Source organism: Aplidium turbinatum, chromosome 2 (assembly GCF_918807975.1).
Source record: "Aplidium turbinatum chromosome 2, kaAplTurb1.1, whole genome shotgun sequence".
NCBI lineage: Eukaryota > Metazoa > Chordata > Ascidiacea > Aplousobranchia > Polyclinidae > Aplidium > Aplidium turbinatum.
Window position 1 is genome coordinate 13,585,955 of NC_137473.1, and position 70,306 is coordinate 13,656,260.

At 36.2% G+C, this 70,306-nt stretch overlaps 1 protein-coding gene and 1 long non-coding RNA gene across 3 annotated transcripts; both read right to left on the reverse strand.

Moving 5' to 3' along the window:
* Window positions 1-1,230: 1,230 nt before the first annotated feature.
* Window positions 1,231-6,037, reverse strand: LOC145765063 (uncharacterized). Its single transcript, XR_014288540.1, has 3 exons — window positions 4,450-6,037; window positions 3,454-3,552; window positions 1,231-3,012 (listed from the first exon to the last, which is right to left on the reverse strand). It is a non-coding gene; the product is annotated as an uncharacterized LOC145765063 (long non-coding RNA).
* A 24,884-nt stretch (window positions 6,038-30,921) lies between these two features.
* Window positions 30,922-53,638, reverse strand: LOC145764578 (transcription elongation factor A protein 2-like). 2 transcript variants are annotated; one of them, XM_082576207.1, is made up of 7 exons: window positions 53,485-53,638; window positions 44,564-44,735; window positions 42,933-43,027; window positions 41,560-41,680; window positions 40,820-41,031; window positions 37,970-38,116; window positions 30,922-33,862 (listed from the first exon to the last, which is right to left on the reverse strand). In XM_082576207.1, exons 1-7 carry the CDS (start codon window positions 53,551-53,553, stop codon window positions 33,782-33,784), a joined length of 897 nt encoding a protein of 298 aa, XP_082432333.1. In that variant the 5' UTR covers window positions 53,554-53,638; the 3' UTR covers window positions 30,922-33,781. The 2 variants fall into 2 exon arrangements, with proteins under 2 accessions (XP_082432333.1, XP_082432334.1); XM_082576208.1 differs by lacking the exons at window positions 30,922-33,862; window positions 37,970-38,116 and adding an exon at window positions 40,492-40,591.
* Window positions 53,639-70,306: the final 16,668 nt, after the last annotated feature.

Consider the following 70,306-nt stretch of genomic DNA (forward strand, 5'->3'; position numbering starts at 1 on the left):
TTATGGCTTGCTCAGATGTTACTCAGTTTTATCATTTACCAACTTCAGCCACTTGCTGAAACGTTGCTGGCTCAGTTGTCGCCTGCTCAGTTCACAACTGTTGACTTGTAGAAGACTTGCGGCTCACCAGTTTACGCCAGGCCATCCTTAATACTTCTTAGCTTTGCTCATAAGCGTATCCAGGGGCAAAGGGTCCACTTCTCTCAAATTTCTAAAATTTAAGCTGTCAATACTTATATTTCTAGTGTAGCCTATGCGCGCGAATACGAATATGTACGAGCAGAAGGTCAATCATTAGGCCGGTTTTTATTACACCTGTTCGATACATTGTCATTTGGTCGCACACGCTAGAATCATAACTAATGATAGTTTAAATTTTAAAACTTGGAAAGGAGTGGCCTCCTTTCCCTCTGGCTACGCTTATGAGCCAAAGCAAAGAAGTATGGAAGACCTGACGTAAACTGATGAGTTGCAACATACACGGGTGTGTAGTTTTCTGTGCGGTGTAGTCTCAACTCCAACAGTTCAGAAGACACCCATACTTTCAAGCAAGTCAAGAATAATTTAAGCAGAAAAAAACACCTGGCAACATTATTATTCAACGCCCCGCCCGTGATTTCAGAAGATGGTTTTGCGTCCCGTATTTCTACGAATCTCTGGCAATACCTGTTCAACTTTTCAATTCCATTTCTTGTTTTCGTTTAGTGTAAGTTATTTTTTCGCACGTTCGAAAAAGATTTGATATAAACCTAAGCCGAAAACGTTTGCAATTCTATTTATTGTTTTTAACACGATGGCTTGTTGTTGTTGTTGTTGGGTTTTGGATGTTTGTAGTGCAGCATTGCAAAGCTTCCAGGGTTTATCCCCATTTGCGATGCGTTTAATCAGAACAATGGACAATCGATCGTCGCGGAGATATATGGCAGCCAACACCTTATATAGGCATGACCGATGATCGGAGCCGTTGAGAGGATAATTTGGGCCCGGTACAAATGAGACTCTTGGGCCCCAAATCAAGATATTTTCACAAAAAATGCACTATACAAAAAATACGCGGTAGTTTGTTCGATTTCCCGGGCCCCTTGGAAAGGTTTTAGGGATCTTTACAGGCCCCTAAAATCTTCTCTGGCCAGGGCCCAAAAGTAGCCTACTCCATAGACCTCCTGTCAATGCTACTGCCGATGATGATGATGCACATCAAAAGAAGTCAAGAAAACACAGATGCTTTTAAATTCACGTTTATTGACAAACTACAATTCGTTAAAGCACTTTGAAAACTCATTTACAGGCACTTTCATATACAAACCAAGACAATCAAAAAATAAAGAGCCCAAAATGTAGATACCAAACTCATGTTCAGCAAACAAACGTTTCGAAAACTATACTGTCTTCATCTTCAGTGGTATAAATTTATACCACTGAAGATGAAGACAGTATAGTTTTCGAAACGTTTGTTTGCTGAACATGAGTTTGGTATCTACATTTTGGGCTCTTTATTTTTTGATTAGATTAACCAGGCGTTCCAACCATTTTGAAACCAAGACAATTTTTTGGAAGACAAGACTTTAAGGCTTTCGTGATAATATTGTCAGCAAACTACACATTTTACATAGCTTTATAACTTGCTTTAGAGTTTAGATCAAAATCATAAAAACATTGCAGTTCAATGGAATATACAATGGGTGGGTTTTACACTGCACTACAGAATACGTTTATCTCTTTTCAATGCTGAAGTACTTTCAAAACACATTATTATTGCTGAGTTTTACGTTGATTTGGTGAAATTAATTGAAGATCACTAGACACTCGTTCATCAGTGCCATTGGGGAAGACATGAATGAAGTGTCAAGCAAACAATATTGCAATTTATCCTATAAATTAGTTTGAATTACAGTTGAGCTTCTTCTGCGTATTGTAGGCTACTTGCAAACACAAAAGTTAGATATAGTTTGCATCGACAATTACATTGTAGTTATTTCTTGGCAGTCGAGTGTACTAATATACTAATATTTGACAGCGATAGACACGTGTTTCTCCTATGAGGCTGAATGCATCAGTGTTGCACCAGTCTTTCATGCCACTTGCTTGTTCCTTCCACTCAACATCGCAATTATTTAATTGTTTTTAGTAAGGCAAAAGCCTTTTATTGATTGATGATAGATTGACGGCAAGTTTACGATATATGGCATAATACAGCATTTTGATAGACCATCAATGCTTCTGCTAAAATCTCAAGGCAAGTCAAAGACACTGTTGGTAAACTATATCAAAATACTTCGATTTGTAAAGCACGATTGGCAAGAGAATTACTACACACAAGCATTTTCTCGGAACTATGTTTTCATGCAAATGAAAACATAGCTATCAAGCTTTTAACATCAAACTAAACTTGATTTTTAACACATAGGGTGGTATTCATTGTATAAGCAAAAAAGCGGGATGCTCTGGATTTTCAAATAGATATATTACTCTTGGAAAGCAAAGGGTCAAGGCAACTTTTCATACAGGTTTTCAAACGACGAGTGCGAATGGAAAATACTGACCCTCTAAAATAACCACTTTGTCAAATTAAAAATTTTGCCACGCCAAACTCAAATTTAAAATCCACCCTGTTTAGCTTAAAAATTATTTGTAAATATAATGTTTTACTTACAATATATAAATTTTTGAAACATAAGCAACTTTTTTATCAAAATTCTTAAGTTGTATTTTTACATATTTTAGGAAAGCTTTGTTGGAGAATATGCTTTAAACCAATATGCTACTTCTAAAAGTGCCGACAAAATATGGTCTTTTTTATGATTCGATTTAAATGAAATCATGAAACAAATGAGTTATAAAGAACTTCCACAAAATCCAAAATAATTTATATCTCTCTTGTTACAAGTTAGTTTATATGCTTGAATGCATATTTATTATTGAATTATTTTTCAAATTTGCGTTCCAATTGTCTTATCCTTGATACTTGTGTAGATTTTTGAAGCTTTAAGATCATTTCCTGGACTCTGGGACCTATTGATAGAAAGAGATTAGACTAAAGCAAGTTTAAAAAAAACAAAAAAAACAATGAACAACACCTTTTAGCCAGTTATCAAATTTCCTTTACATCATGTTGTCCTGAACGTTGAGACAGGTCTTCTTATAGATGCAGTTCTTTTATTTAAGCATTTTACACTAACCATTTTCAACATTATTCGGAGCAACACATTACACAACAAAACAAAATCGGTGAACTAACGGTGGACCAGTAATAATAAAATGTCAATGTATAACACATTAACAAAGTTGTATTTAGTGATGTTATTATTACTTCTCTCTTCATACTCTCAACTTGCTTGCATGAAAACAAATCGTCTTATACGGTGCTGGTTAAGTAACACCATACTTGGGTGTCTTATGCTTTATCCTTCAAATAAAAGCTTTTTCAATTGCGCATAGTCTATTCTTACGTACAATAATAACGGATGCCGCATAATTGCCTCCATAGCTTATTAGACATCTCGCCGTATTGTGACATACATGCTTGTACCTTGTGCTTTCCGCAATGGTTCTCTGAAAACAAAAGTATAACATTACCGAACATACTAATGTACTTTTACACACAACTTAACAAACCGATTGGCTCAGTGTAGCAGTCAATTCATCATAAAACTCTATCGCAAGACGAATAGATATATGGCCATATAATGAATGGGTAGCCTAATATAGTAAAAGTGTTCAAATAAAAAATAACGAACTGCAAATACTTATAAAAAGAAATCTTAAAAATAAAAATTGTTTGTTTTTAGAATTAATTCATAAACTCTTGTAAGAGAATTTGGCATTTCTATTTTTATTTCTGCCTCGTTAGGTCAGAAATTGAGCCTCGACTCTCAATCGGCGCTGGTTCGACTTTCGGGGTGTGCCCTTGGGCACTTTAAAACTGTTCTCCAGTCAGCGGCACTAAGTGGATGGAATAACTCACAGACAACGACATTTCAACAACTATGGAAACTTCATTCTCTTAAGTTCGATAACCGGCCCTGCGTCAGTGATTTAAAGCCTCTACAAGTACGGGAAACTGCCAGGCATAATTTATTGAAGGCTTTGTCAGTCCTAGAAGAAAGATTCAAATCCCAACCAAACGTTTACAAACACAACAAAGAAAAGAAAACAATGATAGAAAAGCAAAGTATCAAAATGAAATAAATGATTAACTTATAATAATACAAATTCTATTCAAATACAAACTTCTTTGTGATCTCATCAACGTGAAAACTTTATACGTTTATTCTTGATTTTTTTATGTTAATTTTTGTTGTTAATTGTTAATGTTAATTTACTCCTCATATTTATGCTTTACCTTAGATTAAGTAAGCTATGCATTTTGTTCTATTTACACTCTCTTTTCTAGCAACATCAACATTGGAAATCTACAAAATATCCGTTTCAATAAAAAGTATAACTTACTTTTCGAACCATTTGTAGAAGATTTCTTACAACACACCTCGTGAGAGAGAATTATTAAAACCAAAATCGCTAGATGTTTCAATTTCATAGTTCTTTTGAAGAGCGTTTTACGATTAAAAATACTTATCTTGAATTGCTTTCAAATAAATTGTTGATCATAAATCCTAGTAGCACAAGTTTCCTAAAATAACACGACATTTGAAGAATATTAGACAATAGTTGCTGACATCAACAACCTAAGCTCTGCTGCAATTCGTAACATCAAAACATTATTTAACACAAAAATTATAAAAGTTTGTTTTCTTGAAAATGTTTATGTTTGTTTTTGTTTGTTTATCCCTAAAAGTTTGTTTATCTTGCGAAAAAAGCTAATTTAATCTGTACTATTTAATTACAGTTATTCCATCAACACATGATTGTATGTAAACACAGGTAGGCTATAATTGCTTATGGCTCTTTGAAGTCATAAAAAGGTGGATTAAAAATAGAGGTCAAATCACTGATCTGCTTTAAAATAAAAAGACTTTTCAATATAAATTCCAAACTATAAAAAGATAAATAAACTATAACACTGTGTATAAACATCTATGATAGAGAATATTTATGACCATATAATGTTATATGAGTTGTTATAACACACGTGTACTATTAAATGACAGCATTGTATGAATGCAACCTCTTTCAAGGGCATAATCAATTTCCATTTCATTAAACTGACAACCACTTTATAGCCTACCGGCGTTTATTGGGAAAATATATACGGTAGGATAGCGCGGTCGAATTGTGGTTGTTTCAGTTAAGTGTAAACCTAATAAAGATATCAAACTTGACTTGATGGAGAATCAATGCTGGTCTTTTGACAACTGTAAAGTTAGGAGTCACGGTTTTATAAAGCTTAATAAACACGACAGTTACGTTTTGATTCAGTTATCAGGTTCGCATAACACTATACTGTAGAATGCATGGTAAGCTATTGCAATGTGTGAAACGAATAGTTGAAATTCAAAGCAAAATAAATTTAAAAAAAATGTAGCGTACACAATAATGACGCACAAGAAAAATAATCACAGTATGTGCTCTTTTTCCACAGTTCTAAGTTTATCCAATGAAAGGAAGTAGCCTATGACTAAGCAATTCGTGTAATCGGCACCGCAAGTGAAATATTTGTAGTCAAATTACACGAAAAACAACAACGAATCAAAACAAAATCAAAATTCGCTCTTTTTACAAATGAGTTTTCTATGTCAACTTTTAGTTTCTACCTCTGACGTCATGCTTTTGCAATCGTCTATAAAATATTAATGTTGTAGTCACAAATGGCCAGAAAACATTTAGTGTGTTTACTTGCAGATTTATTGTATACTTTATTTTGTTTTTACAGTACATAAAAAAACTTTTGAGTTTGTATGAGATGCAATTAGCACTATGGCTTATTAGTTAACGATTTTGCTTACGATTGCTCAGAATTTCGATGCCAGTATTTTTATTTTGACAGCGACAACCTTGCAATAGATGAAGAATAAAACTTTGATAAATTTAAAGAAAGGTCAAAATGGCTGTGCATTGATTTTCAACATCACTGCGGACAGTAAAGTTCAATGTCATCATTTTTGTTCGTTTGCAACATTGAATATTTAGCAAACGTTTAATTTAAACGTTTCTTTTTCTTACGTTATGTCTTTTGTAGAAATAAAGCTTAGCATGATGTCACATGGTTGTGGTCTGTGTACCGTATAATTTCAAGTGATTGTCGTATTTATCTGTCCACATCAATGAATCACAACTTAAATCTCACTTGAAAAGCGTCATTTGTACTAACAATAGAGCATTTGAATGTCTCGCCTCCATTATTCACTTCAGATTCCATTTAACCAAAGTATCCACATTCAGACTACCAAACGCTTTGATCTTGTGGCGGCTGGCATTCCGATTGAATTTTTTCACGTACAGTAGCTTTGCACCAGTCAAAAGTAATGGTTTAAAAAAATTTTTTTAAAAAGTTATTGTAGCATTTTGAACAAGCATTTTATCAGAATATCATTCCAATAATGAGTGCAATACTTTTTGTTTTGTCGAAAAAGTAATATTGCCTTGGAAAGTTTAATTAATTTGTTTATTTAGCGTAAAGTTGATTGGCGACATGAACCAAAAGATTTCAACGGGCGATAAATATATCTTCTCAGAGCTAAGTTTCTTTTTATCAAGGGACTAACTTTAATAAAACAGAAAAAATGAGCTATGCAGCGTAACAAAAATTTAATGTATGGTTCAAAAATAGAAGGTAGAGACAAATTGACCTTCGAAAAGTAGCACGCGGTCAATGAGAATAACATGGTTGACAACTCCTGCTATATACAATGCAAGGGTGCCAAAACAAACCAGGATTTGTCGCAAATGAACAATAAAGTTGACACTATTCAATAAAGTTGACACATCGAAATATTTAAGCTAAGTTAGAAACATATGCTGATCAGTGATCAGCAAGAAAAATAAAATAAACAGGTTGTGTTTAGTAGACTGTGTGCAAACGTGCAGCAATTTTATGGAGAAGTATTTATAAATTTGATATACTGTGCTGTGGTTGTTTGAGTGTGACAAATTGAAAACACAGGTACTTAATCTGAATGACAAACCTGGAGCTCACAATAACAAAAAAATAACTTATTGTATACTTACAAAAAAAATGAACAAGAAGTGAAACCACAAAAAATCATATAGATCAGAAATAAACTTATAACGTGTTTGCTCAGCGACTAGCAATGACTCTGTGTTTTAATTAAATTAAGGAAGCGTTTTAATTATCTTGTTAACGTACAGTACGTATTTCTACTTCATTGGCCTTTAAAATCCACAAAGAAGTTAAATAGTTTGCAGTTCGTAATGACAATCTACACAAGAAAGAAAAAAAAATCACAAAAAAATAAATAATAATTTTGGATTTTTTTTTATTGGAATGTCTGAATCTTGTGTTACTTGGCATAAAGTAGAATCAACTTATACCACTTAAAAAAATCAAAATCGTCTGGAAACTTAATTTCATGATTGCTATGCAAATTAAGACTGAGTAGTTTTACAGAGTTGATGGAAACAAATTTTTGTCACTTTTAAATTGTTCATCAGAAAGAAAGAATATTTTTCACAAAACGTTTTTTAAAACTGGTCATTTTTCCAACAAAAACAATTTTTTAATAATTAGTTTACATTTGATCAACCTCATTTTATCGAAAGTTAAGCAGTTTGATGATGCTATTGTTTTTTAAAGTTAAGATGTGATTTTTTTTCATAAAAGAAAAAACAAAACCAAACACTAATGTTGTTTGTCATTGTAGCCTACTGTATATCAAATTGTTTTCTAACATCATGCCAGCTGATTTAAGCATATTCTATCAAAGGTGTTTCAATATTATGCTGTATTAACAAAAGCTCCACATTAAATTGTTAATTGAAGAACTGAATAAAAAATAGACTAAAAATAAACAAACTTCTGGAACAAATGTAAACATCCTTTTCGTAAGAGTGATTCATTTCGGTGGCAAGATATGCTGTGCAATATGTTTTAGCGTCGTGTTGTGATACGGTTCTCCTCTTTAGCATGTCTGTACCGCCAAGGAAACAACAGTTTTGAAATGCTTTGCTCTTCTTCTTTTTCCAGATCTGTTCGTTTACTTAAAAAATCTGATCTTTTCTTTTGGGGGATTTGCTCGCGTTTACCTGCGCAATAAAAAGTAGAGGTTGAGAAATGTGTCAATAATAGCCTAATGTTGGATGTTATTTCACACATCGCTGCATCTATGGAGACACATCGCTGCATCTATAGGCTATTGCTTTTCTTAGCACTTCACAATGCAGACTGCTTTAGTGCAACCGTGAATAAACCGCATCAGGGTAGCTTACATTGTTACATGTTACACTGTACATTACACTGTTGTACATTGTTAACCTAAATCCAAACTTTCAAACAAATTGAACCATTAGCAGAAACAAAATGGAGCGTTTTATTTCAATAGAATGTAAAAGACGCTATCCATGAAGTGCAATTGTCCGTACAAATAAACTTTAAAATGTCGGTCAGACGGCTACCTCTTCACCATGTAGACGAACAGTACTATCTCAAATTATCTGGCCATTACCATATAATTTTTTGTCGCTCTGCTTTTATCATCATTTTATCAAGCTCTAGTTGCTGTAATAAGCCAGCGGTTCCAAGTAGTAGCCTATTATGTGGTTGGCAAGTTGGCAAGATCACCTTCTTAAGAAAAACTACAAAACTTTAGTTTTGAAATGTAAGAAAAATGGAAATTGGTAAAGATTGTTGATAAAGATTTATGTTGTTATGAATCTGGTGTGATTATTTAATTTTACACTTGCAGTAGGCCTGATTACCAAGCAAGCTCTTTGATCAGCATGGCTTAGTGGCATAATTATGTTCTATGCGCTATAGCACTGCAGTTTTTCAACTTTTTCAATGAGATGCTTTGGAAAAAATTTTGCAGAACTTTGGACCCACTAGCATTTGCATATGCATTTAAGATCCTTTAATGACAATTGCATTGATTGATAAACTTACAGTAGTATAACTTAAGTAGTTGAATGAGTTTCGCTTTTAGCAGCATGATCGTTGCTTACTTCACAGTGTAGATTCAAACGATCTGTTATAGCCTGATGCTGCGGGTTCTTTTTGGCTTATAGTATAACTTAACTTCTCCACTTATAGAAGTGTATTTAGTTTTCCGAGACCGGGGTTTGCCTATCCTTGAAAAATGAAATCAACAACGTCACGCTGTGGTGGCGGACAGTATGGGAATCACTGCGGTAGTGTACGCCTTTCTAGCCCAGCGTTTTCCCGCAATTGGATGAAAAACTCAGGCGGTTCTGCCACGTTTATTGCGCAGATATTGATCTCTGATGCAACATCCTAGAACCCGATCATGTCCTAAATTTCAAATCTTTTCTCAACAACATTGATATTTTCCATACAGCAAAATGAATCCATTTTTTAAAACGTTTTAAAAGGAATCCATAAAGTGATAAATATTTTGTTACAAAACACTGCTTGATGTCACGAATTAATAAGCATCATTTTGAAATGATGCTAGGCGCGAAAAAGCTAAACCACCAAATTCAAACAATAATCTAGTGCTACCTGCAGTTTGAATGCCACACATTTGCTTCCATAACCCATACGGTATTTCGTCATACAATGATATGCAATCAGTGTTGCCTCCACTGCGCAACACAATGGCGTCATCTAAAAAGAAATTAGATCCATGACACGTTTGAACTGTTTTACAAGCCGATAGCCAATACATTTGATCGCAATAGTGCGAAAGAAATATTGTCTATTGCACTGCAAGTACGAAAAGACAAACGATGATAAGGCTATACTTTATATACTTTATAATCAAAAAATATATCAAGAAATTAATTTATCACCTATCAAGAAATTAATTTAGACAGTAAATTTTTTAAAAATATTATACCAAAATTTATAATTAATTTTTCTCACCTGTGTTGAAATTTCTTCCAGTCGTTGATTTTGAATTTGCAACCACAAAAAGTAAGACAAATAGCAAGAGCAGAAAAGTTCTGCTATTAGGCAACATATTTGTTAAAATTTTACAAATGTCACTAACTTACTGTATAATACCAGTTTCTTAAAAAAAGTTGATCTTTGTTCTGAGTAGATCAAAATTCTAACTTTAGACTTCATAAAATAATCCAAGAAAAAATTAAATCGAGTTCTTTCCACGCATTTTTATACACGATGTCTTTTTTCTACGGACAATGTAAAAAAACGTTTGGTCTTGTTAAGTCCGAGCGGTTAATTGCTAAAGTTCTCTTTTTTGAGAAGAACTTCAACCACTGCCTATACAGTAAACAAAGAAGAAACATAGAAGAGTAAATGCTAAATTGAAAAATATCATTCAAAAAGCGTTGGTCCATACTATTAATAAGTCATTTCTGAATATTTACTGGACGTTTAGCTATAAACTTTTGTTTCTTTTTCTTCTGACTGCGGGCTAAGTCAATCGTTGTCAAACCATAGCAAGTGTGCTCTTTATATTTTTAACATGATAAACTAGTTCTTGTATTTTCATGCGCAAAGTACATGCATCAAATTAAAAATACTAATTGCCAAAAAACATGTTAAAAACATAGTAGGCCCAATGGCCCATACAAATCACGTATGCCTTGTATGGGCCTACTACTGGGGTATCTATAGTTTTAGTCTTATGCCCCATTTCCTTCTTCGCAGGTCTTGGAGGGCCGCATTAATAGTTTTACTATTTTTTTACCTTAAAATACGACCTAAGCTGTAAGATTGTATATTTTAGAGTCTAGACCGGGACTATATAAGAAGGCGGAGACACCATTGATGGATTTTTCATATTTCAACGCAAAGTGAGAATCATGAAAACCATAGACAACAGTTTGCTCTTGTATTGTAAAATCATTGTGCAAAATTATAAGAAGAAATGATTTCAACTGCCCCAACAAATTGCGTACGCAAAAATAAACACTTATGTCAGGTGTCTGAAGTCTCCTTTTCCCAATAATTGAAATCTCTTTGTCGTATCTAAAGCAATGATTTAGAACCATCAACAATTGTAAACGGAAGATTTTAATCCCAACGTCTACACAAATCTTCGATTTGATGATTATGATTAAACAAAGTTTGTATTTTTATTAAATAATGTTCAACCTATTCGGCCATAAAATAAGCAAAACAGCTAAAGACTTAACTAAAAACACAAACAAGCCATGCAACATATGTAGAAACTTTGATCCCGCTGTTCTTCTTTTTTTTCTTTTTTCGGTCATTAAATTTTCCATTTTCTCTTGTTTTTAAAAATTTTGATTCGTAGGAACCCACAAAGAAGCTCTCAAAATTTTATTCTAGCTTTTCTACTGCATACAGTCATACATCTTACATTTAGGTCTTGATTATGTCGAATACAAACGAATAATAATTATATACTTTATCTTAGATGAAGATAATGTTAAACACTGATTTACTAATGTAGTTTTTTATGTTTACGATATTAGGCCTACATATATTTAGCTTATGAAACGGTGTGTGGCAAAACTATTTCTGCAATCAGCAGTTGCTCAGATACTGGATGATTCATCATCAAAACCTTTTTGGTGCAAATTAAGTGCAAAAAATGTGAAGTGGTTCTTTGCGGAATGTGCGGTGGATGTTAACTTATGGCCAGCCTAAATAATATCCAGTCAGCACATTTTACGCATTTGAATCAATACTTCAATGCTCTATCTCTTGTAAGATCTCGATTCTATTCAGCAACTAAAATCTACTTTACACCAAATATCTTCCATTGCTTATTCCACAACTTCTCCATACTTTGTCCTTATGCTTAAAACTTGCAAATCAACAAGTTACAATTTCTTAGAAGACTAACATTGAGCTATTTGAAAATGAGCATAATCTTATAGTTTATTAGACAAGAAAAGACGTCATCGCCGAATGTAGAACAACTTATTCCAAATTCTAAGCCTTAAAAAAGTTCTCAAACTTTTGAATGACGTTGTGCCAAGATGTAGCACAGGCGAGTGGTAAGAGGTTTGGTAGTGCACTCAGAAGGGCACCGTTCCGACACTGCTCAAGAGCATGGGATTGTGTCTTTGGTAAGACACTGAAAAGCATCCTTGAAAAAGGACACGAAGATTGGCTTTTTTGACTTGCCATCCACTAAATTTAAATCTTCAACCACCAGCTTAAGTCTAGACCAGTGGGTCCCAACCTGGGTTTCGCAGACCCCTTGGGGGTCCGTGAGAAAGCATTTAAGGGTCCGTGATTACCTTGATGAATTTTGGAAAAAAAATGAAAAGCGATCTTTTTACTTTCATTTCTCTCATTAAATTTGCTTACGTTGAAAAAGTTTCGGCATGGCACTTTAGGTCACCTTAATATTCAAATACTGCTGACATTTCTTGAACAATTCATTCATTTTCTTATTTGAGCAACCGTTTAACCTGATATTTGCCGCAGGAGTAATAGCGGCAATGCAATATGACACAGTACTGTACTTGAGTAGCATAATTATTACAATAGTTAATAGTATGTTAATTGAGTTTCAGGCAAAATTTAGGTAGGGGTCCGCAGAAATAATAATTTGTCTAAAGGGGTCCGTGACAACAAAAAGGTTGCAGGGTAAAGATAATAAAACAAACAAACAAAAAAACAAAACCACTGGTCTAAACGACAAAAACCATTAATCTGAGCAAGTAGAGTCTACTGCAAAAAATATGAAAGGACAAGGAAAGAGCTTACCATTGTCATTCTTTATGCAAAGCTTTCCCGTCCTGATGTATTTACAGTATATTCTATGCTAGATTTCTTTCTGTTTGTTTTTTTTTACCGGGTTTTTATATTTCATAACATGCCCCGACAGGAGCGATGCTTTTTATAAGCAGAATGAACTGCGTCCTACAACTCATGGGCTTGGGAAAGACAGTTGTTGAAACAAAAAAAATTGACATTCTTGGAGAAATAAATAAAAAATGAATACAAGAATCACCTCACTCAATCACTTTTATATAGCGTACACATCTTCACACAGCTGGTTGTTTTGTGTGATAATCTTTTGCCACAGGCAGGGCTTGCCCTAAAATGGGATAAAGATGGCATGCAAGAGAAGAGAAATTTCGATATGAAATATTGCAACGAACAAATCATAGATATTTTTGCATGTGTTCTATAATACAGTAGCCTATACTTCCTCATGTTAAGGTGGCCTTTAACCCACCTTACAATGCTATACAAACAGTTTTGCGACTACTTTTGTTACAAATTTAGAGTAATGTTCTCTTTCTAAATAGACTTTTTGTTATTGCAATGATGCATGTTATTGTCTGGTAAGCAGTAATTGCGGATTAAACTTAAATGTAATCTTTCAACACTTGGGCTTATAAATTTTGCAGATTCTCCAGGTTTAAAAGTTCAGCTAGTGGCAAGTTTGAAAAAGGTATACCGTAATATATGCTTCATCATACACATTGGTATTTTAATGCACAAAGGTATGCTTACACAAGATCTATAAAAAATACAAAAATTTAGCGAATCCTTTTATGGGAGAGATTAGCTGTCAATTTTTTTTTCTGTTTCAACAGCTCTTCCGCAAAACGTAGCGCATCAAGTTTTGTTCTCAAATGATCAACTAGTTCCAATGGAAACCTAATACTTAGCTAGAGCATGTTACAATTCCAACCTGAAATCAAGTTAAGAAGTCAATTTAAGTATGTTGGCGAAAGCAAGTGGTCGTTTTAGCAAGTAAGCTACCAGTTGAAGAAACCAAGCTGGTGACAACTTGTACACCAGAGGCGTATCCTCAATGGAAGCAAGGGAAGCATTGCTTCCCCTGTCAAAATTAAAAAAAGAGAAGATGATATTTTTCAGTAAAACAATTTCGTGATTTCTTTACCTGAATACGAATTAAAACAGCTTCTAACTCATGTCCCCGCATGATTTCATCTCGGTTTTAATTTGAAAAAGTTGGAAGCTTACGGAAGCAGATATTCGTATTGCATCCCTTGCTCTCGTTTTGCTATACAAAGAAACAAATGAGAAACAAAGGAAAAAAAGCAGCGCAAACCTTGCGCGATTTACGTTTCTTTTAACTAATCTGTGGATGCAATTTTTAAATTGCTTACTCTGTCGCAGGTTGCCAAATGGGCCAAATTCTTCGAATTAGGCTTTTTTTAGAGTCCGTTGGCCTTAGAAATTATACATTCGGCCTTTTTCTAGATTTGGCCTTCAATTTGGCTTTTTTTTACAATTAACTCTTCAAAAGGCATAATAATAATCAATATTTGTCATATATCGTAACCTTACCAGATGAAACCATGTTCACCATTGTTCAATACATGTTCTATACTTGTTTAATACTCGTAATGTGGCGATTAAAACTCATCCGCTACAGCCCATTTATACTTGCTATTTTTCTGGCTACTTTCAGATTTATTTTTACTACAATTTATCAAAATAAGAGCTACATTTAATAAGTTAATAGCTGTTTATCTGGTAATAAATTTCATACAAATATTACCCTGAAAGTGTTTTCAGAAAGCACGATAATTCATTATTTGAATGTAATTCCGGGGGCATGCCCCCGGACCCCCTAGAAAACACGTGCCTTCGGCACGCTCTATTCCCCCACGACTTTTATTGCTTCCCTTGCTCAACCCACCAGGATACGCCACTGTTGTACACGTTACTATGTTTGAAGAAGTTAAAAGTGGGTTATTTTTCGATATGAACTCAGTTTGGTAACCATTTCCTTGAGTGAAAAAAACGTGTTTTGAAGAGGAAATGACAAGGGTACTAACCCTTTTTACTTTTAGCTAATTGTTCAACAACTATTTATTTATCATTAACATTTATACTTATTTACCAACCGTTACACCACTCGGCTACGTAATATACATAGTTTGGTTCTTGTAGCTGGTGAAAATCCAAGCCTGTGATTGCAAGAAGAAGCAAAACCTAGCGTTCTATGTTCCCACAGAGTTGTAATTTAAATCTGGTTTTTGTTGCGTAATTCTTCATCCTTATCTTATCACGTTATGTAATCTGCAACTGGTTGTGGTTCCTGGCCACAGATTTGTCAATCGTTAGCTTTAGGTCTATAAATATTATGTATTTTTTTAAATTAAAAGTTAACTTTTGTCTACAGCGTAACGACTTTCAGTCACGCTTCAAAATGTCTTTTAATGATAGAAAAAAGATAAATTCTACCGTATACGATAGCCTATCTTGTAATAGAAAAGAGTGAAGGAAACATACTCTAAGTTATTAGTCTATTATATAAGGGTAAGTTGATGAAGAAGGCTAAGCAATAAAATTGTGTGCTATTTTTAACTTTTTTTTAGACATCTTAGCCTAATGACATTTGAACAACGATAAATGTTAAAATAAACCTGTGAGTGTTTCATTTACAACTGCTACTTATTTCCTTAGTTCTCTGAAAATTTCTCACCTTTAAGCCCATTTCCATCAATGGGTGGCTTTTTTTAGTTAGCCACAGTGATAGGCTAGACGTAAAGACGATTTAATAACATCATCACACACTAACACACAATTATAACAATAGATATTGTTTTACCTCCTCCCAGATACCAGGCTACCGTTAAACAGTGTTAAACACGGCATTTAATATAATAAAAGAAACAAAAATGGCAAACGTTTTCGGCTATGCATCTAGCCCTTATCAAGCTTTTGCAAAAACTGGCCTTGGCTGGAAATTTATTTTTGGCAAGCCGCATATTGTCGTTGTGCAAAGTTGAAATAGCGTGGTCTGAATGTTGGATGTTCAACAATTTCAAAAAATAGGATAAGAAACGAAGCTGGAAATGTCTCATCAAAATATAGGTTGAAATGCTAAAATAGTAATTCAGATCTTATAATTTTAGGTAGAAGATAAAAAGTCTGCGCAAAGTAGAAAGCATTCATTCATTAAACAACTTGTTTACTTTTTGGAAAATGTTTTCATAAGGAACCTTGCTAGAAAAGAAAACATAACCAAGATGGTCATCCTAACATAAATTTTTTCCATGTGGAATAGAGGGATGTTACCTGATTGGAGCTGATAATGATCTGTAGCAGTTTAAGTGGCTGTTTGAAAATCAGTTGTCAAATACTTCGATTGCAGAACAGGTGAATAACCTGTCTGGTCAAAAGAAAATATCCGAAACATTAGAAATATGAAGTTATAACTTAGTCACAGAAATGCAGCCTAAACTGTTGATAAAAATCAATTAATAATGCATGAGAAAGGTAAAGATAATCTTTTTGCGGTATGAAATTTATTGGAGCTGTGTTTCACGTATGACCTCACAGCAGATTTAGCACAAATAGGATATATGCATACATGCAAATACATTAGTCGATGAGAAAAGGGTGAAAAAAAACGACAATAAATCCATTAAGAAAAATTTCCTTTACCGATTCACTTTTATAAATAAAATATATCTTCAAATGTAACCGTTTTGCTTTGGTGTTTTAAAAAGTATCAATTATTACTGAGTTTATTATTTTCTTTGCACCTAAAATGTTTTAGCTGGAAGTGAAAATCTTTTGATCGATGATAAAAGTGCATAGTTTGGCATTTTAAAATTCATTATTTAAATGTGCCAAAAATACACAAACGCATAGGGTCACGGGCAGGCTACAAACAGAACTTCTTTTCGAGTTGAGTTCAACATGGCACCAAAGTTGTGCCCGAAACGCCTCATTTGGATCCGAAATTTATGAAGCATGTTTCTATTGTTTTAGCTCACAAGCGTTATGTCACATAATTACATCGTTTACTGAAAAGCATGGCGAACATTGCACAAAAAGCTGGATTGCCAACTGATTATAACCATTGAAGAAGTTTACATGGAAAAATCTGGCACTGACCAAATGACAAATATTGCAATGCTTTAATGCCATTTATGTCAATGACTAAAGCACAAGTGGCTTGCGAGATTGTGGGAAAAAACTGGGATTATGAGTCATTCAGTAAATTTTTGGAGGAATAAGCATACTTAGTGTCTGACGTGATAAACTTTTGTAGCATAATCTTATCATGTCTAAGCTGAACAGGCACTAGTGGAAATTGGAATAAAGCTAATTTAATTGCAAAGCCATAAGCTTGCGAAAAAAATGTTTTGTAAAATTCCCTTACGTTAATTCTACAACTAATACAGTAGGAGTAGTGATAAATTTCTTCAGTGAGTGAAGAAAGCATCCGGAATCATTTCTTTTTTTGTCAGGTGCTTTTACGAACAGTTTCCAATAATTAAAATTGAACCAAGGCTGGATGTTTGGCAACAAGTTGTCGTACAACTTGATACTTACGCCAGTTAGGGTTGCATTTTCAGAGGCGGTCTCTGACTCCTAATTAGATAAAACAATGTCAAACACCTCTTTTACTCAACTCTTGATGAATAAAAGTGTTGGTTTTTTATTTTTATATTTTCCACTCTATTCACATAGCCTAAAAATTTCATTTTGATTTAAACTTCACACAAGCGGAATACAATGTCATTTTCCATAAATTATCAATTCACACGGTTTTACCACAGATCTTTTTTGCAGTTTTTCAAAGCTCTGTTGGTTTTTAGTGCCACTATTTTTTTGGCCTGTTCTTGACTTAGAAAAGTATATCTCTCTGCATTGTGGCATGGTTTATAAACCTCCAGGCAATCATACACCAATTTGTGTCCATTATAAATCTTACCAAGAATTTATGTTATTTGGTCATAAACTTTTCTACAACTTCAAGATTCTAAGCCGTGGTAATATAATCAAAGAATTGAGACTTTACGAAAATTTATTAAATAACCTCAAATTAAATCAAAAGTCGCACTTCCTTCTTATCGATATACACGACCTGATAAAGTGCAATCTCACTTCGTTACTCCACACCCTTTTATCGGAATAATATTGCACAGGAAAAGCTTACGGAATAAACTTCAATTTGCCTCTCTACGAAATCGGATACCAGAAATGCGTTGAAGAAATAAATGACTGTAAGTTGAGAATGCCTTCCGTCAGACAGGCTTACGTTTGGAGCTTACGGTCACATGTTGGGCTAGGCGAGGAAAATTTGTTTAATGTAACGATACTAATTAGTGGTTCATGGGCAGTAACTGCAACTTATAAACAATTTATAGAAAGTTTCATGTTTCCAAGCTTGATTACATTTTTCCATTTTTATCCTTTGAAAAAATGGTTTTAATTAAATTGGTAAGTAAGTATAGTTTTATAAAAACTAAACGCAAACGCAACATTCAAAAATCTTAGTCTTTTTACAGAAGAAATTTTACAACGTTATCAGCAAGCGGTTTGAACATAATAAAAACTGTTAAAACAATAACATTTTAATCGACTTTCTTTGTCGTATTGACGTACACGGCTGATTTGAAGTTTCTACATCCAAAAATCATTTTACACAAAACCAATGTAAGCTGGTATTCTTTATAGTTTATATGACTGTATCTTCCTTGAATTAGTTACAATGCGTTCTGGGATCTTTCTTTGACAAACAAACCACGTCTGTCGTCTTCACTATAAAAGCTGAACGATGCACTCTTGCAGTATCAGATGATAAAGTGAAATTTCAGCGGAAAAAGGTTTTACGTACAAGTGAATATATATATATTTTTTTTATTTGTATAAAACGAGATTACATCACGCAAAGATTCCATATCTAAACTGAAAGCCTTGCCTTTGGAGTCATCCAAATAACCATAGGTCGACTGCGTATTATTGTAACCGTATTCTGACATAAATTATTCAGTTTCTTTACGTAAATCGGACTTAAGTTGGTAAAAGCTGAGAAATATTACGACAATCTATAAAATATTTAACCGAGGCATTTTAATAATCTGTAAACTGATCAAACGCCAAGATGAGGATAACAATTCACGAATTGAATCAATATTTAATTTACATTTACGATTTTAGATTTACTGCACTTTTTACTGTAGCTAATATACGTATATAAACAAAATAGATTGTTTTAACATGCTGTACAGACAGAAGACGTTTTTTCCGATTTCGTCAAGGAATTATCGCTCACTCATTCAAAATAGAAAAAAGGCTACTGAAGTAAAATTAATTTCAACAAACCTCATGCTAATTGCTAACGCTGTGGTAACGTTGATATAACGTTTTGTGGATGCCAAATACAAAATATTTTTATATAATAGCAAAAACAAGTCACCTCCCAGATGACAAAATCTTAGACAGAAAAATCCAGAATTTTTCTGTCTGAAGAGAGCCAGAAAACGAGTTCCCAAAATTAGTTCGGATCACTTTAGGTTTTTCTATAAGTTACCACATCCCAGCGTACGTTTACCTTGTAATTTTAAATTTGTTTAGTCTACCTAGCACAGTGGGTTTATTGTGACAACCTGGTTTTCGACGATATTAAACTTGAATTTATTGATATAATTATAATAAAACTTAAGCTTAACTAAATTCCCGTCTGTAGTAGTCAATGCTGGTCACTTTACAGTCATTAATTCACGTCTTTCATAACATGCTTATTATCTTTTATTCTGTTCATCAGTTAATGTTGAACTACAAAAATCGTAATTAGTCTACCAATGTGAATTCCTAAAAGAAATACTGCAAGTCATAATTAACACGTTTCCACTATAACCTACTGTAGCCATGATTTAGTAAAGCGCGTTCGTGTTGGCTTACCAATAAATGTAAACTTACTTACTAAAGATTTTAAATCTAAATAGGCCTTTTTCGTAAATATTTTACGAAAATAATCAAAGCTTTTTATTTTTCCTCTGGATTATATTGATTGGGTAGAAAAATACCGTACTGCCATTCTGTTTTATACTTTTTCTGCTGGGTATTATTTACTCAGTAATAGCCTATATGTCTGTAGCCTATGTAGCACGCGTAGGCTACTATGTTTTAAAAGCTTGGACTGCGTACGCATATTTTCCTTTATAGGGTACTTAAAGCTTTTTGAGAAAAAAAGCTTGAAAAATATGGAGAAAGAACTTCAAGAAATTACTTTGCTAAAAAGTCTCTCTGAAGGTCGATTTTTATTATTTTTGTCGCAAAGTTCGCAATTCAGGATGCCAACCGTTTTTCCAAGTACGGACAACAAGGAGTTGGTTGTCATAGTCTTCCAGTGGTATAGCGGTTAATTAGCCATCATCTGACTATTTTAACCCCCAAGGTACATACGCCTAGCATAACCTAACTCCTTGGGGGCTCGTTATATCTAACGTTTTGTTGCTAATGGGTTTAAAATGACAACACTGAGTAAGGATCGATGATCTGACCATAAATGATTAAATATCAGACTCACATTAAGGATCTTTAACAACAAAAGTTGTCGGTTGCCAACTACAGTATTCTCGAAGTTCATTAATGACCCTTTGTTTACCTATGACTACTCTACGCCACTGTACTTTAGTACCTGCGAGCAAAACTATTTTTGAAAAATATATTCTCCCATTTTAGCAACCTTTTTAAAATTGCTTCCAGATTTTTAAGTTACAAGCCAATTTTTAAGATAAAAGTGCGTTTACAATATGCGTTCGACGTTCTATTTATAAGCACGGAGTTGTAATTAACCCTACTTAAGCTACACGTGCTTCTTCAAACCTTCTAAAAAAATACGCAAAATGGTGAAAGTTCTCCCTGTTAGATCAGTTGGTTAAGTTATTGACTTTGTGAACAAAGAAAAGGCAAACCGCAGTGCTGGTTCGATTCTCGAGATGTGCGCTGCAGCTACCTACTTCAAAGTACGCCTTTCCATTAAGCCTCACTTAGTGGATAAAGTATTTCGCGGACAAAATTACCGGTACAACAAAAATCGAAACTTTGCTTTGTCAATCTCGTTGACCAGCCTGCGTCAGTGGTTCAAAGCTTTTGCAAGCATGCAAAACTGCCAGGATAAAGCTTCCAAAGAGGCTTTCCCAGTCCAAAAGTGAAGATTCTTAAAGTCAATCAATCTATCTACAATAGATTTCAGCCTGTAGCTTCTACAGTAGATTGTTGATTTATCAGACGTTTTTCTTACCAACCTAGATGAGCTACTCTTCTTCTAATGGAAACGTTTTGCTATTCCGCAGTTTGCCTGTCAAATGTTTGCGCTTGATCTTGGATAAAAGAAATGTTTTTCAATCATATGTGGGGAATAAGCCAAGTAAACTGAGACATTGCAAACATGTTTTTCACTCGTCGATTTTATTGATTGCAACACATTTTTTGATAGTTAAAAAGTAAGATCAAATTCTTCTAAACATACAACGAAAGAAATTTCTTGCGCCAGAAGAAGGTGACATTGAACCTATTTCATTGAATTCGACTTACACAAGATTAAGAATTTCAAAAAAATTAAGCCATAAATTCCAGATTATGGAAAATGGAATCATACTAAAAGTAATTCATATCCTGCATGGGCTCTATCCAAGGGGGGGTGAGGGGGTGATCACCCCCACCATTGGAGTGGTTGGAATTGCTAAGATGGTTTTTGCCCACTATCCAAAAATCACCCTCCCCCCCGCCGAATTCTAAAAGTGGATAGAGCCCCTGATATCCCGGAATTGTATCCCTACGCTGGAAGCATCAAGGATGCTATCGTTGCGATTGCACAAATTGCGCGACAATGAGAAAAAAAAAAGATTGCGCAATCACACGATGGCGAAGCCTAAAAGAAGGTATTGGAAACATCACCTTGATAACTTTTGAGATTGAAATTCGGAAGCTAAAGTAAATAACCTAGCATCTCCTTATTTTATAAAGATGGTATAGGTTCTTTTGATGAGAATTAATTTAGTATCGCAAGATGCTTACAAGTAATCATCTGCTTTTATGGATATGGTTTTGTTAGTCAATCAATTGCTGACGTTTTCAGGAAGCTAGATCAGGCACATCAGGTTACTGTAAACCACTAATACAAGCTGCCTGAAGAAGTCAGTCGTGTTTGATTGACAAACGTCGAAATTAATTGAGGATTATCATTTGCAACAGCTTGTGGTGAATTATTTCGCACCAGAAAAACTCACCTTGTGTTTAAAGCAGATGGCTGGTGAACAGTTGCATTCAACATTCAAATTTATGATTTGAAAAAAAAAAGTTAATCCTGTAGGATTATTAAAACCAGTAAAACATCTACATACAATGTCAGCATCAAGATTACAAAGATTTAACGTTTGCTGACGTTGAATCAATATAAATATGACGAATTTTGCTGTCTGGAAAAGTGCCGGTCACAAAGTTGTCGGGTTCTGAGTTAAACATGAAAAATAATTGAGCCAAATTGTGGTTTAAATTCAGTACAAATTATAAATCTATTTGTTGGGCACTTTCAAAAAGATAACTCTAAAGAGGTCAACGGATCAAAAAGGCTCTCGAAGAAATTAAAAACTAAACATTTAAAGAAACTATAAACTTTGCAAAGGACCGAACACAGCGGAAATTACTTCAAATGCTGTTTTGAACCTTCCTGCGAGATAAATATTGATTAATGTAAAACTGGACTTCATAAATGCGTTTGGTTTCATTAGAGATTAAGCTAGTTTTTGCTTTCATGCCTGGTTTGAGTTTGTTGATTTGGGCCCAAGGTATGACTCCTACTTCTACTTGCAATTTTGCTTGTGATAAGTTCATGGCAACCCTACTGCATTACATATGTCATGTCAGGATTGGTCAAAAGTTAACTCAAAGAGAAAAAGAGAAAAAAACGGTTATTTAAGAAACACGAAGAGACTTATTTCATTTTAATTTTCCGAATATACTTGAAGAGAAAATTGCTATTGATATTGCCTTCTAAAACGTTTCATTAAAACTGAAGATATTTGTTTAGTGCAGCTGTTAACCAGATTAAATCTGCTACAAACACTTAAATTTAGAAAAGTTTGAAGCTACAGCCTGTGAATGACTTTAATCCACTTTCACTTCAGCCTACTGTAAAAGTACCCATTTAACCACATTGAAACATTTGTTACTTCTGTTGTGGTATAAGCATAAACAAACCACGATCAACCTTTGAAAGTTTGAAAATAAAGGAAAAAAACTATTAATATTTTACAACATTGAGTGTCATCGCATTATAAGTGACATGTACTTGGTATTAAGTAAACCCGACAAAGCTAACAACCGTGACTGTTGCAAGAAAATGACGATATTTGAAAACAAAAATAAGGTGGAAAAGAAAATCAATTTTAAAGATCGGGCAAAAGATCTCCTTGATCACTTTTGAAAATAGACATCAAAAGGTTTTATCGGCTAGAGCAGGGGTCACCAAACTTTTTTCTCTGAGGGCCGGATTGCTGCGAGATTAACAGCTGCGGGCTGGATGCAAATTGCGAAAAGATATACAACTATTTAGAATCTCCATTGACTTGAATTGAGCACAATAAATAACAAAGTCAGCGGTGGAATAGCAAAGTTGTGATGAAAATCGAATAGTTGCCGGAAAAGTTATCCCCTGCTGTGATACACTACAGGGCATCGTGCTCTTGAAAAAACATTACATCTTTCCAAATTTGGCCTAGGCTGTCCCCATTTGTGGTGGCCTAATGATAAACAGCAACGTCAGTCCTTTACAAAAAGTTTGGTAACTTTTTTCCTTAACAGTTGTAGTGCAGAGCCTGTTTTTTCCGCAGCACGTGGCAGGCCGGATGAAATCAGTTCGCGGGCCGGTTCCGGCTCGCGGGCCGTAGTTTGGTGACCCCTGGGCTAGAGTAATGAAACGAAAACAAAACAAAAAAAAATCTTTATATTTTTTGTTATTGTTAGCATAATTAAATAAAGCTGCACCATCAGTAAAACTTATTTTATGCATTTTACTCCGATTTAAATTTTGTGCCGTGGGTTAGGCTAATTGCCTTTAAATCGTGAAAAAGATGTGAAAAATAACATGATTGACACGCTGCCAAACTTTTTGGAAAGAAGAAAGCATTTGAGATTTTCAAATACTTTTAACGGTGTAATGATTATTTTTTTCTGTGGCTAGATTTATAAAAGTATTCGAGGCAGACGCTATCCTGGATCGCATTGTGCTCTTGCGCAATCTACCTTAATATTGACTTAGTGCATGATAACTTCCACAATCGAGGCATCTGTGCAACTTAAATACCAAACGAACTTAAAGTGTAAAATGTTAAATCCACACCTTCATGTTTTGACGTTTTTTCATGGAAGCCTGCAAACCTTTGGTTGGCCGCTTTATTCAGACCTCATTTTGTTTCGTATAGATAACAAAATATTTCCACGGTAAAAGTTTAAATTTCTGAAGTGATCACACTGCATTTTACAGTCGTAAAAAATCATATTGTCTCAACAAGAACAGTGAGCAGACAACTGTTATTGCAAACAGTCAATTCTTGAGTGGCCTGACGTTTCCAAAAGTGCTTTTTAAAAGAGTTTAAAAAAAAGAAAAGCAGAAGAAACCAGTCAGTTTAAGATGATTAATCAAATAAACGTTTTAAAAGTTGTTTTCACCAGAGCTTCGATCCATCTTTACTTCATGAAATATTTCATGAAAACAAATGCTAAATTAAACACTTATAGAACTTGGATACACTCATAGAACTTGGATACACTCATAGAACTTGGAAGTTAAGTACTTTTTCCAAAAACACTGTGATAAGAAGGAAGTGGTGCAATGACGTCAATGTTTCTTCCCACGCGTCAGCAAAATAATGCTGAATAATGAAAAAGTCAAATAATTATTAGGCTTAAGCACTTTATAAACTTGTTTATGCTGAGCACAAATATAAAAGCAGGAATCACCCTTTTTCAAGTCATGTAATGGATTCTGGATAAAATAATCGCTTTGTGGAAGGGACACTATCTTTAGGATGTTGGCAGTATCGACTTTGTTTTGGACAACTTATCTATGAATCAAGCATTAAATTTTTATTCAACTTAAAAAAAAAAACTGAAAATAAACACCACGACGATTAAAGCCATTAGTGCGCTTGCCTAAAACAAATATAGACTAATCTTTAACTTGCGAAATCTTTTGCATTTTTTAGATACAGCAAGCATAACAACACAAAAATCGCTTTGAAAGATTCAAAAACTGTAAACTATTAACAAATCACTTTTTTTAAACACTGGGCATTTTTTAATCGAAGGGATTGTTTTTATCGAGTTTTGTTATTTGACCAGTGCTGCCTTTTGTGGTGCCGTAGCTAAAATGATGCCCTATTAGCAACCGTGTAACCAAATTTACAAAGTAGGCTCTTTGTTTGTTACACAGACGCACTACATTTGCAATAGGTAGGCAATAGGTTAACTTAAGAGTTTAGATGTTTTAAGCGTTTAAAAACACTAAACTAGCAAGTTTCAAATCGGTTACAGAAAAATAAAAGCAATCCTTTGTGGATCACCATATAAGTTACGTCGTAGGCCTATTTGCGCAAAACCTCAAGCAACTGTTTTTATTTTTTATTATAACGTACGATGAAGAAGGTAAAACACGACTGCGTTAGCTTACTAAGTTTGGTAAGCTGAGTAACCTATTGCATGTTTGTGGTAGCCAAAGCAAAGTGAACTTTCAACCAACTCTAACTAATTATTATAAACAAAATAAACTTGTCACATTTTCTGGTGGTAGAAAATGAAGCAAAATAATGCGTTTTTGTTGTCTAATGTTATGCTGAATTTAAATCAAATTCATATTGTATCAGGTTCCATTGGTCAACATAACTCTGGAAGACACTTTTTCATTGTTTAAATATTTAATAGCCTATATTGTGTAGATTGGGTTACTAAGATGTTATTTCTCAATCTGGTTGCAACAATTGGGAGATGTTACCTGAATTGCTGCCTCATAAGCAAGAAGAAGAATGCAAATTGCTTGTATGACATTAACAAACAAAAAACAAAGCACTGTACTCACTAGCGTACGCAGGGGGGGGGCATGCCCCCCCCCTTAAAAATGTTTTAGTAGTTAACGACGTAGATTAAGGCATTTATAATTTTGGATTGTACTGTCAAAGCAATTAACAATGTTGTTCTATAGAATAAGCCAATACGAAATACATGGCCCAATCCACCTACCCCACCCCAGGTATGCCAATGTAGCATAGTGTTCTGTAAGCCTATTATAGATAGTGAGAAAGAAATGGATAAAGTCTAAACTAAAACCAAACTGGGATATCATGAAGACGTCTGGGATATCAATGGCCAGTGGCGTAGCCAGGGGGGTTTGGGGGTTACAACTCCCCTTTTGGCACGCGTGTGACGTCACGATAATGAGAATGATGCTTTCAGTCTCTTTATGCTTGAGAATGATGCTTTCAGTTTAAAAAAACTTGCCTAATTTTAAACAAAACTGCATTAAAAGAGCGAGTTTTGCCAATACCAAACATTCAAACATCTCAGCCAGAAATTAGCAACAAGAAAACATAGACATAGAGACTTAGCTTCATTTCCGAAAAATGCCGAAAAAAACATGATCTTATCCTTTTGCTATGCCACCTGACAGCACCATTTTACAGAAAAATTCATACCCACACTTTTGTTAAAAATGCTCTCAGAATGCACCAAATTCAAAGTAATTTTTCAAAAATTTCTGGGTGAGGTCCCACAGACCCCCCGCCGCTGGGTGTCATCAAACCCCCCCTTTCAAACTTCCTGGCTACGCTACTGTCAATGCCCCCCCCCCCCCCCCCCTTGAGAAAATCTTGCGTACGCCACTGACTGTACTATAGGTAAAGTAACAAATAAATCACAAAATAGATGACAAATTTTATCAAAATGTAGGCTATTGGCCTAATAGCTTACCACAAAGAGCAAAGAGAACTAATATAGGCCTACAAGGAATGCAAGCTGCCATAAAATAAACTGGTCATGAGTCACCTTTCAATTTTAGTGAAGTTCGGCTTGAAATATTTAAATTACGAACAAAACTTTCGGACCGGGAATTGCCAAAAGCAGGCTAAACTATTGTTGTGTAGAAGCAATAGAATAACACCATGTAACAAAAAATTAGTTGTATCAAGTTTTTAGTATTTTTTAAAAGATATTGCTGATTAAAACGTGTTTCTAGCAATTTTTTTCCACAAGTGTCATTTAAAAATTATTTATTTAAGGTTTTTTTTATTATGTTCTATTTTCCCGATTATGTTCTATTGCACCTGTTTCGCATAGCAGTCAGTAGCTGAGTTGCCACTTCTCAAACCCTCGAGCAAAAAAGCTGCATAAGACACGGTAGTGTCTTAATTAAGATATAGTCTCTCATGAAATAGTCTCTTAAGAAAAAGTCTCTCATGACGAATTCAACATACCTAATGCAGATATAAATTCAGAATTTTGGTAATAGGTTAAACGAAGCAATAATTATCAATTTTTGGAAACAATGTGATGAAAGAATATGAAAAATGGTGTGTTTCATGTCAATAAAAATGCATTTCCTGCACTTCCATCTTGATTGTGTTGATCTTTGTATGGGTGATTGGTGGAAGCGGAAAAGATGGTGAAAGGTTTCATCTTAAATGGAAAGAAAATATCAAGGGCGGTGGATTTGAAAAATGAAGGGGGGGGGAGCACGTATGGTCCAAAATACGAGAAGTTTTCTCAGTATATAGACGCAAGTCACACAAATGTGATCACTTTTGAAGTGGGTTCATCTTTGCATGATGCATATGTGGCTTATATTTGCATAATATTTCTTTGTGTTTGCATGCTTACACGTTTAATAGACAATTATGCTGGTTAATACAGAAAATCTTTGAGTAAGACTAACAATCAGAAAAAGGGACATTTTATCAAAAGTAAGGACACTTCAGATTTTTTTGCTATTTTGGTGCTTAGTTTGAAGTAACAGAACACAATACATAAAAAAATTTCTGCAACTAAAAATTTTGCGAAATTTTGTTAGGCTACATGGTGAATTGAAGCATTTGGTCATTCTACATTAGATGAAAAAATGCCAGAGCCCAAAATGCAGAAACATACATAAATTCAGCAAGCGGTTTGTAACGAAAATTCTTTTGCAATGACAATGCAAACACTGTAGCTTTAGAAAGGTTTGAGAATATCAGTTTAGTTTTGAAACTGGATCGAGAGTTTTATAAAGGCTGTTTCCAGTGCGAAAAGTTGCCCCGATAGCTCAGATGGTTAGCGCGTGGCTTCTGGAAAAAAGCAGCTTCAAGGTCAAGCGGCGCTGGTTCGACTCTAGGGGTGTGCGTTTGAGCAACGCACGTTAAGGACTAAATAGATGGAATAATTCCCTGGCAACAATACTTCAACGATCGGAAACTTTACTCTGTCAATCTCGATGACCGGGCCTGCGTCAGTGATTCAAAGCCTCTACAAGTATGCAAAACTGCCAGGATTAAGCTCTGCAAGATGCTTTCCCAGTTCGAGGATAAAAATTTAATCAATCAATTTGGAAGAAAGAACGGCCTTTAGCAAAAATTGAAAACATTTCGAATCTAAAGTGTTTATGCTAACGCTAGCTCTTGAAGAGAGCAAGAGGAAAACCTGCAGCTTTGAGCTATGCACATTGCGCAACCTTCTACTCGGAAACGTGGCTCAGTAATTAATTTTGAGACAAAGACGTTGATTAAACTTTGACTGCATTTTTATCTGAAAATTCGGTGGCTAAGTAAAACCAACCAAAACACACCGAATCTGCGTCTGTCTGGAGTTCCAGGAGTTTACCTGTATATCAAGAAATTAAATACCGGTCATGGCAGTTCATTCTGGATAATTCTATCTTGTACGTGACTGTAAAATCGTTAATTGTTTCGAAAATCATTATTTTATTTAAACTTCAAGACAACCTGTTTCACTCAAACTAATAGGCATCAGCCTATAGCAATTTTCTCGGGATGTCATTAGAGGTGAGTTAATTGTTAGACGGCAGTGTTAGTCGAATTATGTCATTTTTTTATGAAACTAAACCCATCAAGCAAAGAAAATTAAAATTGCTTGTTTTTACAACGACGAACAATTTTTGGACAAGATTAAAGTAAAAAGAATTCTCAGGACAAAGTTTAAATTATACTTAATAATATGAAAAACTGGTCAGGACTTGATTAACTTACAAAATTGCAGTAGAAAAATCTCACAACAGTGAAACCTGGCACTTCATTGCCTCCAACCCTCGACTAACTAGAGGAAGGAAGTTAATGATGATGATACAGTTATTTTATAGTTTTGTTTTAGACAACCATAATCTTCTTATGTTGCAATGCTGAACCACACAATTCTACCTTGATAAAATAGTTCCAGATAAAATTCTTCTGGTAAATATTCCCTTAGATAAAGATTGAAAATATTTAGTTGGAGAATATTTGCCAAGGTGGATTTTCTTTTCAGGGAAATTTTTTATCCATTACCGCATTTACGACACCAAAAAGCTTCTGTTTGTGTCTGCACAGTTTGGCACTCGCGTGGCTAAACTACATGCCTTCGCAGATCAACCAGCATAAGCTATGCCAATGCTGCACATTGGATTCAAATTACTCAACTCCAACAAAACTTCTCTCAAACTATAGCCCACGCTAATTTACTAACAAAACTAGTAAAATTGCAAGAAACGTCAGTTTGTAGCTTACAAGGCAAAGGACGATAAATTGTTAGGCAGGAAGTAACCTAGCTACTGGGCAGCGTTGAGGCTTACAAAACAAAAGTAGATGTCTATCAGACGTGCATACTACGACCATCCTCGCTCACCATTTTGTTTTACAGTAGATTAGCGCATTTCATATTTCCAAGTAGCCTATATTTCAAAAACGTTTACTTTATAATAGGGACGGTGGAATATCGGGACGACTCACTTTACTGATTTTTCTTGTGAAATGGACAGCTGGAGGGTCACTAAGAAGTTCAAAAATTAGCAGAACTGCACAACGTTTTCTTTGCTTTTGCGTAAATTCATTCTCATCAAATGAATTGCTATATTTGGTTAAAATTTTGGGTGCTAGAGAATCTGCAGAACCTTACTGCAGCAGTGTGAGGCTACCTACCGTTACTGCTGTTGCGTGAAGTTAACCGCTGCATTACCATGACTTGAATACCAATTAAATAAACATGATATCACATATTTCCTACATTTATTTTGGCGATACACACTTTCTACACATGTGGGCAGGTCATATAAACTGCACCTGAGTATGCGACATATGGTAGTAGACCTCAAGCTGTAGTTGCATCAAATTTTGTCATAACATTGTGACCTTCCAGTTGTCCACCTTACTTTTGAGTGAGCAATCCCCTACTTCTACCATCCCTACTTTATAATCTAGATTTCTAGGCTATGCTTAGCCACCAACCTTCAATATAATGAACTCCCAAAAAATTGACTTTACCCAATCCGGGGTAATTTATCCCGTTTTTGGGGTCATTCGTCTCAATGTTTTTCTCCTGGAAAACTTCTTTTACTGCTGCCAAGCCTTCGTGGTGTGGCACGAAGCAGCTATATCTGTTTTCGAGATGGTAAGTTACGAAAATTTACACTGCAAGCTTTCGATTTCAACAAACTTCGAAATGCTATCCATCACATCTTAAAGTAGGTTGTAGCTTTCAAAGCATTACAGAAGTTCCTTCAGAGCTTCAGCATGATGACGATTGGTTCGGCTGCATAGCCGAGAGCCCTGGTTTAACATCGCTAAGAGCATGCGGCTGTGTGTTTGTCAGGACACTGAAAGGCATGCTCAAAATGGACACGAAGATTGGCTTCCTTGCCCGCACTTAAATCTACAACCACCAAGTGTAAGCCTGGATACGACATTGGTTGATTTAGATTTTTTGGGATAAATCCTAAGTGACGTTTTAGTCTGTTATCATACTGCTCGTGACATGCGAAGCTTAACCTAATTAGCCAATGTTAAAGACACATCCATAATTTTTCGTTTGGACTTGCACTTCACACAGTAGGCTATAGCCTACACGAGGCTCTGTTTCTGCACATATATATTTTCTTCCAACAATTACTCGAAAAAGACTTTTTGCAACTAAACAGGTAATTTCCTTCAAAGTTTATTTCACGCCAACTCATAAAAATGTCAAAGTAAAACACCAATGAATGTTAGCACTAAAGATATTTACACGTTTCATAAGAATTGTGCTAAAATGTCATTAATTGCCTACACCAGTGGTTCCCAAACTCCCTGTCGTTTAAGATGTTTCGGAGAACCGGGCAATGATTTGGCTTAGCATAACCGGATGGAGCTTTTCGTAAGTTCAAAATTTTTGTGGTTATAAGTTATTCAGTTTGATTTTTATATGCCGTCAAAGAAACAAACTGTTGTGTTAAATGTCAAATCAATCACACAACGCTCTTTTGCTTATCATATCGCGTCACACACGAAGTGTACAGCTCTAAAGTGTAGGCTATAAACTGCAGTTTGCAGACCATCGAAGTTTATCGTTCTTTCTTAGATGTTCACTTACTAGGTGGTGGAAGAGCAGCAAGTGTTTCAAAAACATTAATTTGTCACTAGGCCAGAAGACCCACTTTCCTTTTATCTTATTTACGCAAAGTAGGGTTTTCCTGTCGTGGATATGACTGAAACGAAATATCGACTGGTATTTATCAAAACAAAACGCTTCTGACAGTTTTAAAAATTCAAATACAATTTGGAGAACCTAATTTCAGTAAATAAGTAAAAGCAGAGCTCAGCACACATCACAGTCATCCAGTGTGTAGTTCGCTTTGTGGTGGTTTAAATGAAAAAAACTCTTGTTTGAATAGTTTATTTTTGACCACCAAGACGAAAGCAACACATAGCAGAAGTTTACTCAAGAAAAAAGTAGAAGCGACAAAACGTCGTCTGCAGACGTTGAATCAATGTAAAAATGACGGATTTTGCTGGCTGGGATATCCTGCTTGAGACCGAAATGGGATATTAAAATAGATACTGATCATTACTCAGTTTAATATTTGGCAAGGTCGCTACACCTTACAGGCCTCTAAGCTCCTTTATTTTTCTGGCGACCAAGCATGGCCTACCAGAGATTCTTCCCGGCAGCCAAAATAAAAAATCCGTTACAAATCTGTTAGTTGATATCGTGTTTTTGCGTTAACTCGGAAAAAAATAACGCAAACAAGGCCCTGAAACATACTTTAAGGTGTATTTAAACACATTGCTTTCCAAGTAGGTGTGGAGTTAGTTTTCGAGTTTTTATAGATCGCCGCTTAGACTTTTTACGAATTTTTTATCAGCAATATTCTTTGTCGGGGTGAGAAACTTTGCCTAGTTTGAGAAAAAAGGTTGCAAATGTGAGTGAAGAGAAACAAGTTTCACGTACAAACGCGAGTGGACAAATAAGTTTGAAATACCAACGAAGTGGAGAAATGACTTGTGAAAGCCGCGACCAAACATGGCCTACCGACACGGTAGTTTCGGAGGCCGTTTCACAACTTTTCTGCCTTCATGGCCGCGATGGACGTCGGGAGCTTGGAGGCCTGCCTAAAAAAAAAATTCGTCGGTGGGTCGCAAGATCAAAAAAGTTCTGAGTACATTGCACTGAAAAAAGTGGGAACCACTGGCCTACAACAAACCATGCAAATATCATGCAAGCCTTGAAAATTCAAAGGCTATGATAGATCATGCTCATATAAACCTCTACGGGACCTACCATTCCACTGGTGTGATCAGAAAACGAAGCTCACAGCTAACAGGTCACTGTTATAAAAGCCAACAAGAAACTTATAATATTTTAGTTTAGGAACCAAACTATGACAATAAAGAGGGATCTAAAAGCAAAATTCTTTCCACCAATTAGAACAGAACACTGGGAGTGCAGAAACACCAACTGTCAAATTTGATGAAAGACTATGTTAATAGTGTACGGGTACGCAAGAATGGATGAGGTTTTCTGTTGAAAAATAGCGTCAGGTCGCATTGCAAAACGTAACCTACCGTACGTCTTCTGTTGCGTCTTTGACTAGCAGCGTGAAGAGCGGTATATTGAGAATACGTAAGAAATACGTCATACGTGAGAAGCGTCATATTGAGATTTGAAAAGACGTTGATTCGAGACCAGGTAATAGCGTGAGTCAGTGTATTCTAAAACACTTAATGACATGCTTGAAAGAAGTAGGCACATATATTGGTTCGCCAGAAAACACGACGGTAAATGCAACCTTTCTTTCTGATGACCCAGCTTTCACAAAACCTTTTATCATGAAACTGTGGAATTTGATTAAAAAAAAAGATAAGATGCAAGCTCAATCAGTGTTTATCAGTGTATCAGTGTTTATCAAGCTTCAACTTGGAATGAACAAGTCTGCTGACCTCTAAACATTTAAGAGTGGCCTTTAGAAATTTAGAAAAATTACTCTTAAATATGTGTATTTTAGTTCTGACCAGAACTTTAAGCTTAACTTTTAAAGCTTTCAGAGATCATACTGACCAATTTCAACGATTTATTCCTACGTGTGATTGGACTCTAAATTGGAAAACAAGTCAGAAGACTCTTCCATTTCTCGCAAGTAATGTGCATACTAAATCAGTCTCAGAAAAAAACTTTGCAATATATAAAGGCGAGATTGGCTAAATTTTGGCTAGTTTCGAGAAAGTTTTATTTATCAACATAAAAATTCGATTGCTTGTTAATATTCACAGCAGCATTGGTATTCTTTAATGACCATCTTGTCTTCCTTGTCTAGTTTTCATGGGAATATCTAGAAAATTCGCTTACGGGCCAGGTAACATGGGTATGAAGTTGTTTTTCAAAACTGCAAAAACCACAGCCACAACAAGGTTGTTCGTAAAAATTCCCACTGCGGTCATTTCAATGACAAATCGTGCTGCTTCTGACCATAGCAAGGCTTTAAGTAGAAAAACGTCTGCAAAGACAATTAACAAAAAACTCTTGTCCGGATCAACAGAACTTCCATCGGTTGCCGCATTCCAAACAGAAGACAAAAGTGGTCATCGGTTCGTCTGAACTTCTGGTCTGCAACTGTAAACAAATAAAAACCGATGTTGAAAACTTGAATGACAAGGACAAAGCTGAGTGTGATGTCATAAGCCGTGACCGCATATAGCATGTGAGACCGCAAAAGGTGACTGCATGACACATTGAAGCCGCATGAGCAACGCAGAGCCACGAATTCTGTCAACAAAGTAGCCGCTAAGTTCGATGTAAATGAGCTGAGAAAATCCAGAAACGTTTAGTCGGAACATGAATGCAAGATATTACACCCTAAGTAGAGGTGAGCGGTGTTTAGCAACAACTCAGCTTTAGCCGGGAGTCGAACCAAGATTGCATGATTGGAAAGCGAGCGCCTTACCTGGTGCGCCATTCCACTACATAAAAGAAAACAAGATTTCGACTTTGTATATTTTGTTCAGAACCGAATCCAACTGCGAAAGAGGGCAATTTGTCCGAATCTTAACAAGATTAGGAAATCGGCACAAACCTAGGTTGAGTGCTGCTCTGTATAACTTAAGGAGCATGACTGATTTCAGAAACGGAGTTTTTTTTTCCGGAGTTTAACTTCACATTCTTGAGGAAATTTCAACATAAAATTTTTATTCAAATTTTGATTTTAGAATTTGGAAACACGCATGGCTAAATTGACTATATAGGATTGGTTTCGGCATCACGCCTATCAAATGCCGACACTGTACAAATAACCATTGTACTGGTGTTTTATTTTTTCACCATTTTTGAAATTCAAAATGCCTGGGTCCCATCTAGTGGTATTTAGAGTAAAAAGTTTACACCCCCATTTTTTTAAAATTATGACGTCATATTGAGGTGGTCCACGAGGTTTGAAACTTTTGGGTCTCAAAATCTCGAAATTTGGCCGTATCTCCGGTGCCACTCATCATAGATCGACAAAATTAGTGTCAAAATGCGCAGAAGGGTCGGTTTCCTATACCTGATGTAGAGAATATTAAGGTCTATCTGCTTTAGAAAAAAAGTTATTTCAAAAAATCTGATTTTCGGTCTATTTTCTCATGATGAACAGAGATCAAGTGATCAAGATAAAAAGTTTTTCCGTATTTTTCCACTCTTGGAAGCTGCTATTGCATAATAATAGTCCTTGTTCGTTTTGCAAGAGATGAAAGGTTAATAATTGAAGGTATTGCTATTATAAGTTAATGTAACCGTTAAGGAAGAGGTATGCTGCTCACCTGCTTTAGATTAAGTGTCATTATGGCATTAAGGTCAGGTATTAGTAAGTCGATGCAAAACTTCAAGCAATTGAAGAGAAATGTGCTTAGCTTTGAAATGCACAGCAGTTATTCTTGTTACCGGAACGTTCAACTTATCGGTTGGTGTTAAGGTTTTAGTACTTGGCTTGTCTAGTCTTGCTGTCTGGTTAAGCAAAGCCCCATCTTGCATTGCTCCAAGACCCTTCTTGGCGCCGTCCACAAAATAAATGACAAGGGAAAGATATATTTCGTTTATGTGGAACATGCATTCAAGGGTATGAATAATTGAATATCATGACCAACTTCATCATTAAAATAATTGACTAGTCGAGTATTGACTCCTGACTTTTTTTTGTGTTGAGAGTAGTCGTATTAGCCATGACTGAAGTGAATATACTTGGGATAGGTGAACTCTGCAAGCCTCCTGGATGATGGTGTCAAAAATCAGTTCTGCAGGGACCGACACACTTTTGGGAAAAGATTTCACAGCAAGCACACTTTCGTGCTTCATGCCTATCATCAACAAGTTGACCCAAGAAAACGTATCGATCTATTTTATCGACAATGCGCCCATCATAACATAACTGCATAGCAGAAGCTGAGTAGAGAAGGTCCTCACTTTCCATCAAAGATTTTTCTCTTGTTTTTTGTCGTTGGTGGCGTACTGTCGAAGGTGATGCAGCTATTTGATCTTTTCCAAGAACCGACCTCATAAGATCTGACTGCTGGCGTACCGAAGTTATCCTACGATCAGCAAGTAAGCAACTTCTATCATTTTTTGAAAAAGAATGCTGAATGTAGGGGTTGTTCAACTTCACTGCTCGTTTCCCACCTCCTTATATGATTTTCCCGTTCCAAAGCCTTTTCTACATGGTTGACATCATCTATGCAACCGATAAACATTTTTTCGATTTTTCAAGAAAGCGATTTCTTTCTCCTGGACTCGGTTTTCGAGTTCACAGCTGCAAGAGAGTTTCTTTCGAAAAACAACCGGATTTTCGGAGATCGAACACTTGCATGCACATATATCGAACAAGTTCTGTAACCATTCTTGATTAACCTCATTACCTCTGCGTTTCATTTCCTTCTTTCTTGCTGTATTGTACTTTTTTATCACGTCTTTTAACTTCGCTTCAATTCTTTGTTCGCTATACACTGGAAGACCAGCTTTGTTCCTGTTCCATATGCCAACTACATCTTTCAGCAGTTCATTTTTTAAATCTTTGAAATGGGGTATTTTCTTCAAAAACTTAGGATTTGTTTCGGCTGCTTTCTTGCTCAAGTAAAAATAGTGACTGACTATATCTGAATTAAGGGGAAGCACACTTCTCTCCAATTCCTTGAAGTTTTGCATCGACTTGCTAATACTTGACCTTAATGCCATAATGACACTTAATCTAAAGCAGGTGAGCAGCATACCTCTTCCTCAACGGTTACATTATAATAGTAATACCTTCAATTATTGCCGTTTCATCTCTTGCAAAACGAACGAGGACTATTATTACGCAATATCAGCTTCCAAGAGTGGAAAAATACGGAAAAACTTTTTATCTTGATCACCTTGGTCTCTGTTCATCAGGATAAAATAGACCAAAAATTAGATTTTTTTGAAATAACTTTTTTTCTAAAGCAGATAGACCTTAATATTCTCTACAATAGGTATAGGAAAACGACCCTTCTGCGCATTTTGACACTAATTTTGTCGATCTATGATGAGTGGTTCCGGAGATACGGCCAAATTTCGATATTTTGAGGCCCAAAAATTTCAAACCTCGTGGACCACCTCAATATGACGTCATAATTTAAAAAAAATGGGGGTGTAAACTTTTTACCCCAAATACCACCAGATGGGACCCCAGGCATTTTGAATTTCAAAAATGGTGAAAAAATGAAACACCCTATTTACAATGTACATGCATGACATACACACACACAAGTAAAATATAAGCAAATCGTCATACTGAAACTTAATAAAGAAAAATCTTGCATTTTTTTATAACAATACCCCGGGGATAGCACAACGCCGTAACTTATTTCTACTGAGATTATTAGAATTGTCTCTGTTGCAAAAGAATGGGCGGTGTTGTGTGTAAATTTTGCGATCTATTTCTGGAATAACTTTTATGTGCTTGTGTCATTGACATGGAATAACAGGAACTTGGATAACGATGGAATAAACCCTGTTGCCCTTTATTTTCCCAGCAAACTTGCAGTGAACACAACAAATGCAACGATAGAAAGTAGAAAGAGATCTATCCTCATTTAGATAAGCTTCTTATAAAAATGTAATCGTCAATAGATTCAAAGGCGCAGTTTCGTGAAAAAACAAATTCTGTGTTCTAAAAAGATTTGTTTACAAATTCTGGGGACATTTGAGTCCATGGTAATTACTCTTAGACACATAATGCAGTGTACAAGATCTTTAAAAATCTAAAAAAAAAATTAAACTTTACACCAAACTTATTTCACCTGTAACGCAAGGAGGGAAAATCATTTAAGCTGGAAGTCGATAATTAATCTTGTGTTGTTTTAGTGACTTACTGAAGCCAAAGGTGACCAAGTGACTTACTGAAGGCCAAAGGTGACTTACTGAAAGGGAACTTCTTGAAAGTTTTTTTTAGCATGAAATTCATAAAAAAAGAGAAGTGAAAAAAGTGAACATATCTTCGGAAGCTCAAAGATGCTCGCCGTCACGTCAAGTCATACCTCCAAGCATACAAAATCAATGATGTATTTAGTTAGTGGGCGAAAATGGGCGTTTAGCGATCTCTTAACAATGTATATATTTTGTCACTGCACTTGTAAAATTCCTATGATGTTAAAATTTGCGGGTGTTTAGATGTATCACAATTCACAATATGGTCCAAAAACGCCAAACCTTCAAAAACAAAAACTATACCGGTACCTGAGTATAAGTGCAGGCATGACCTTTGCATTTGCCGCAGCTAAACATGTCTGTCTTTGTGCCTTCATTTGTTGACATCTGATGATCTTTAATATTCTGTTCTTCGAAGACCTCTCTCATCTTCTTCATTTCATCACTAGCCATTTCCTTATCAAAAAATAATACCAGCTTAACTTTGTGAAACTCAGGCAAGAATATTAACCCAGACAAAAAAATACGTCATTTTTACATTGATTCAACGTCTGCAGACGTTGAATCAATGTAAAAATGAAGAATTTTGCTTTCTGGGAACACTGTACTTTAACAGTACATTAAAGACCTTAAACTAGCTAGTTAATGTCAAAAATGAAGGACTCTTTGAGCTGGAAATTTTTTTTTAGAAGATAATTCAAATGAAATCAAATTTAAAAAATGCTGCAACAATTTATTAATCAGCATAGGTTAAAATAAGTCACATCGCACTAGACCGTATGTTGGCAAACAGAAGACAAAAATCAACATGCTATGAAGGTTAATCCAAAAAGAGCACCCAGTTTCACCCCTTAACCCGTTCGGCAAAACTTCGGCCACTCAATAAATTGCATCCCGAGAAGTGCTGAGCTGTAAAGAGGATTGCGTCATTGGGAGCTTAGAGGAATGGCGCAAAATTGTAGAGTTTCAGCGAAAGAAAAATTTCAATGTGCTTTTTCTTGCAACTCAGCTATTGAGTTAGTTATTGTTTTCGTATTGTTGTTTCAAGAAAAAAGTATATTGAAATATTTTGTTTCGCAGAAACTCTGCAATACGTGTTTGGTCTGTCAAAAGACAGCGCGGATAACCGGTTGGTTATCGCAAAAAGCTAATTATTAAAATTTTCCTCCATTTCGTTCGTGACAGGAGCGCCGTAGTTAACTAAGTCTAAAGCAATCATGAAATCCTCTTTCAAAGAATTGTTAAACCACAGTTTTGCAAAAGAGATTTGTTTTCTTCAAAATACAGGTATATACTTGACCAGCAATCGCATTTGATCCACGCATGATATGTCGTTGTTTTTGATAAAAAAAATGACAATTAAAAGCATAAAAAAAAATGCAAACAATATCATGGTTTGTGAATAAAGGTAATGTTTGTCTTGCACTGTTGCGGTTTTAAGATGTCGAAAAACAGCTTCTTTATTGAATAATCTAAACAAGTGGTTCTTAACCTTTCAACAATGTCGGACTAATACAAATACAAAAATCCTTTTACGGACCGGTAACCAAAATATTCAAATATTTATTGCAACCTACTCAAATATTTTAGTGTGTGGTCCGACTAAATTTATTTTAAAGTTGTTTCTGTGAAATAATTTCGCCTTTGAGGTCGAAATTCAAAGTACTGGCTTGTACGCACAAGCAAACCAGAAAAAAAGTTTTTGGGGGCACTAGAATTGCGACACAAAAATTCTTAGCTAAATGAACAATGTAAATTTCGAGATTTTTGAGATTTAAAAAAAGTGAAAAAGTTGATATGAGGAGCTTGTGCCCATAAAGTTTTGAAAAGTTTTAACACTAAAACAATTCATACTCACTCTAATAAACCGTAAGATAAAACATTAACGTGTTTGTAAATTTTCAGCATCTAACTAATCCCTCGAAAGTTTAAATAACGTAACGGTCTTATAGGTAGGCCTAACCCAAAGTATACTGCGTATTCAACAAAATAATATTAGACGTGACTAAGCCTATGGGTAATGGGCATGCGCAATTTTAACGCAAAAGAGAAGGCAAAACTATCGCAATCCCGGCCAGAAAACCTGCCCTCAATGTCAGCAGATGTTAAGTCAATGTAAAAAAGCACTGGATTGCTGGGTTGCAAGAATTTAACACAAACAGCCGTTAGTATCAAATTCTGGCAAAAAGCAGTTAACAAAATTTATCACGTTTTCATCTGCCTACGCTAAAACGCCACAATGTTGAAATTAATTTAACCAGAAACAAAATCAGGACGCGCAGAGACAAAAAAACATTAAGATTACGTAATGGCCCAGACTAGAAGCAACTTGGTTGGTCAATGCTCTCATGACGTCACGTTATCTTAACACGCAAGCATTCTGTTGATATGCGTTGACGTCGGAAAATAATTTGAAAATTGCATATTTGTAATTAAATTTCAAGCTTTGATGAACTTGGTCGTTGCTAAACAAAAGCGACTAAGATTGAAGTTTTGTTTGAAGATTGATGCACTGTTTTGTAATATTAAAAGCAAAAGTGGCCGAACATGAAGAACCACTCTCGCACGTCACCTTGCGTATATATTTTTAATAAATTGTTGACACAAAGTGGCAACGTTTCTCAATTATTCGATGTGATGTCAAAAACTAGTACCGTATACAATACAAAGAATTCTTGTGACAAATCTTTTGAAATAAAGTGCATATGCTTAAATTCTCAGAGGTACAGACCAAGGCACTACATTATTAGGTTCGAACCTTAAATGATCACGAGGAAAAAATCAGAATGTCGTCCAGGCCCTCAATCTCATGCTATTCTCAACTTTCCATTCATGTTTTTCTTTTGTTTATATGGGATTGCAGCCGCCTATCCAACCATAAATTGATTTTATGCTTTCATTTAGATAAGAAGCTGCCTTGCAAAACAATCCCTGGAAAAAAATATTTAACTTTTAGAATGTCTTGCGGTTTGTGAGATCCTCTCTGCATGACGTCTCAACCAGCAAAATCCGTCATTTTTATATTGATTCAACGTCTGCAGACATTGAATCAATGTAAAAATGACGGATTTTGCTGGCTGGGGTTGCGACCACCAAACTGTGAAACGTTGAATTATGACAAGTAATTAAGAAATATAACAAAGATTATGCCAACAGTACCTCGGCTGTCATCTTCGCGAGACGTTCCGGTTTTACAACACCAGTGAGTACGTTCTGTCTGAGACCAACGTTCTTTGAGTCTTTCAGGTTGCTGAAGCGGCTTCGAATTCTGTTTTTGTATTTGACGCCTGTGTCTTTGAATTCGGTAAAAATGGCTTCTTCAATAGCGCCGGCGAGAAAAGCGCAACGTGACTCGCCATGACCTGAAGTGTCTATAAAAATACATTGAATTCACCAAAGGAACTTAAAATCAACCCAATTTCTGTGCTATGTTTATATTAAATGCATAGATTAGTATGCTTTTGCAGCTGTTAGTGGCAGAAACAAGCTTTACTAAATGAATCTTAAATGTAAAGCTTGTGTTTTTTTACCAGTCAAATAGTTGTCGAGCACTGACGATCAGTTCAATAATTCTTCTACTGTATATTGTGTTGGGCTTTGTTAAAAATTCAAGGATATGTTGAATTTGCATTACAACTCTTGCTCAATGCGCAAGGAACTCATGACCATATGAAAACTTACAAATTTTACAGAGAGTGGACTGGTTGACAAGACTAAACCCAAGCAATGTAGTGATGTGCTTTCAAACGAATAATCTCGTCCAGAAGATTCATATGAATATAACTAACCTTGTTACCAAAATCATTTATAAATCTGCATGTACTAGATCTGGATTAGACTGGATTATATTAGATCAAAATATGGATTATACAATACATATTAGATTAACAAAAACTTACTGTCAGTTTGCAGTCCCCGCAGTAACATATCCCGGCATTTATCTCGAATTGGGTTGTTGGTTGGTTTAAGCATGTTGAAAGTTTGTACTTCCTCCGTAGCGGGAGGAGAGGGACTGTCAGTCTAATTGCATTTAACATTAACAAACTGAGCAATTAAAAGTCGACTGCATGCTAATGTTTCTATTTGCATATGAGACTGTCTGTTAGATGGGTGCTTTACCCAAAAAAAGTGCACCGACTCAGTGGTTGACAAGCTTGATGCGGACCTTGTAACTAAAACACATCGGTCCAATAGCAAAGCGTCCCACGGCAAAAGAGCAACTCTTACATGGCTTTTTGTCTTTAACGTTTTAAATAGTTTCATTAAAAAAATATTAGATGAATAGAGGTCAACAATGGTCACTTTCGCATTGGTTGAAAGATGTTTTGCTACGGAATAAGCACAGTGCAGTATTAAATGTTACGTCAAAACGTTGACTACAATTTTTTTCTACGTTTACAACACATGATAAAAATGCTAATGTTTATATGTAACAGCAAGTAGCCTTTGTATAACTGTTAAGTATAGATACAAAATTGTAAACTTTTCAAACAGCCTGTTTCACCTAAAAAGAGGATCATCAGAAGGTCCTTAAAATTCAATTAGATTCTATTTGAATAAGGACCTTCTGGTGATCCTCCTTTTAGGTGAAACAGGCTGTCAAGGGTTCGGAGACTAATAACTATATTTGATTTAATTCGCTCTGCTTGGCTTCTTGCTTGGCATTGGGCAATTTTGTAGTATTAATAGTTTTTATTGTTTAACTTTTCAAACAGATATTTGTTGTATTTTTTAAGCTTCCGATCATGGCTGCAAAGGAATTTGAAAATCTTCATCATGTGTTGTTACGGACGTTTTGAAAGTGATATATTTCGAAGCACTGTTTTTTTTTTCGCTGAGACTTTTCGGTCATTTGTCCGAAATGACTTGAAAAATTTCGGTCATTTTTTATTTATTTCGGTCATTTTTTCTGGTGAAAATATTTCCTTTCAAGTAGCTGATACAAACCAAAATTTGCACTTTCTGACTAGCTACAACATCAAGTTTCGCTGAGAAACGTTGTTTTTTTCGGACATTTTGACCGAATTGACTATATTTTTTTCGGACATTTTGCTAAAAAATCGGTCAATGACCGATAAATGACCGAAAAAAAAAACAGAATCGAACCAGAATTGCCACTATCGCACCATACAAATAGCGAGCAGTACTTGTTTTAATATCCACATGCAGATAGTTTAAAAAAGAAAAAAATATATAAAAGGCAAAATTGAACTAATACTTTTTAGTAAATATTTTTATTTTAAAACTGCTATCTATTTACAGTTAGATATACCTCGACTTTTGAAGAACTACTGTGTATTGTTGAAGATACTTTTGACTCTGCAGAATCAACGGATTTTTTGTCATTGGATTTCTTGCTGGAAGGTTCTTCAAATAAAATATAATGGCTGTTCAAATGTGCGGTGGTATAAAATCATAAAGTGGGTTAAAGCCACTAAAGCTTTTTAAATAAAAATGACACGTTCTAATTCAAAACTTAATGTTTAGTATAAAACAAAATATACTTTCAACAATAAAAATCCTTTCCTTTTCTGGTAATGCCAAAAGTCTTAGAAAAACAAAGCTGAACGTGCAGTGTGATTACATTGTGATTGGTTTTGGTGGATGTGGTATCTCTTTAAACTTTTCGAGCATTTTTACTTCGTTTTCTCTTGTTTTTCTTTTTGTGTGATCAACTGCCTGCATTAAGACGTCTATCACCGCTATTATCACTCAGCCAACCTGACATCATTGTTTCATGCCGCCGCTAAGGTTTAAGGTCGACTGCTCTCATATGCGCGACAGTGATCATAGATTGCTAAGTAATAAGAACGATTATAGACGCAAAAATAATAAAATGATCGCTTAAAGCAGCTGTTTTTGCTTACTGGGTGGTGAATACTATTTTCCAAAAAGCAGTTATTTTGTTTCGTGAGTTTTGCATATTAAAAAATCGTATATTATAATTATGTAAAGTTTAGAATCGACAAGAAATCCTTAAATTTGAAAATGCAATTGAAATCCTGGCAAATAAACGTGTTCACAGTTTTTACTTCGGCAATTTGCCGACTCCATTTTCGCAATTCGTAATTTTACGTTGGCAATGATTTTACCGCAGTAAAAATACGCGAAGTTTGAAGGCTGGACACATAACAAATACCTTTGCATGCTTATTGCTTTATGTAATACTTAGTTAAATACAACGCAGTGAATGTCGTTCGTTCAGAATTAAATTCGTTGGTCCATCAAACAAAACTATCACCACAAAAGAAATAAGTAAAGATTAGAAAATGAAAAAAAAAAACGCAACAATTTTTGTTATATAAATATTGTTGGCGAATTTCTTTTCACACACTCTTGATAAATAGCTTCAATAGTTTTCGCAAAATTGAACTTTGCTTGCTAGCCTGTTAGACTACATATTCACAAAGTCGAAAAAGACTTTCCAGACAAGCTCGTTACTCAACGTTAAATGAACGAGCTAAAATTGCCACAGCACGATCAGACTCCCAACTTTTGTTACAAGACATTTGGCAAAGCTGTATTTTAGGAATTTGAACAAATGTAGCTTGTGCATTCGCGTAAACAGCGCAAAACGGCAGTTTTCTCACAAAGTTGTTAATATTAACAAAAAGCCGAGGGGGCCAGATATATCTCGCAAAAATGTCTGACCCGTGGGGGTGACGCCCCCCTGTCCCGCGTAATCGATGCCTATGAGTCCACGTGAAATCAACATGTCTTGACCGTCATTTTCAAAGTTATAAAATGAACCTTTTTTTTGCTAAACTTTAAGTGAAGCCACAAAGCATACGTATAAAATGATATGTCAAACCCTAGACAAAGCTCTTTCATGCTAAGTTAAAAACATGTAGAATTTGAAACAGATTATTATTATAATTAATAAGCAAGAAAAATTTAAAATACCTGAAACTAACTTTTTCCAGCCTTTAATCAGTTGTTTTGCTGTGCTTGCAACTTCTTCATTTTTTGTTTGTTTCCTTACATTGTTGACTGACATACCAATTCTTGTGCGCTGAAGGGTTTCGAGGCTGATGGGGATTTTTTTCAGAGCTTTTAGGATATCCAAGGCATTGTCCTGTATAAGAGGAAGTAAAATAGGCTTCAACATACGTCTTCAAAGTAATTTATTAGCATCATCAATCATCATGCATTAATACACTCATCGGATCCTTTTTATGGAAATACACATCTTGGAGATTACTAAAATACATTTACCATTCACTAAAAACGTTAACAGACTGTTTCACCCTCATTGGGATCATCAGGATATTTACCTTAAAGCTCATACAATACATTATAAATAAGGGAGAAAAATATACAGCTTTGTCACTACACTTTTTTCACGCCACTGTGACCTCTTTTGTGGTGCTTGTGCTGAAAATTTCTAAATCACATATCTATCCAATCATTTAATTAACTCCAAATCCTAAGTGCAAAAAATAACAGAAAAAAGTAGTGGTGATATTAAGTAGAGTATAAATAAAGCTGAAGAAACCATGGTTTGTCATGGAAAAATCAAGAATAGTGATGGTTATTAAACCAAATATAGCATATGTTTAAATATTGTTCTGGACTAATGGTGTAACTGTAAGCCCTGGTCCTGCATTACAATTTACTTTGTTTTTTATTGGAAGAGTAAAACAATGTGAGTTTGATATCAATTACAAAAGTATTGAATTCCATCTTGTCATTGTCTCTTTTTGAAATTCAACATCTTTCATTGAGCTTGGCCACTTGTGGATAGTTGACATATATATTATATATACATAGGCGTCGAAAGAGGGTGGGCCGGGTGGGCGGCGCCCACCCTGCCGTGAAACGAGGGTGGGCAAAATATGTTTCGCCCACCCTGTTTTCATGACACTTATGAAGTGTTCGTTCCAATTATTACCGTTTTAGTGAAACGCTGAATTATCCAACCAACTGCAGCGCAACTTCTTGTTTTACGCCATGCCTCTCGCTAGGTATCCGACAGAACAAAGCAATTTCGCAACAACGCTGCGTTGAAAAAAGGCGGTACTCACTGCCAGGGCTGCGATTTTTGCCTTTTTCGGTGACGAGGTCACTCGACACGCGCCATCACTATTCGACAAACGCCGTGCCTTACGGAAAAAAAAAAAAAAAAAACGAAAAAAAGGGAAATAAAAAGAAAAAAAAACTGAGAGAGGACTAAACGTCGTCAGGTCGAGGAACAATCGGGGGGGGGGGGGGGGGGGCATCACGTGATGCAATCATAAAAGTGCTGTCTTACGTAAACTTTCTTGCGCCAGGTAGCCTACTTCATAGCAAGGTCTAAAAAGCGACGCTTCACACGAGAAACTCCCAAGGCTTCAGCGTCGCCATTTTGAACACTGCGGGAGAATGCTTTGATCGGAGTTCAACGCCTGGCATCAAACATTTCGCAACACACGTTTCGTGCTATTCGACACAACGGGTTTCTTTTATAGATGAAATAACCTAGGCTACGTTGAGTTGTCAACGTCTATGCCAGTTTGTATTTCGCCGTTTGAGCCAAATAACAATATTGCTCTGGTAAAATGACTGTTGGATACTTGCTATGAAAGTTTTTCACATGTAGAAAACAGCCTAGTTTCCGACCAGATGTTCAGAAATACAGATGAAAAAAGCCGCTATTTTTATGGAAAGGAGTTCGCTTCCAGAACATTTTGAACACAGCGGAAAAATGCTTTGATCGAAGTTCTAACGCCTGCCATCAAACATTTCGCCACACACGTTTCGTGCTATTCGACACAACGGGTTTCTTTTATAGATAAAATAACCGAAGTAGGCTACTTTTAGTTGTCAACGTGTTTGCAAGTTTGTATTTATGTCTGACTTATGCACTTGTTGTTCCAAGATTGCAGAAATGTTTTGCAATATGAATAAAGAATAGTAGACAGATAAACACGGTTGCAACTCGACTTCCTTCCACTAAAAGAGTTTCTGTGATTACGTAATGGGCGATTTTGCACATTCACAAAAGCACACAACCCAGCTAGCAAAACCGTCGTTTTTACATTGACGTTGAATCACAATGCATGACATGTATAAACAAGTTTGCTGGCTGGAAAGTCTGGACATCTGCAGGAAATTTGTCTCGCACCAGGCGAGATGCCATCCTTTGAAAGATTTAACAATGATGGATTTATGTAGCCAGTGCATGATGACGAAAACAAATGTAAGATTTCCTTTCCGTTACATAACTTAAAGCAGGTGATTGATACAGGAGAAAATAATCGCAGAAGCACACAATAAAAGAACACAATAAAGCCTACTTATTACGCAAGTTTTTTACATCAAGAAAATAGCCTAGTTTCCGACCAGATGTTCAGAATCAGAAACACAGATAAGAAAGGTCGCTATATATAAGAGTTCGCTTCTAGAAGAATAGTAGGTAGTCACTGGGAGTGGACAAGGCAAGGTAATAGGCAAGTTGTAAGAACAGCATAGCTTTGCCCAACTACAGATAGGATGGTCTTCAGTTAGTCAGTATCCTATAATGACTAAAAAACGAAAGAATCCTCCGACAACACGGATGGCAAAAGCTTCGGTCGGTCTTACCGAGAAGTGGTTAAGGTTCAACAAACAGCGAGTGAAGTGCGGATCTGTTCGAAAAAGCTATCGAGAGAAGCATTGCCACGTTACTTTGGAACTTATCATTCAGGTAAACTTCCAGCTAATAGCGTTTAGTAGCCTAACGTCGCAAAGCATTTGAAATCTCCTGTCTAAAGTCATACAGAGGCAGCAAAATCAAGATCTAGCAGCAAGCATGCCCTGGCATTAATGTTTGTGTTGTTACTAATATTCTTTCCTTTTCACTGTTATTAATTAATTCGTTCTTGTGTTACTTTACGTGATTGTATGTAGTTTGTTGCAATGTTGTACGAAGAGGCTTGTTTGCCATCTCGGCACACCTTAAACGCTGTAGGCCTGTAGCATTACGCCGTTGTTGTATTATCGTGGTATTGTTCCGTTTTCTTTTATCTGCAGTTCATTTTTTGCTTCTTCGCTGTGTTTCTTGGTAACTTGCATGTTTCGCTCCTAACTGTGTTTGCATGCGGGTACGTGCATAACCATTAACGTACTAAGCGAGACTAAAGAGATGCCAAAGGAAAAATTCTCTATCACGCAGTAATTCGCGGCCAAACGCTTATAATCCGACTCTTGTGACGTCATACCACTATTCGACAAACAAACGCAGAATTTTTGGTCGTTCGACAAGAAAGAAAAAATCGCAGCCCTGCTCACTGCATTGTTGTTACCACGGCAACTGCCACACGCTGGCAATTCCTGGTGAGAGAAAGCCACGTTTGATCTTTTCTCCGAATGGTCTCACTTTCGTTAAGTCACAATCAAACTTCAGTTCCGCGTCAGCGTAAGGGAATATGAATATGACATCATGATGAACGTGACAATAAAATAACCGATACAAACTAAAGACGTACTGAAACAATCTCTTTTTACAAATCTTTTCTCACAAACTTGTTGCTGGGTATAAATTGGGGCACCGCGCGATGTTGTCATTTCATTATTGAAAAGTTAAACATGAAGCAAAGTCAAACATCTTTTCGCGCATTCTTAAAACCAGCTTCCAAATGGCGTCGAGATGATAACGCTGAAGAAGCCACGTCCAGCACGAATGAACGCTAGATGACATTGACGAAGAAAGCAGTGCTTCAAGGATGGACAGTGGTGAAGTCAATGTCTCAGGTAATGCACCGGTAGTTGCAGAAGACAGCATGAGCCATGGATCTCGACCTGCTCCATTTAACGTTAGCATGCTACCGATCAGCTTCCGGCCCGGGATGGTCGTGCGTTGCAAAGGAAGCTTTTTTCCTAATTCCAGTGGATGCGTCTTGACCCTGATGGTACTTGTTACTGTAGTCACCTGTCCGAACATTTTGCAGCATATCCGAAGGCGCCACTTTAAAGATAACAGGTCACGAGTCACGCGCTTTTTAGGTCGCAAAGGAAAACATAAAAAAAGTTTGTTTAGTTTAGCAGCGCTCATAAGATCGCAAGGCGCAAGAAAGCAAACATCAAACCTATTAAAGCTTAATTGCAGCAGCGACGCTAAACGCAGTCTTTGTGAGAAAGAAAGACTAACCATTGCGAACATACACATTCAATGAAATCTGTTTAAAAACTCTCGCCTACCCAGAATTCCTCTCTTCTAAGAAAAAATCGACGCCTATGTATATATATATAATCATTCGCTATCTCCGCTTGCAGCAGATTGCGCATCAACATGGGTTACTTGACACTTGACAGGGTTCCATGTGATTTTATGAGCCGTACTGCTTCCATGCTGGCTCAAGGCAGATTGGAAGAGGGTGATATGTCACCAGATATTATATATGCATGAGTAAAACTTTGCAAAGAGACGGATGACGACGTATATCTACGCAAAACTTTCAGCAATTCTATGTTTTAACATTGGCAACATTGTTATGTTGTGCACTGGGGAAACCACTGAACTAAAAAATAATTTAAAAACAAAACTACAGTAAAACTGAAAATCTCTCTGAAATTAATTTCATCTAGCAAAGTAAGAGAGATAAAAAGAAAATCGTCCGCAAGTGGTTAATGGCTTTTTTGTAACTGTTGATGTGATGTTCATAAGTGTTATGTGCATACAGTTGAACAGTTAAGGTGAGCAACATGTCTGATATGTCATAAAAAGTTTAGTATATCTTAGCAAAACTGTTTGATAAAGTAGGCTACATGTCAAACAGCATGCTAGTGAAATTGGAAGATGTCTTCCATGGTTGATAGGCTACTAAAATCATGCTGTTCATTTCTTTCTGTCCTATAATAAAATAACAACAAGTAAAATTACCATGACAATTCGAACCTGTCCAATGAATTTAAAAGTTAGTCTGGTTCTTATACTACTCAGCCAAAAAAAAACATCAATTTTAGTTAAAAATACATTTCCAGGCCTAAACGCCATTTTAGGGCAACACTAAAAGGCGGAAATGCGGAAATAAGCGCGGAAAACTGCCAACAGCTCAAGAGAAGACATTTTGTAAAGTTGAAACGATAGTAAAGTACAAGTAGAAGTTAAACAACGACTTTAATTTATTATGAGAGACAACACCATAGGCGCCGACTTTTCAAAAAACCTTGGGGGGCGAGAAAGGTGATGACGTCATAACCGTAACGCTATTTTACTCAATAAAAATAGTCTTTGATTAAGCTTAGTGTCTTGTTTATATTGACAAATAGGTCGCAAACCGAATGTATTAAAACCGCTGCTTGAAAGGATTAGTTTTACGCATGCAGTACGCTTGTCGCCTAGTCGTAAAAAATGTTGATATTGTTAGCTCATAATTGGAACAGTGGGAAAACAAGCCGATTCTTTTCGTGCGAGTGAATAACAACGATCAAGACAGTGAAGTTGTCGAAATAAAAGGCACAAAATCATGATCTCAAGCAGAGTGAAAACCCGCTATCCGTTTTATTAACCTCGTTTCGCTAATTACTTACTTTCAAAGCGTTGACAATGACGAAGTGTTTTCTCTTCTGTTTTTTATCGAAAGTCTTTGTAGTCTTTTATTGAATACAGTAGGCTAAATACTTGAATAAAGGTCGAGATGTTCGCAAGCGATTTTCACCTCAAAAAGGCAAGTTCAACTAACACGGGACATGCTGTTGTCTCCAGCCAGGGTTGATCTCTAAGTGGTCAAAACTGGGTTTTGACCACTAAGCGGTTTAAACCTGGTTTTAACCGGTCAAAACTAGGTTTAAACCGGTCAAAAATGGTCAAAACCCTGACCTGACTGGTCAAAACCCCGTAATGAGTTGCTTGATCGTGTTCGCCAGAAAATCACTGAAAACGTGAGGGAGATGGTAGAAGGTGAGGGAGGAGGGAGAAGGTGAGGGAGAAGGAAAAGATGAAATTGACTGGTGAATGAAGCATTTGAATATACTGGAGACTTGTTAATTCCAATTTTCAATTGTTCAATTGAGGTGTTCTAACTTGCATAAAGTAGATAGGCATAAGGCATCACAACTTGTTCCTTTTCTGATAATCCTTTCTTGGCTCATATGACGTGTACTTTGCTTCAAAGAACGAATCATAAACTATCCTGTCTTTAATTTTTAAAGCATCTTAGAATATGCATTCGCATTGTTTTATTTTAACTGGATAAAATTTGATGGCAAATGTTTTTCATAAAAAAATTGTTGAAATAAATTCTTGTACTTCAGTTGGCTGTGCAAATTGTTCATCGTTCTACCAAGCATTTTTTGGTTCATCAGAAACTTATTTTTAGAATTTGAATTTTCTCAATAATTAAAATAACCAACTGATTGAAACATTAAAAACAAACAGAGAAGTTGAATATTTTTTGTTCCAAATCCAGCATTTAGGTTATGTTGATCAAAACAAAATATAGTTGAACATCATTATCATTACTAATAACATGGAGGGTAATACTTTTAATTCAATTGAAAAGCAACTTGATTCATACACTAAAGAGGTTTTGGCCAGTTTTGACCAGCAATAGGTGGTCAAAACTGCCCGGTTTAAACCGCCCCGGTTTAAACCGATCACCCCTGTTTCCAGCTCGGCAGTTTTCAAAATGAACGCACTAAAAATCATTGTCGACGTAGATTACGGAGTGTGAAATCGCGTCGCCGTCGGCCTAAGTAAAAGTTTTGAATACGTTTATTTGCAGTGATTCAAACTTAATTTTCAAATTCAATGATTTCTTGTCAATTCTAAACTTTATGCACTTGTTGAGCAATATGCAAAGCTCACGAGACAAAACAGAAAGAGCTGTTTTAAGAGATCATTTTTTTATTTTTGCGTGTAGGATATAATCGTACTTATTATTACGTAACATTCCATGATCGTTAAAGTTGATGTCAAACCTTAGCGGCCGCATAAAACAATGATGTCAGGTTAACTAGGTGATAATAGCGGTAAGAGACGTCGTTAATGCAGGCAATATCTGCGACCAAGACCATTAAACACCTTTTCTTTTATCGGTTTTCGATTTAATTCTCACACATTGCAAAGAAAACAATGCGTTATGTTGAATCATGATTGTCTCACAGCGGGAAGACCTCGTTGAAAATAGCGCGTCTAATTTAGCTGGTTTACTGAATATTGCCTCGACTATTCCAGCAGCGTAAGTTACTCTACCATCTACTTTGAAATTTCCATACCGTATGAGAAAGCCATGTGATCAGCTGCTGTTTTGCGGGCAAGAGCAACGTAGGCTTTTCTTGCTTTCGGCATTATTTAAGTCGCTTAAATGATCTAAATCTCTTTCGCGAAGTGTTTTATCTTGAAAACACCACTTGTAATCACCATTTTTGTTGCCCCTCAACCATAAATTTACGGGGGGCGCCGCCCCCCAGAAGTCGGCGCGTATGGACAACACTTTCAAATGCGTCACACTAGGTTGGCTTTTGAGTAAGCAAAAAACTCAACCAAATAAAAATATATATACAATTACAAAATCTCATATATTTGCTTTTTGTCATAAAGTATATTCACAAAATTGTCATTTGGATGCAACCTAGTTCGTACCCTGAACAGTTCGTACCCTCAGTTCGTACCCTGAAAAGATCGAGAGAAAACATTAAAAAAAGCGGAAGTTGCTGATCGCAGTTTCCGCAAACATTTAAAAATTTTCCCCCTGAAAAGATTGAGGGAAAGATAGCACAAAGCCGAAGTCGCTGATTGCAGTTTCCGCTAACCTTAACCGTAACCCTATTCTAACGCTAACCCTCGCTCATCGCAGTTTCCGCAAACATTTTTTCCGCAGTATCCGCTAACCCTAGACTAATCTATGCTCTAACCTTAACCTTCGCTGATCGCAGTTTCCGCAAACACTTTTCCGTAGTTTCCGCTAACCCTTACCCTAACTCTAAGTCTCTAACCATAGAGTAATCTATGCTCTAACCCTAATCCTCGCTGATCGCAGTTTCCGCAAACATTGTTTCGCAATTTCCGCTAACTGCAGTTTCCGCTAACCCTTACCTTAACCATAGAATAATCTATGCTCTAACCCTAACCCTCGCTGATCGCAGTTTCCGCAAACCTTTTTTCGTAGTTTTGCAGTTTCCGTTAACTGCAGTTCCCGGTAACCTTTACCCTAACCATAGAGTAATCTATGCTCTAACCCTCGCTGATCGCAGTTTCCCCAAATATTTTTCCGCTGTTTCATTTTTCCGCAGTTTCCGATAACCCTAACCCTCGAGTTTGTTTGCGGAAGCTCCGATCAGCGAGTTCGGCTTTGTGCTATGAAACTGCGATCAGCGACTTCGGCTTTTTTAAATTTTTTCTCTTGATCTTTTCAGGATACGAACTGAGGGTACGAACTGTTCAGGGTACGAACTAGGTTGCACCCTTGTCATTTAGGACTGCATTCTTATTTTTTAGAAGCAAAATGCAAATTTTGCAACATTTCATTCTTTTATGATGGAGTTATCGCTATGTTAAACAATACGGACACCAAGATCGTATTTCCGCGTTTTCTACATCGGCGTTAAAGCGCTACTTCTGCGGACAATACGCCATTTCACGCCCGGCTTATTTGCGCGTTTCCGCCTTTTAGTGTTGCCTGTCATTTTATCATAATATAAGCATTATGCATGAGTGATCTAGCCATGAGTAGCCTAACCCTAATGTCTGAGCCTTTGGCCTTCTGAGTACAGTAACTAAGTCCATTATGACCAATAACATGAGCAATAAAGTAATCAAGATGAAATTATAAATACACCACTTTAGATATCAACAACACGGATGTAGGCTGCAGTAATGGTATATATATATAATATTTTGAAAAGTACATTGACATGAAACTCACTGTTGTCTGCTTAGATGCCATTTTATCCAGTTTCTTGGCAATGCGAAATACTTCATCTGCATTACTCATTGTCAACTTTCGAGTTGTCAGAAATTAACAGTTTGCTCAACTTTCCAGGTATTTTAATCCAGATTAAGTGTAAAACCCCAACTACCGTACCTAAGAACCAAGTAAGATAATATCACAGACATCCATTGCATTTACACAGTAAAATATCCCATGTGGCTTAACTTGGATACCGCATGGTTTTTTCAGTGCCATTATGGTGCAGCTTCCGTATGAATAAAATAATATGTTACCGGTATATTTTCTGCTATTGTAAATTGAAATAAATCTGGAGCTGTGCCAAAATAAACTTGATTGATAACATACAGTGAACTAAAATAAACTAGTACGGTAGCCGGTAGGCTATCATATAGATAGCAATAGATTGAGTTTCACTTTTAGCAGAACCGTATGATTATTGCATACTTTATACTTTGATTGATTGCACATTTGTGAAGTAAAATAGACAATATTGGCCTAAGTTTAAATTTAGTGCAGCATTATAGCTTACAGTTACAGTACAGGTATTGGTAAATTTTACTTGAGAAAGATCAAAAGTTCACAACTGATGATAAGATTAATTCATCAAGGATTCTTTCTGCTCCAGCCATGGTCTATCAAGAGTTGCCAAACAACCATAAAATAATTTCGTAGCAACAAAACAAAACTTCACAATCTATTAATACTGTAGTCTGAGTGGTCTGAGCGTAAAACGTATTGACCTGGAATAAATTGCGACCTTAACAAATTAAGTATCGTTGGAAAGCTTAACTCCTCTAGATTAAGATTTTGACTCTCCTCCAATCAGAGACCCTTGGCAAAAAAGTTATGGCCGTTTTTTAAGCAGCACCTTGCGCCGCTAGTGACGAAAGTGCAATTTCTCTTTTGCACAAGTTTCTAGTCTCATTTTCAACTTTTTTCCTTCGTGTATAAGAAAGAGACAACTCACATTTGATAATATATTTTTTATTTTTAAATGACGTCACACTGACGTCATCAAATTGAAATTGCTTACCTGTTACTCCCAGCCCATTGATAATTGCAGATCCAATACATTTCAGTTCAGTTTTTTTTTATTTCTGACCGTTATATCAAAAACAATACACGCCAACATAGCAAAGGTCCAGAAAAGGGTAGAAGCGACAAAACGCGAACTTTAAAACGTGCTTGTGACCGAAGTAAGTTATGGAGTTGAAAAAAATTTGGCACGGTTGCAACATCTTCAGAAAAATTAAGATACTGTAGCCTATAAAGGGAAAATAAAAAAAAGAAAACATTACAAAAATTAAATAAACAACATATATTTAGGCTATAGCTTTATTAGCCCACATAGTTTTAGCTGATATATTTAAGATTTGTATGGACAGTTGCTATGAAGATCGGTCATGGTGCGTTATTAAGAGTGCTGATGGTCGTGAGGGGAACACGTCTTGATGCGTTTAGCTCATAGCAAAGAAGAGCAAGGCAGGCAAAGAAAACCCCACAAAGAAATCCTACCACGGGCAAAGCCATTTCAAGCGCAACGCACCATGCCTTGCACGACTCACAAAATAGATAGGCTATAACTTGACGACATGAAAAAAATGACAAAAACAAATAAAACAAACTAGCAAAAACAACATCATCATCTTGCGGAAATCCAATTATACCCAGAGAAGTTATGTCTTGAAGATATCAAGCGTGCTTTGTTATAAAATTGCGTTGATAAAGCCATAATTTTATACCCCAGTCAGCTAAACTCGTCACCTCCACACCGATCCAACGTTAGCAAACGTTGAATTAATGCAAAAATGACAGGCATCGCTAGCTGGGATGTAGGCCTAGTAGTGGGATCTAAAAGATCGTTTTTAGATAGAACGGAGCTTCATATAATGATTCAAGGGGGCATTTTGACCCCAGGTCCGGTTTAATGACGAAACTAAACGCTATAAGTGGCGAGAGTATATTATGGCCATTATACAAAAAGTGCGAAGTTTTTAAAACTTTACTTCAATAATTATGCCTTCGAGGAAGTGGTTGTCAGTTGAGTGCCCAAGGCGTGGAACTATTGTTCTTGTCAATGGTGAAAATTCGACTCACACTGCTAATGGATATGCCATGTCTGAGGAGTACAGCTCAACTATCCAGTGGAATCTTTCGGGTAGCCCAAATTTGGGCAATACACAAATATCCACCAAACAAGAAAAATTGGCAAATTGTGCGTGGGTCTGGGCAACCACCCTATGTAACGCAGCAGGCGCCTTCCTGCCATAGGAGAATAAAGATCGCCATGAACTATGTGGTAGCCTACCGTAGGCTACAATTGTTTTCATTTGATATTGTTTTATATTTTATTGTAGCCTTATTTATTATTATATTGTATTGTAGTAGACATTGTAGCCTACCACATTGATTTTTTGTTCCTTCTTTGCATTTGCACCGTACAACGTTCAATAGCCATTCTGGTGCCGGATCTAAAGTGGTCTTTATTGGCATAACTGCTCCTGCTGTGTCAGTTTTCCATCCCTACTGTGCGAGATCCAAGATTTCAGTGTCAAGATGCTTCCACTGACATAAGTTACCTGAAACAACAGTTTTATATCAACTTAGATAAATCAAGTCTTGCTGGCATAAAATTTTTGATTTGTAGTAAGTTACACCACTTGTTTATGCTAGTCATGTTATAACGCAATTTGTTTTGCCATAACTTGCATTTTTTCCTTACAGCAGTTTAATAGCGCAATTTGTTGTAATATTTTGAAGTTAGCGACAATAAACAAAACTTCGTAACTTCACAGTGTTCATTTAAATGTATTACCAGAAACGGAATGTGGTACGGTATCTTCCACAGCCTATCTGAATGCCACTCACACAATACTCGCCAATCATACAGCAGTAAACTATTTTCTTTCAAGAGTGCGCATTGAATTGAGTAAAAGGCAGATGTTAATCAAGGGTCCTAAAGTATGGCATGACTATGAGTTTCCAGGTGATCTCAAAGGTCTTTCTCCAACCTCTTTTAAAAGAAAATTTAAACGCTACCTTCATGATTTAAACGACACTGTATAAACAATAATTGTTTTGTCTATATAATTACATTAGTCTATTTGCTTATCTCTTTGGTATACCGTACGTTACTTTTTATTTTTTACTGAATAAAAATGTCAATTGATATTTCTTAAACTCCGCTCACAATTAATTCATTCAGTAGTAGCCTACGGTAAACCTGCTTAATTTTTTTTTGCATAATGAATCCGCCCCGATAGCTCAATATTCGCCCCGATAGCTCAATTGGTTAGCGCGTCACTTCTGGAACGAAGAAGCTTCAAGATCAAGCCGCGCTGGTTCGACTCTCGGGGTGTGCGTTTGAGCAACGCACTTTAAGGACTGCTCTCCATTCAGCGGCATCTAATGGATGGAATAGTTCCCCGGCAACAAGACTTCAACAATCGGAAACTTCACTCTGTCAATCTCGGTGACCGGGCCTGCGTCAGTGATTCAAAGCCTCTACAAGTATGCGAAACTGCCAGGATTAAGCTCTGCAAGAAGCTTTTCCAGTCCGAGGATAAAGATTCAATCAATCAATCAATCAATCAATGTGTATCTGCATCAGCAAATGCTACATTTTTTGTATGTGTGTTTGTGTATTTATGTGTAGGCCTATGTTATTTAGGCCTACATCACCTAGCTTGAGGTGGCTGCTGACTAGATGACCGCTTGGTCTTTTTGCAGTCTCCTCGTCATATAACACACAACAGATTACTGGATATTTTGTATTCTTTTCATGTTTGTGTTTGTGCCAAATAAATAAACTGATTGATTGATTGATTGATGTTGAGAGCTCAGACCCACAAAGTAGCAGATCACTTTGGATAGAAAGATAACCGCTATATGAATAAAAGCCTCTGCAAGTAGGCTATGTTTAATAACGAGGAATAAACTATAAGGGTTTGTCAGTGCGAGGATAAGGATTCACACTCTGTGGATTCACAACCAAACCGATGGTGAAAATCCTGACTTTGTGCCTGCTTTGTGCACGAGCATGACAAAACCGCAATATCAAGCAGTGGCGTAGCAGCCACTTGGCGGTTCTAGTTCTGCGCCAGGGGCGGCAGGCTGCAAGGGGGCGGCAAAATGAGGCTGCACAGTGCACACAGCACGTGAAATGAAGTAATGCAAAAATAAATAAAAAGTAAAACAAGAAAATGATTTACAAAGAGACAGCTAGCACACCTTAACGCGTTTGGTCTTTGAGTGTCTCAGGAAAACCCAGCCCTCAGACACTGGTGGGGTGTGGCACGAAAATGCATAATCCGTTTTCTGGATTTTGTTCTAAATTATTCTGCCAGAATATCGATGGTGTAGCAGCCTAAATGGTAGCAAATTTAACTTAGCCTTATAACTTTTGTAAGAGCAAGTAAAGCTTCGAAGCAATCAACCAATAAGAATTAGCTACAGGTAGAACTGCGTTTCAATCAATCAAAATTAAAGGTAGAACAAAGAAAAATGCAAACGGTTCTGATAGAAAGTAAATTAAGTCAATGTTTCGCAGAAACCAGCGTGGCCTAGAGGCCTTTTGGAATGTACATTTCGATGTGTTCGATTTGACGTGAGTTCGATTTTTCCTTGTCACAACTCTTTTTTTTTCTGTAATTACCAAATAAAGTTCAAAGCACGGATTAATTCTTTCTGGTTAGTGTTAGAACGGTCACAATTGTAGGGCAGCCACTTAAGCATGTTCTGATTGGTTGACGGTGTCATTGGAATTGGGTTTAACCATAGATATCTTATATATAGATATGCAACTCAGTGGTGCGTAAAGATGTTTGAAGGCTAATAGCGTAGCTATGGCTGTATGCATTGACTTCAAACTTGGCACAGCAAAACAACTTTATTTCTAATATATTTTTTTGGTTTTTGTTTAAATAAAACTTTCTTCGTTTTCAAGTTGACGTATGGATTGCTTGTGATGACGTCACATTCTCGTTCCGCATGGACTGCTTTATGGAGATTCTGGCGATTGAAAACAAATCACAGTCACAGAGGGTACCTCTAAATACCCATTGTCTGGCATTGTAGGCATTGTCGGCTTTTTGGGGGGTTGTGGAGCATTTTCAGGGGTTGTCGAACATTTTCAGGGGTTTCAGGTATTGTAGAGTAGGCTAACTACTTTCAGGCATTGTTGGGAATTTCTAGGCATTGTGTAGGATTTCCAGGCATTGTCGATCATTATCAGTGGTTGACAGGCTTGTGAGGCATTGTCGAACATTTTCAGGCATTATCGAACATATTCAGGGGTTTTCGAGCATTTTCAGGGGTTGTCAGGCATTGTAGAGTAGCTACTTTCAGGCATTGTTGGGAATTTCCAGGCATTGTCTAGGATTTCCAGGCATTGTCGATCAATATCAGTGTTTGACAGGTTTGGCAGTCATTATGGAACATTTTCAGGCATTGCCGAACATTTTCAGGGATTGTCGAGCATTTTCAGGGGTTGTCAGGCATTGTAGAGTAGCTACTTTCAGGCATTGTTGGGAATTTCCAGGCATTGTCTAGGATTTCCAGGCATTGTTGATCATTATTAGTGGTTGATGGGTTTGTCAGGCATTGTCAAACATTTTCAGGGGTTGTCTAGCATTTTCAGGGGTAGTCAGGCATTCTAGATTAAGCTACTTTTAGGCATTGTTGGGCATTTCCTAGCATTGTCTAGGATTTCCAGGCATTGTCGATCGTTATTGGTTTTTGACACGTTTGTAAGGCATTGTCGAACATTTTCATGCATTTTCATTCCCAGCTCTGCATGCGCAGCAGAATGATCCCTTTCTATTTTGCGTAGGATGTAAACGTATTTACGGTATACACAAACACAGCAGCGTTTAAATGACCTGGCTATCATAAGTATCGACAATGCCTGACAAACGTGTCAAAACCTGGTAATGATCGACAACCCAAGAAAACGTTCGACAATGCCTAACAAACCTATCTACCACTGAATATGTTCGACAATGCCTGGAAATCCTAGACAATGCCTGAAGATGTCCGACAATCAGTGGCGTAGCTAGGGGGGGGAGGGGCGGACCGCCCCGGGCGGCACGTCTGGGGGCGGCACTTTCAGACTACGATATTTGATTTTGATTATAATCTGATAAAAAACTGATTTCATTTTCACACAGGGCCGGATTTAACTGATGGGGGGCCCGGGGCACTTTTAGATCAGGGGCCCCCGTGAAAAAAAATTCGCCTATGGCGCGAAACACCCCCTCGACGTCTACAGTAGCATCAATCCAGCACTGCACAGCATTTTGCAGAAACCACGAAAGCTAAAAGAAAAAAAAATAACACAAAATCACATTTTTTTCACGTAGGGGGCCCTTTAAAAGTCGGGGGTCCGGGGTACCTGCACCCTCTGCCCCCCCCTAAATCCTAGACAATGCCTTGAAATTACCGACAATGCCTGAAAGTAGCTACTCTACAATGCCTGACAACCTCTGAAAATGCTCGACAACCCCTGAAAATGTTCGACAATGCCTGAAAATGTTCCATAATGACTACCAAACCTGTCAACCACTGATATTGATCAACAATGCCTGGAAATCCTTGACAATGCCTGGAAATTCCCGACAATGCTTGAAAGTAGCTACTCTACAATGCCTGACAACTCCTGAAAATCCTCGACAACCCCTGAAAATGTTTGGCAATGCCTGAAAATGTTCTATAATGCCTAACAAACCCGTCAACCACTGATAATGATCGACAATGCCTGTAAATCCTAGACAATGCCTAAAAGTAGCTATTCTACAATGCCTGACAACCCCTGAAAATGCTTGAAAATTTCCGACAATGCCTAACAACAAGCCTGTCAACCATTGATAAGTAGGTAAAGACCTTTTTTGGAGCTGTAGTTCCAGGACAAGCTGAAGTTTTATTCAATTAATCTACTGAGTGTTACCAAAATGAAAGTTACTGCTGGCTACCGAAAGCTGTGCTATAGCATTTGGTAGCCTAGTTATGGTGTGTACCAAACATTAAAATTGTCTTGGTTTGGCGGTTGGATCCGTGATGCTAATGAAGCTGTCTCAGCAGGGGGGAGGATGCCCCCTGCCCTCAAATTTTCTCTGGATGGGGGCAATGGTGCCCTTTTAAGGTCATGTAAGCTACTGCACATTTTGCAATATAGGCTAACAACTTCTGCTATTTGCTTTTAGCCAAATTATAGGGCCTATAGCCTACAGTAGGCCCACACAAATTATCCCGTGGACACATTTTATACTTTGCGGCAGATTGTGATGCTATGAATGTGAAATTTACCTTTCGTTTCTTGTTCAAGTTATTGCAATTATTCATCTGTCTCACATTTCGACTTTCATGGCTAATAGCGGGAAAACGAACGAGTTGCCCAGCATTATCGCTACCGTATATCTCACCCTAAAATCGTTCCGGCGCCCCTCTATCTCAGGTTTGTAAACTGCCTACAACAAGCTTTAATGAGTCACTGGAAATAAGCTTAAATGGTAGTTCCAACGATCATGAAACAGAAGTTGCATAACCTACGTGAAGAAAGATTATTGTCTTGATTTTTCATAGTAGGCTATTCTGTGAAAACTTGAAATATGCGCCAAACAAAATATTCCAAAGGAGCTCAAAAGCCGCCACTCGCCAAGCCCAAACCGTACAATAATAGCCTACCATAGATACGCTAGCCAAGCTGGCAACCTTGATTGTTGATTGTGTCCATAAAGTCAGTCGAGCGTGACGATAATTCCACAATTGCTGAGTTGCATATCTATATGTAAGATATCTATGGTTTAACCATATGGTCTAACTGAGATTGTTGTCAATCGCGCAATGATTGCGGCCGTGCATGCTGTGATGCAACCACGCAGAATTTTGACTGTTGGAATAGCGCCGGGCAGGCACCACGCAGAAAAAATCTATGAATTTGATTAAATCGTTACTTTCTACATCTTGTGATAGTTTGGCGTAATTTGCACCAGCAAAACGCATTATTTCTGGCAACACCCTTTTTAATTTTTATTTTTCATCTGGCAAAGCTGCTGCTATTTCTGTAAATTCTGTCATCATCATCATGCTTTGCGAAGTTTGCAAACTTGTGTTCATGCGAAAGGATTCAGTTTTCAGTAGTATGCAGTATTATTTCATTCAAAGGAAAAGCTTTCATTATTTTTAGTAAGCAATCAAGTTGAATAATTTTTTTTGTGTAGGTTTTTATAAAGAAAGGAACTTCACTCTGTCAATTTCGGTGGTCGGGCCTGCGTCAGTGATTCAAAGCCTCTATAAGTAATGCATGTGAAACTGCCAAGATTAAGTTCTGCAAAAAGCTTTCCCAGTCCGAGGATAAAGTTCAATCAATCAGGTTGGTGGCAAGAATATACATAAAAAGAATGATTTTTGTGTAGCCTTCTGGACACTTGTCACTTTTTAAACACTATATACCGGTAGTGTATAGGCTATATAGCCACAATAGTGTTGTCAGATAAGGAATTCTGCCCTAATTTGAGAAAAGCTTAAAGCTCTTGAAAACAAAAACTTGTAGTTTGGAAATTTTTTTTAGTCCTGGACAAAGATCAAAACCCTAATCTTATTCCTAACTCTAACCCTTACCTTAACCCTTACCTTAACCCTTCCTAACTTTAATCCTAACTCTGGCAACACCTGATTGTAACCATGACAACAAGTGGGTAAAAATAGCCACTTTGTTTTAAATTTCTTTTGTGTTAAATCGCCCTTGTTGCACTTGCAAGTGCTGATGGTAGGCCTATTTTTGCAACAAAATAAAAGTTTTCTAGTTTAGGTGGCTGTGAATTTTTAGGATAGTGTTTTCCAAACAGTGTTTTATCGATACTTATTTTAAACCTTTTGGTTTTGTCATGTTTCCCTTTTGTTGGTGTCAAATTCGTGTGTTTACTTTGTCGTTCTCTACATGTTTGTCCCAGCAATAAAAAATAAAATTGAATTAAATAGTGATGTTTTGAATGACAGCGATTTTAGTGTGAAATGTAATAGGATCCATGTGCTTATTTTTTGATGCCACTTATTTCACAGTCTCACGAATTGCCCATAAGTATCAATAAGCACCGAAAGTCTGTCGAATTACTCATAAGTAGACATAACTCAGCAACTACACTACATTTAACGTTATAAAAACAATTATAATATTGAATGTTTTTGGCTAGTCATACAGCTGTTTTCAAGCTTATAAGAAAATATTTTTTTTAAAAGAAATATTAAAGAATCATACAATACGGTAATCACAGCAAAAATATGGTCAAATTTGAACATTTAAGAAACTGCCTAACTACCGGTAGCTCACACAAAATAATAACTGAAAAATTACGCAGCACAACGGGTCAAGTATTTGAGAGGTACAATTAATTATTTGTTCAGAAAAGGATTCAAGCTTGAATTACTAATGAGTCCCGTCAAATTACCCATAAGTCTGTCGAATTACCCATAAGTTGCATCAAATTAACCACAAGTTTGTCCGAATTACTCGACGTGGCTTATGGGTAATTCGACATGACTATGGATAATTTGGCCGGACTTATGGATAATTCAACGTAACTTATGGGTAATTCAGCACGGCTTATGGGTAATTCGACATGGCTAATGTGTAATTCGTCGTCACTTATTGGAGCTTATAGGTAATTTGCTGTGGCTTATGGGTAAGTCAATGTGATGTGGTCAATCCGATGTGGTCGATGTGATTTATGGGTACTTCGACTTCACTTATGAGTAATTTGACATGGCTTATGGGTAATTTGTGGGACCCCTATTTTGTCCCCTGAACACTTCGTTCCTTAAAAAGATAGAGAAAAAGTACAGCAATGCCGAAGTTTTTGATTCGAGTTTTTGCAAACATTTTACAGTTTCCCCTAAAAAAGATCAAGATAAAAAATACAGCTACGATTGGAGTTTCTGCAAACGTTTTTTAATTTTAAAAGTGCTGAAGAATGATTTAATCAAATTCGTAACAACAAACCTACATTCGACTAAATAAGATAATGGAAAGTTTACCAGTTTTTGCTTTACCAAAGCAGCCATTTGAGCAAAGTTTTTTTTGCGCTTTTAAAAAATAAGTAAGTGCCAGCAGCTTTCAGTAGAAAAAACTCTATGTTTAGAAAATGCAGTGATCTGGAATTGGCAAGTAGCATAAAGTAGCTCAGTGGGTACTAGGTACCGTCAACTGGGGTTACTTTGGAGTAACCGGGTAACTTTGGACAATTTTTAGATTTTGTTCATTTTATTATAAAATCTGTTGTAAAGTGCTGAAGTTGCAGTAATTGCATAGAAATGTCTTCAAAATTATCTGTGTTCATACTTAGAGCATTTTATTGAATTGTGGGGTAAGTTGATTAGTGCAAATTTATAAGAATAGCCACATCATTAAAATATCATTTTTTCTTTGTCCCCAAAATTAGCCGTCAAGCTGACCAATGGCTAGTAACATACAAAATTAAATGTTACCCATATGTTAGTAATATCTTAGCCTTCATGTTGCCCCAAAACAATGATTATGTGGGAATGTGTTACAAAAAATATTATTATATTTTTGTGTGGTGCTGATATTTCAGTCGAAACTGGGTCACTTTGGACAAGGTCTACAGAACTTTTCCATGTGTTTTCCCAGGTGTTGTCTTCCCAGGTTATTTATGTGAAGGTTATTTATGCAAAAAATGCTATAGAAGTGCTTTAAAAATCAGGTTATTTATGCAAAATGTGTTTTCCCAGGTTATATATATAATACATAGTGTGGTAGAAAAATAGTGAATGACAGCAAGATTATAATGGTAAGGACATATAAAAGGAAGCCAGGTTCGAGAAAGTACCAGGATTACACAGAGGAAGGTCTGGAAAAGGCTGTTGAAAGTGTTAAAAGGAAGACAATGTCATTGAGAGAAGCTGAGAGAAAGTTCAAAATTCCCAAATCAACAATAAGTAATAAAGTGAAAGATATACATACAAATAAACCAGGAAGGCAACCGGTGTTTACCATCGAAGAGGAAAAGGAAATAGTGGAGTATTTAATAACATGTAGTGTGTGGGGACAACCCTTTTTACCACTAGTTTCCAACACGTTTTGTTCCCACAAACCTCACTAAAATACATAACACCCTGCTCAATTATTTTTGTAACATTTACATAATTTTCAGTCGTCCTACTTTACCCCTAGGTGGGCTTAACATTGATCATAATATCTGTTTGCTATGCTTTATAATGCAAACTTGTGATCGGTCCAAAGTTACCCCACAGCTGGGGTAAGTTTGGACAGTCAGAAATTTAAAAAAATAAACAAACTCATTAATTGCTTCAGTTTATTTTTCAATCCACATGAGATCTATAGTTACCTTCTTAACATTCAAACACATAATTGCTTGGAAAACCTACATTACATTGAAAAAAATACCAGTTATGCCCAAAAATTGTCCAAAGTAACCCCGGTTGACGGTAACCTAATACTAATTGGTTTGTGACGTATGTAAAGTTTGTGACATATTTGTAATAAACCCAAAAAGATGCGTACCCATGTTTTATTCGATTTTTTCACATTTAGAACACATCTTGGGAAAGCCATAAATTGACTAAAAATTGACAGAAAAAGCTGAAACTCTGGTCAATGGTCTTCCGTAAACTGAATAATGTGTGGTTGTAATTTGAAATATATAAATAGCTTTTCAATCAAAGTCACAATTGAAATTTTCATGGGTACGCATCTTTTTGGGTCACCCTGTATATACCATTGTGTAAAATTTCAATGAAATATACTAGTGAACAAACTTGGTATTTCTACCAATTAATTTGATACTGAACAAATACATAAGTATTTCCAGTCATTTTGAAAGGAAATGTGATAGTGATTATGTGGTTCATTAGGTTTCAAACTGCCATGCCCCATCCGTAGACCACAGGTTTCATTTTGAGAACCACTAAATTAGACAGAGCATGTATATACTTGTACCACAACAGCATTTGTGTTTGTTTTCTAAGTCTCTGATATAGTGACAACTGACTTTTGTGTGTTGCAATGTGATTTTGGATAAAAATAATAAGGTACGGTAGCCTATTTGTGTTTTGTATTTTTGCACACAGAATGCCTGGTATGTTATTTGATGGACAATCTAATTTTTAATTCGATTTTAGAAGCACCAGAACAGGGATCACTACCACATATTCGCTGCCTGATACTGGTCTGCAAGGTATTTGTTACCCCACTTCAAGAAAATAAATGTTTATCTTGCATCATCCATGTATTACAAAACCTGATACTGTATTGAATATATACTTCATAATATTCAATTATTCTCTACGGTTGTTTAATAAAATTTAAAGAAATGCTTTTGAGAAATCTTTTAGTTTGTGAAGAAAAAGTCATTAGTATATCTTGTGTAGTAACGTTACTTCTTGCTAGTGTATTGTCAAATATGGTTAATCTTCTTCCTGGCCAAGTTGTTACTTTGTGATTTGCTGCTGGTTGTATCACGTGTTATCTGCGTGACGAATGAAACGGCATTCTAATTTGAGAGTACATTATCGATATTTTAGTAGGACGTTTTATTAAGTACAGTGGTTTATTTGAGGTGAAAGATGAGGTAAAAGATATCATCACAGCGTAAACAATGCATGCCAGCATGGCAAAAATCTAAAAATAAGAGAAGCGACAAAACCCGAATGTTAAAACTAGATGGAGATCGAAATAAGTTATTATAGTTAAAATGGCATGGTCACAATTACTTTGAAAAATAAATGCTATTTTTCTGCTAAAGAACACTGTTTACTACAGTGTGTAAAAATTTTTTGGTCATAATTGCCATATGTGTTCAACCATCCAGCAAATCACTCCTTTTTTGCATTGATTTAACGTCTGCAGATATTCAATCGATGTATAAAGGGACTGATATTCTAGTCGGCAAATGCTGGTTCAATTGTTCAGTTGCTAAGTCATGTGGGTTCAGTTTGCTTGGTGCTTAAGAGGTATAACGGTATTTACATCCTTTCAATGTATTTGAACGTTTAATTAGTGTTGAAGCTGTGATTTTGGTACATTGGCTCGTCAAATCGTTCGCACGATTTTGGAGACGGGAAATGGCTGAAATGCAAGAAAAGAAGCCGTTCGGCAAGGGTTACATTTTACAATATCATGGTATGAAAACAGGCATAGACAATAAATTAGTATTCAATGATAAGGATAAAGTTGTATTTTTCTGATTGTTTTTTTTTTTTTGTGTAACGTCCACATTGTATAACGTACTTCGAAAATTCCAGCTACTTTTCTGTTATAGATTTGTATACCTAATCCCTTTGTAGTCATTGCATAAAAAGTTTAAATACGCTTTTTTTAGATCTGGTCAGATCCTAAGTATTTAGAGATTGCATTAAAACTGCTATTTTTTTGACATGTATTGAGACAATAATCTGGGGAAAACGTGCCTTTTTGATAATATCCTCGCTCTGTAGTCTGTAGGCAACGTGTCCGCAATTAAGCTTCTTCCTGGAAAGATCGCTCATACGCCATCATCATCAACAACTTCTTAAACAATTTTTGAAAAAACAAAGCCAAAATTGAACCGTCAGCAGTGCAAATTTTGTCCGAAGTTCTCGCAAAATATCCCAAGATTATTTCAAAATCGATAGCTTTCGCGTTTCGTCATTCAGGAAAATTTATGTTTGCAATTTTAAGATAGCCTTGCACAACTCCATGTGAACGTCACAGAAACATTATGCAAGCATGTGTTAGGCCTAGGGTTGTAAAAATACTGTATTTTTGGTTGTGCGTAAAATACATGTATTTTTCGTATTTTTTCTGTATTTTTTGTATTTTATAACTAAATAAACTAAATAAACCGAAAATTTTGTCTACTTACCGTGATGATGCTTTTACTTACAGTGAAAATTATGTCTACTTGCGAGTAGCCTACGAGACTTAAGCTGAAATCAAATCCAACAGCACCTATTTAGCAATTAGTACCAACAAATCTCTAGCTACGTACTCAGAACAACGTGGTGGGCGGTTACACATGTCCGCAATAGAACAATGACCTAATTGTGACCTAGACCGCCTGTGGCATCACAATATATAATATCTGTAGAAGACTAAGGCCATTGCAAGTAAGGTATTAAGTACAATCACTAAACGTTGATAAAAAAGAATATACAGGGCTCTAAAATCCGCAGTTGGAATGGTTGGATTGTGTAAAAGTCCTCATTTGTATACGTTGTTATGTAGGCCTACCATTCCGCGACCCTCAGAAGCATCCTCGCGATCCTCGTTTGGGTCGCGACAATGAGTTTGGGAACCACTGACCTACAAGGACCAAGAACTTCGCGTAGCGAGCGGATGCTCCCTGCCATTACGCTGTTGCCGGAGCATGACGCGAGCTTTTAATAAGTTTTAATTTAATACGAAAAATACATGTATTTTTCCGTCGATGTATTTTTCTTGTATTTTACATGTATTTTACACATGTGTATTTTACACAAAATGTATTTTTACAACCCTAGTTAGGCACCTTGATTTGACGCATATTGTAATGAACATTGTTCTGTATCTGCAAATTTTTGTTTTGTTATTTCGTTTCGAAAGGAGTACTGATTTGCTCGTGTATTGAGACAGCAGTGCCAGTCTTTTATCGTAACTTTTTTTAACCAACAACAACGAAGTTGTCTTGTACCGTCTGGCCGACGATCGTTTTTATCTCGCTAGACCAGTGGTTCCCAAACTTTTTCAGCTTGTGGCACACTAGAAAAATTATAAAATGCTTGCGGCACACTTATACAAGAGAAGAAAAGTTGCTTTAAAAAAATTTATTTCCACGTGTTAATGGGATGGATGTGCTTGTTTATATGACTGAAACGAGGTTGCATTGTTGGCAAATATACCCGCATTTCATCGTCCATTCCAAGCAGTCTCTCTCGTTTACAGCTTTTAATTTCAGTCCAAACAGAAAAGCCATGTTCAAATAGCCATGAAGATGCAAATGGTAATATAATTTTGATTGCTTTTGCACCGATCATGGAATAGGATTTGAAAGCAGACAGCCAAAACTCATCCAGTTTTTTTTGTGGAAACAACGTTTGAAAAAACGGGCCGTTTCGTAAATTAATGAGCTGTTCCTCTTCTGCAGAAAGATTGCTTGATTCATTGCTTCCAAATGGTGGGAAGTAATGTTGCAGTGCAAGCTGAAGTCCAGACAATGTGCTCATGATTTGCGGAATGCTTTCTTGTTTATGAGTTGATTTATTAAGAGCAAGAAACGAATCAAAGACTTTTTTCAAGACCCTTATTTTTCCCCTGCATTGAAGGATAACCATCAGTACAAACGCTCACGCAGTTACTCCATTTCAACTCAGAAAGCAAAATATTTTCATTTACCAATTTGAATAAGTCTTCTCCTTTGGTTGTGCCCTTCATTTCGTTGCAAAACAAACATTCATTTACCAATGTTTCATTGTTAATGAAGCGAATAAAAGCCAGCAGATGAGATTTCTCAGTTCTGTCAGTAGATTCGTTAATTTGTTAAGACCATAGTACAGACAGCTCTTTGTCTGTAGCAAAAAAGTGGTCGCAATCTTGATCCTTTAAATCTGAGGATAGCTCTTCTATGCTTCATGAAATTGTGTTATTTGACAACGGAACTCAAACTTCTTCTGGGGAAGCACTACCAAGCATTTCTTCAACAACAATGGCTAATGCTGGCTGATTCTGCATCCGTATGTGATTTTTTTACGTTTCGCCAACAAGTGTGCCACTTTGTAACTTGCAACCAATCCTTTTTCCTGCAACTTGAGGAAGCTATTATTTCAAATATTTATACAGTTCTTTTCCAAAATTCCAAAAAGATTTGCAGCACACTTGAGAATCTCTGGCGGCACACTTATGTGCCGCGGCACACAGTTTGGGAATCACTGCGCTAGACATTAAATCAAATGATTTTTTTGTTTGAGCACCTGGCGAGACTTCATTCGGCGGTTACGTTATCATAACGTTGCAGCAACGATGGAATGTAGCTTGTAAAGGATCTTCATTTTGCGTTCTTTTCCAGGCAATTCACATTGCCCTTTTTGCATCGTTTCAACGTTGTTCAAAGATGTTGTTTTGCTTTAAGTTGTGAAGCCTGAAATAAAACATTCTGCCAACTAGTCAAAGTAAAGAATTGGAATGTTTTTATATAAGTTTTTGTCATTCGTCAAAATAATGATTCTAATTTCCATTATGTATTGCTACTTTTGCTTGTATCCAACCCTCAATACGAGGAAGGAACATAATGATGATGACTTTTGCTTGCAAACAGTTTTTGTGCCACCCACTTAGCATCCCGCTGGGCTTATTGCGATAAATATCGCAACTGCATTGCGTCTAAATAAACGTTTGATTTCGATAATAATCCTGCGAGCAGGTTTCTAAATTTTTCTTTCGGCCAGGCTGTGCGTAGCTCACACGCTTCATGGAGAGCTCGTCAACAATAATACTGTTGAGTTTGCAGTCGATGCTTTTCGACAATACAAAATGTATGACTCAACCTAAGTTCGTATGTTTTGAAGTTAATACCACTTGTGCTGCCACGAGTTTCACAAAAACAGCAAAGCAGTCGTTTTTTTTACATTGATTCAACGTCAACAGGGCGTTGAATCAATGTATAGCGACTGATTTGCTGTTTTTGTGAGAGTTTCAACGGGCCTAGTAAATTTTATTTGTTGAAAAGTTATCGCTTTACTTTTATCTGACGTCTGCCGAATCAAACAACGCAAAAAGGCGACCCTGCGGTCTGAGTGTTTGTCCTCTGTT

What these genes read in the sequence shown, in the direction of transcription:
- LOC145764578 (XM_082576207.1), bottom strand. Translation starts at nt 53,553, where the DNA reads ATGAGTAATGCAGATGAAGTATTTCGCATTGCCAAGAAACTGGATAAA. An exon ending in CTGGAAAAAGTTAGTTTCAG is followed by an intron (nt 43,028 to 44,563) that starts GTATTTTAAATT and finishes TTTTATTTGAAG; the next exon opens with AACCTTCCAGCAAGAAATCC. An exon ending in ATGCCTGCACTTATACTCAG is followed by an intron (nt 33,863 to 37,969) that starts GTACCGGTATAG and finishes ATTTGTTTACAG; the next exon opens with TTGCAGACCAGAAGTTCAGA.